The 71,834-nt window shown below is 44.4% G+C and overlaps 1 protein-coding gene, 1 long non-coding RNA gene and 1 pseudogene across 3 annotated transcripts; 2 read left to right on the top strand and 1 right to left on the bottom strand.

Annotated features, from left to right (window-relative positions):
• Positions 1-27,155: 27,155 nt before the first annotated feature.
• On the top strand, positions 27,156-29,306 carry LOC111181282 (RNA-binding protein 7 pseudogene; annotated as a pseudogene).
• A 3,219-nt stretch (positions 29,307-32,525) lies between these two features.
• CD83 (CD83 molecule) lies at positions 32,526-50,475 on the bottom strand. 2 transcript variants are annotated; one of them, XM_022586708.2, is made up of 5 exons: positions 50,316-50,475; positions 50,108-50,223; positions 37,728-37,926; positions 35,515-35,621; positions 32,526-34,127 (listed from the first exon to the last, which is right to left on the bottom strand). In XM_022586708.2, exons 1-5 carry the CDS (start codon positions 50,350-50,352, stop codon positions 34,002-34,004), a joined length of 585 nt encoding a protein of 194 aa, XP_022442416.1. In that variant the 5' UTR covers positions 50,353-50,475; the 3' UTR covers positions 32,526-34,001. The 2 variants fall into 2 exon arrangements, with proteins under 2 accessions (XP_022442416.1, XP_022442415.1); XM_022586707.2 differs by having other exon boundaries at positions 32,535-34,130; positions 50,316-50,464.
• A 102-nt stretch (positions 50,476-50,577) lies between these two features.
• On the top strand, positions 50,578-59,951 carry LOC149748134 (uncharacterized). Its single transcript, XR_016394538.1, has 3 exons — positions 50,578-51,004; positions 54,864-55,091; positions 56,817-59,951. It is a non-coding gene; the product is annotated as an uncharacterized LOC149748134 (long non-coding RNA).
• Positions 59,952-71,834: the final 11,883 nt, after the last annotated feature.

Below are 71,834 nucleotides of genomic sequence, written 5' to 3'. Positions count from 1 at the left end.
GGGCATCCTGAGTTCTCTGGGTTGGCCCTTCTTTCTCTGGGGTGTGTTCCTTAGGATATTGTGGCAATGCAGGGCACGGTGGGTGTGGAAGCTTCTGTGTTAGAACTGGAGCTGTAGGGATCCTCTATTGGGAAGATCTGTGAATGCCATTGCCATGGCACTTCCTGGGTAGCACCACTGAATGTCCCTTTGACAGCCATAGCTGACACACAGACTATTTAATCATTGAACGCATTGTCATGTGGGCCTCAAGGGCATCTTGGCCAGAGCTCTCCTTGGACCTCTGCCTGGGTGTCTCAGACCAACTCAGATGAATACAGACACACCCCACCCTTCCCTTCTGTGGCCCAGGAGTGTTATCAACCAACGGGCAATTAATAGAGACTTTGTCTGTCTGGCAGACTGAGTCTGTCTCTGTCTACAGTTTCTGAAATTCATCCCTTAAAGTAGATTTCCTGCTTCAGCCACAGCACCTTTGCAGTCGCATTTCTGTTGGTCTTGCTGTCTCTGCTCCGATTGATACTGTGCACATCCAAGCAAGCTTCAATTCGAAGATGGTGCTACCTGCACTGGGTCAGTGTCCAAACGCTAATCCCCCACTGAAGATTGGCTGCTTCTGTAGAGAAGGGATGTGTATAGACCTCCATGGCTTCAGGTGAACGAAAAGGTGTCCTCTTTGGCTAAGTGCTGCCTGTTAGCTTCACTCTCCTCCATTGCCCAGTATTCATCCTCTGTGATGGTTTCCTACCTCTCCTGTAAATAAAACATCTTCCTTTAGGGATGGATGGACTCTAGCCAGCTGCTACCGTGCTACTTAACCACGCCCCCAGAGGTCGGATCCAGACCCCGAGGTCTAGGGTGGCAGTTTCCCGTGGCTGCGACAAAAAATTACCACAAACTCAGTGGCTTAAAACAACATAAATTTATTATTTTATATTTCTATAAGTCTCAATTCTAAAAGGGGTTGGCAGAGCTCCCTTCTGGAGGCTCTAGGGGCAAATCTGTTTTGCCTTTTCTAGCTTTCAAAAGCCACCTGCATTCCTTGACTCCTGGCCGCTTTCCTCCACCTTCAAAGCAAGGAGGACAGCGTCTTCAAATATCTCTTTCTGTCTCTCTCTCACCCTGGCACTCATGCCTCCCTCTAATAAGGACCACTGTGATTACATTGGACCCACCAGGATAACCCAGGGTAATCTCCCCAAGGTATGATCCTTAATTACATCTGCGAAGTCCTTTTGACATGGAAGGAAACATATTCACAGGTTCCAGGGATTAGGATATGGACATTTTTTGGCGGGGGGAGGAGGGCATTATTCTGCCTGCTGCGCTAGGAAAGAAGGCAAGATGATGAAACAAAAAATAAACACCTAGTAGAAAGGGATAGATTAATTAACAGCAGAGTCTTAGGCCATCAAGACTTTTCATGGACTTGAAAAATCAACTTATGCCCTCATTTGCAGAAGAGGAAACAGAGTCCCAGAGAAGGGAAATGCTTACCACATACACACAGCTGTTTCACGGTCTGATGGGGCCTGGAATCCAGTATTTGACTCCCAGTTCAGTGCTCTCCACAAAAGAGTTGAGCCCTTCTAGCCAGTTTCTTCCATTCCACATTTTCTCCTCCCTCTTTTTAAAAGACATGTGTTGCCAGATGCAGCCTCTAAGTTTTCTGGCTGCTTCCAGGGCGGCAGGCTTCTCCTGAAGCCAAGAGCCCCTTCCTGCAGGCCTTTCTGCCACGTGCTCCATAACGTGCACTGTGCAGTCACATTCTTTGAAGATCCTTTTCTTTCATCTCGGCTCAAAATAGCACCTGCCGTAGGGTTAGCCTCAGACACTTCAGAGTGAGGACCCAAAGGAATGGGTAAATTTGTCACTTGGTAAAATGACCTACATTCTGTTTAATTGTTTTTGGCCTGACCATTACCCCAGGCGTCAGAGTCAAAAGGAAGAAAAGAGGTGGTTAGATCTCTGTGTGTATAGCTTTTATGGCTCTGGTTGATCTTGAAAATTAATAGCTGTCAGGAAGAAATTTAAAGATAAAAGATTCTTAGCATAGAGCTAATTTTACAAAAGACCCACTTCTGCTGATGTTTCAGGAAGAAGAGATTATCAAAATGATGACTTGCGCATTTCTCAGAGGTAGATCATCTGATCTGGTCCAACTTCTCTTTTATTACATTGTGTTGGATCAGGTTTTATTTTATTATGAAAAGACTAAATTGGATGCCATATATTTTTTTCGTCATGAGCATTTTTATATGAGCAGAAGGCATCAGTGTCTAATGTACAAAATGCTTCATATTATTGGATGTAATTGAAGAAACAAAGGTTTTTGTGAAAGCTAAAAGGAAGATGTTGTCAAAAGCTAAAATTGAAGATGTTTCTGAGGTCACCATCAAATACATATTATCTTCCTAATTTTTTAACACTTCAGTTGTAAATTCTCTTGGCGAGCTTCAAAAACACATTCACTTCCCTCTGATTTGATCATTTAGTACATTTGGTAGCTGCTGAGTTTCATTTCCTGATGTTTCCAATGGAGATGTACATGGCATGGCTGGTTTAATGTGTTGCTTATACTCCAACATTCATGGTATTATCTGCCTAAATGTGTAAAGAGGGGCTAGGTGGATAACTGTGTTTTGTTTTTTTTTTAATTTTTAAGTCAACGTGGGTTCTCTGCACCTCACAAAATGTAATCACTACTGATAGAATTTACACATTTCAGCAAAAGAATTATACTTCTTTGAATCTCTCCAAACAGTTCCCAGACCTCAAATTACTACAATAAAAGTAAGATAGGTAATATTCTAGTAAAATGAGTACATTTCAAAAGAAGCTATTTGGTAAAGCAATTTCCCTATCCCAGTTACAGGGACCAAAGAAATGAAAGTTTGCTAATCTGACCACACCACGATTTCCCCACAGACAGTCCGGGTCCCCCGAAATGAAGTGAAATTTCATTCGTTTCAGAGTAAACGTGTCCAAAACTGAACTCCTCATCATTCCCCTAAATTTGATTCTTCTCCCACCCCTTCCCATCTCAGAAGTTGACACCACCATCTTCCTCATTGTGTGATTCCCCATAGCCAATCACCAACCCGTCAGTTTTGTTTGTTCATGTGTTTTGCGGTACGCGGGCCTCTCACTGTTGTGGCCTCTCCCGTTGCGGAGCGCAGGCTCCGGACGCGCAGGCTCAGCAGTCATTGCTCACGGGCCCAGCCGCTCCGCGGCATGTGGGATCTTCCCGGACCGGGGCACGAACCCGTGTCCCCTGCATCGGCAGGCGGACTCTCAACCACTGCGCCACCAGGGAAGCCCAGCACCTGTTCTTTTAAAAGCAGTTTAAAATTTCTCTCTTCCTAGGTCTGAAGCTGTCTGCCCTAGGAAACAGAGGCGAGCACATCCTGCATCACATGCTAGTTTTTGCAAGATGAGTCTTAGAATGGTGTGGCCAACAGGCCAAGACTCAATGTCTATCCGCAGTGTGGTCCATAGGTCTGGGCTGGTCCATGAGCTAACTGTCACCCATCTGCAATAAGTATGGAAGGTGAGATCAAGCACTTAGAAACTTTTATCTGCAATTTGACATTGCCACAGCATCCAAGTACCTGATTTTGTATTTTATAAAAGTATCAGTCCATGATATATTGGAAATAAAAAGCATTGGCCCTTCACCACAAATAGTGAGAGAAACCCCAGTTGAGTTCTTAGCTGGATCAAATGTAGAGTGGCTCAGTCTGTCTACAGAACAGAATGTGAACTTGAGGATTGTCCACATCACATGTCTTTCTAGAAACTCTATAAGCCTAAGGTGATGATTCCTGATGGGTGGGAATCGTAAGCCCTCATATATGTTACAATAGAAAAAATATCTGTTTATGGAATAATGGACATTACCCTGAAGGGATGCAGAATGGTGCAGCTTCAAAACCAGTTTATCTCCCATCTTTGCAGCACACATATGTAGCTGCTTTGCAAGGAAAAACCTCATTCACTGGTATAAAAAGGCAGCTGTGCCAGAGAAGGGAGTAATAGGGGCAGCCTATACCGAGTCAGAATATACCTCATTGACACTAAAGCTGATTGACAAGCATGGAGACTTCTGAGTCCAGAGGAGAACGAAATGGAAACAAGATAGACAAATGGTACCAGGAGGTGTGAGAAACTGTAGGTGTGACACAGATGTGTGTTCTCTGTGCAAGAGAAGAGTGGGGTCTTTCGAGGCTGACAGTTGTCAACGCAGTTGACATAAATTTGCTCGTGTTAATGGAAATGTACTAGTGTGATTTACCAAAGCCATTTACAGCTGTTGAGTTAGAGTGAAATAGAAAGCAACTGTGGGAAGAAAAACACAAGAGGTTTTGCACTTGCATGTGTGAATGAATGCATATATATTTTTTAATATAAATGTATTTAGTTATTTATTTTTGGCTGCGTTGGGTCTTTGTCTTTGCACGCGGGCTTTCTCTAGTTGCAGCAAGCGGGAGCTACTCTTCGTTGCAGTGCATGGGCTTCTCATTGCCGTGGCTTCCCTTGTTGCGGAGCATGGGCTCTAGGCGCACGGGCTCAGTAGTTATGGTGCACAGGCTTAGTTGCTCCGCAGCATGTGGGATTTTCCTGGACCAGGTTCGCACCCGTGTCCCCTGCACTGGCAGGCAGATTCTTAACCACTGCGCCACCAGGGAAGTCCTGAATGCATATTTTAAAACTGCTATCTACATAGAGTTTTCCCCTTAGCATGGCAATTTTTCTCTTTAAAGTTATTCTTTCAGATCTTACAAAACTACAGTGAATTCTGTGGTTCTAGCAAGCCTTCTCAGGCTCTCTGCTTTCTCCATTTTGAGGCTGTAGGTCTTGTGCTAACAGGCTTTTATTTCTTACAAATCCACTGATTAGGAAATTATGTTCTTTGTCCTTCCTCTTAATGTTGGAATTAGACATTCTCATCTGTGTTGAGATATTCCGGAATATCAAAACATTGCTCTCAGCCATGAAACAGCAATGCCAAGGGTGTGGAAAGTTTCTACAGAAAGTGGGTCAAATGTAAAGATTGTCAAAAGCCAACCTCGAAGTGTATGAGGTGAAGCTCACGACGTCTCTGTGCAAAGTCAGCCAAAGTTCGTCGGTGGGAGGAAAACGCCTTGGGAGCTGGCATATCTCCTGGCGTGGGGAAGGCAACTGGTTGGCCTTCTACTCGGGAGCTTCTCCAAGGAGCTGGGCAGCAGAGGCCGGCTGTCTCTGAAGGCTGTGTGTGGCAGTCCAGATCTAAGGACAAGGGCTATCAGAAGGGTTCTGAAAAAGAGAAAAGAGGGAATTTGAACAAGAAGAGAAGGTAGAGGAGAAGGAATGCATTGTGGAGAACTCTTTAAAGATAAGTTGTGTTTTATATAAAGATGAAGTGTGTATCCTGGGCTGGCATCTTACAGGAAATTAAGGTAGGCCAGAGAAAGCGTGAGGAAAAGAGCGCTGGTAACTAAAGACTTCCCCTGCTTACGAGGCTAAGGGTTTTTTTCTGCCCTGGGATCCAGGAGTGGAATGGCTATGATGCCATAGAAAACAGTGTCTCATCGGGGCTTCCCTGGTGGCGCAGTGTTTGAGAATCTGCCCGCTAATGCGGGGGATGTGGGTTCGAGCCCTGGTCTGGGAAGATCCCACATGCCGTGGAGCAACTAGGCCCGTGAGCCACAACTACTGAGCCTGCGCGTCTGGAGCCTGTGCTCCGCAACAAGAGAGGTCTCGATAGTGAGAGGCCTGCGCACCGTGATGAAGAGTGGCCCCTGCTCGCCGCAACTGCAGAAAGCCCTCGCACAGAAACGAAAACCCAACACAGACAAAAATAAATAAATAATTTTAATTTAAAGAAAAAGAAAACAGTGTCTTCACCAGTGTTTTGCCCACCCGAGATTATCCAGGCTGCAGGTTTCCCTTGCAGCCTTTGGCTGACCCTCTCACTGTCTATAAACATCACTGCCAAAGATGAGTGTGGAAAATAGGAGGCCATGGGGAAGGGACACAGAGTGGCAATTTTTCGTAGAGTCTTGTACAGACAGAGTTGAAGCGTCTCTGTGACTGAGGTGGGTGTAACCCTTGCTTCCCCAGGTCACACCCAACTCCCCTCACATCAAGTCTGTAGTTTCACAGTGACAATGATTTTTAACCCTGGAGTCCTGTGTGGATCAGCCACTGGGATTCTTTGGCCTCAGGCTCCTTTCTTTCTTTCTTTTTTTTCTGGGCCCTAACCAGCTCGTCCACTCATGGCAAAGATTCTCTGAAGTTTTCTGCCAATTTTTGTCATTACCTCTGAGACAACTCTGCTCCTTCCTTAGGGTCCACTCCCTACTCCAAATCCTTCCTTGCTGTGGCCTCTTAGTCTTGCCCTGGATGGATGTTTATTCAGCTGGACCCCCTGAGTCTTGTCATTATTCTTTGGGTCAAGGCATGTGGTCACTCCTTTAGACACTTCAGAGTCACACTTTATGAAAAGCCATTCCTACTGGCGTATTCTCCATTTATTCTAGAAGCATTTATTAAGCACCTACTGTGTGTCAGGACTTTAGCCAGGGATCAAGCTCTGTTTTCTTCCCTGCGTCATTTTTTTCAGTTTATTAATATGCTAAAGCTCTAATGCCATAACCTAAATAGAGCTCAAGCCCTTGTGGCTCCAATGAAAGCAGAAAAACCATAAAGGTGAGGTTACCAGTTTATTAATTTGCTAGGGCTGCCATAACAAAATACCACAGACTAGGTGCCTTAAACAACAGAAATTTATTTTCTCACAGTTCTGGAGGCTCGAAGTCCAAGTCCAAAGTGCTGACAGGGTTGGTTTCTCCTGAGGTCTGTCTCCTTGGCTTATAGACAACAACTTTCTTGCTGTGTCCTCACATGGTCTTTTTTCTGTGCACAGCATCCCTGGGGTCTTTTCGTCTTTTTATATGGGCACCAGTCGTATTGGATCAGGGAGCCACTCTTATGACCTCATTTAATTACTTTTAATTACCCTCTTAAAGGCCCTATCTCCAAACATAGCCATACTGGGGGTTAGGGCTTCAATGCATGAATTTGAGGAGGGACCCAATTCAGTCCATAACACAAGTAAAAAACCCTGCAAGTTGTAGAAACTCAATTCAAACTCAACTCTCCTGTTAAGTTGTCCCGGAAGGGAGTGTCCACTGTTCATTCAGGAGCTCAACAGGGACCCAGGTCCAATAGCAACCATTGAAATTACGTTCATTTATCTGCATAGATCCAAAGACAATTATTTTCAAGTCCACAAACTGTTTTAAGATACTACAGTCTATTCTGCCCAAGTCAATTAATATCTGTGAGAAATACCAACAGAGAACATTAAACCAGGCTATATTATTGCAGGAAGCGCAAGGCTGTTTCCATTTTCATCATCACCAGAAATGACATCACTTTCTTAGTTAATTTATTTGGAATACAGTTAATGAAGAGGCACCCGGCATTTTCAAGGCCATGAGTTAGAAGCTTTGAAGTTTGTTAAAATGAATCAGAAACTAGAATGCCTCCACCTTGTTTTCTGCATCTCAGGGCACTTAGGCCCACACTGGAAGAGAATTTTGAAAATTCAGATGTTCAAGAAAATATAAGTAATCAGTCAATCAATCAATAGTGGCACCTCTTAGAATCAGCTCGTCCCTGCCAACGGTATAATTACTCATAGCAAAGGCTGACACTGCAAGGGACCCCAGAAAAGGCAGCTTCTGCTCCTTGTTACTGTGTAGTGTTTTTGTTCTGGTTTTGGTTTTTTGCTTCCCTGTTATTTCCTTGATTGATCACAGCTCCTAACAGTTCTCTCTCCTCTTCTCTCTAGAATTTTCCATCGTTCTTTTTCCAAGCTTCAGGCCTCTCTCCTTCCCTCCCTCACACAACGGTCTTTGCATCTAGTTCTTGCCTCCAGCACAGAATCCTCCTTCCTCTCCTTCATGAACTCACCCACCCTTCCCCATGGAGACCTTGAGAGACAGATTCCTTCCAGAGACCCTGGGTTGATGTTTTAAACTTGCCTTTGAGAAGTCACTTCTTTCCACGTGTAGACACTTCAGGCAAGAAGCAACAGCACCGTTTCTAGTCTAGATCTGGGGTCTCGAGCAGAAAGCTGCTCCAGCAGATAGAGCAGGAGCCCTGGGCATTCTCTTTGAAGAAAGCAGAATTCTTTTATCTCAGAGCAGCGTCCAATTTTATGAGCACACCGAAGGTTTGATTGAAGCAGTTCAAACCTTGGCCAGTGCCTTTCATAACTGTGTCTTCCTTCACAAGGGCTGCACTTTTGGGATAGATCAGATTAAAAAAAAAAAAAGTAGACAAGGTGCACGCTGGTACCCTACGCAACTCAGTTTTATGTTTCTGAACCATGAGATTGGTTTTTGTTGATGTAGGGTCTCTGTGGGCCTGGATGCTGAGACACTTCCTACCCACAGGGGCAGAATTCCTGGAGTCCCACTGTAGAATTAAATTAACTCTGCTGTCCATAAAAGCCAACAGCCCAACTCATCCCCGAACCCCAAAACTGCTGCAGGACCTAAGATGTGAACCTGTGCAACAAGAGTCAGGACTTGGTAGACAAGAGCTACGTGACCAGACAAATTAAAGCTTCTCCAACAATGCTTGTTAGGTTATTCTGACAAGGAGGCTTTTAATCAATTCTGACAGTTAAAGAAATTCAGCAATCCTAGAGTCATCCTCCTCAGAAAGAAGCACTGTGAACTGAGTGGTATACTTGGCCATATTGCCACCAACAGAGTGAGGGATTTTTTTTTTTTTAAGTAAATAAGAATGACTTTGTACTATTTGCATATCAAGCGAATACATAATAACCTAGCCGTGGAACTGTGTTTGGTGTGAGGCAAATGCATAGCGGCTTCTAAACAGAGGCTTCCAATAATTCCTCAAGACCAGACGTGACCGGATGAACAAATATTGCAAACAATCCCAATACTATAGCGGATCACAGAGCAAGGGGCCGGAAGCAATCCACTAGAAGTTATGGCTCAGCCCAGCCCCCCACCCAAGGAGTAGGATATCTTGAGGACTGAGCTCTTTTAGGGGTTTGCAAGGTTCACTCACAGCTGTCTTCCTGTGGATTGGGTATGATATAAACACAAACTTTTTTTTTGCTAGGGAGAAAAGGGTTTGGGGAACAGCCTCCTAAATTCTTGCCAACTAGAAAGGATGAAGAGTTCCTACATATACTGACCAGAGTGGCAGCAGAAAGCATCGGGAGGAAAAATAACTCTAAGAAGATAGAATCAAAAAGAATGTTAAGAAGCTCGTGAATGGAAAACACATGACACGAGGAAGAAATGCCCCCAGCTCCTAGCACGGTGTCCGGTACAAAATACTTACTCCAGGTGTATTACTGAAGAAGCAAAAATTGAAATGAATGAATGGAAAAAGTTTCATCCACTGAATATATCAGGAATAGCCTCTTTCCATAGAAGGCAAATCTGGAGTTTCAAAAGGAGGCACGATAAACGTTTCATATGTTTTGTACACTATCACGTTACCGTTATCTAAAATGGTGCCTGGCGCATAATGTGTTCTCCCCAAACACACGATGAATAAATGGGTACCGAAACCCACGCATATGGAGGGAAAAGATCAAGTGTGTGAGTGGAGACTCTAGGCATATGCTACAGGCTGCCTTGCCTGATGGAGGATGTTACTGATGATTTCCTAAGATGCCCCTACGAGTGACGGATTCAACCTCTCCAGACATGTGCTGAAGACTGAGCACACCAAATGCATGGCTTCTTTAACTTACCTTGCTAATAATTTCATTTTTCAGAAAGCAGTGGAAGTTGTGTCCCTTAGAATTGTGTCCCTGACCAAAAGAGAGCAAGTCAAGATTGAGTGTGAAAGAGATAAGAGCCTTAAGAAAAAGTGGCCATATCATCAAAGTTTTAAGGGTATTGGTAGCCATTCACTTTAGATATACACTCCTAAAAATGCAGACACGGTGATTCAAAATGTCATATGGACAAATAAACAAGATTTATCTGGAAACCTATAAATAAAAAGAGCCATGAATGAGGAATATGTATACTAGATATTAGAACATATTCGAAAACATCAGCAACTGAAAAATACAATACTGTGTCGAAATAGACAGACAAATCGATGGAACAAAATAGGGAGTCTAGAAATAAACAGAAACACGCCTATGGATGACATCTCAAACGAGTGAGGAGAAAGTGGATCCTTTGATCAGTGGTGTGGGATCAACACAGAAGCCATCCTGAAAAAAATAAAGTTGGATCCATACTTTACACCTGACACCTGGATAAATTCCAAATGTAAAAGATTAAGACCCTAAAGTAGTAGAAGAAAGCATAAGGAAATTATTTAGTAACTTTAGAATGGGAAAGACTTTTCCAACTGTGAAATAAGATTCAGAAGCCATAAAAAAAGACAATAAATTCTACCATGGAAAAATAAAATACAAGTTCTCCGTGCAATAAATAGTACAAACAAAGTCAATAAGACAAACAATAAACAAACATTGACTTCATCTATTATGGACAAAGGCTTAACTTCCCTAATATGTATGTTCAGATTAATGTGTTAAAAGATCATCAACTCATTCAAAAATGGGCAAATGAAAAACATGTTTTTAAATGGACAAAGGATAGAAAAGTAGATAAAGAATAGAAGAGTAAATATAAAAAGGCTCTTAAAATACAAAATATGTTCAACATCACCCATTTAAAAAATATAAATTAAAACTGCACTGAGATATTTTTTTTTTTTTGCCATTCAGATTGGCAAAGATCCAAAAGTCCAATAACATACTGGGTTGGTGAAGTTTGAAATAAAGGGAAAAAATTTATCACTGGAGCGGGAATAAATTGGAGGGCTATGAAGGTCAACATGGCAATATCTATTAAAATGACAACTGTGCCTACATTTTGACCCAGCAGTTCCATTTCCAGGGCTTTATCCTACAGTTATACCCACATATATGCAAAGTAATACGTGTACAAGATTATTTCTTGCAAAGTTGTTAAGAGCAAAAGATAGGAAACTACTGAAATGTCCATTAAAAAGGGACCCAGGCAAGGCAATATTATTCAACAGTAAAAAAGAATAAAAGATCTCCAAAATGGACTGATAGGTAAAAAAAATCAAAGTATGAGACAATGTATAAAAATGAGGGGAAAGAATATATATTTGTTTTTTGTTTTTGCCGTACGCAGGCCTCTCACTGCTGTGGCCTCTTCCGTTGCAGAGCACAGGCTCCGGATGCGCAGGCTCAGCGGCCATGGCTCACAGGCCCAGCCGCTCTGCAGCATGTGGGATCTTCCCGGACCGGGGCACGAACCTACGTCCCCTGCATCGGCAGGCGGACTCTCAACCACTGCACCACCAGGGAAGCCCCAAGAATATATATTTATATATTTTTTCAAGTACACAAAAATCTCTGGATGGATACCCAAGGAGTTGGGTCACTAAGCCCAGTTTATATTCAAGGGGAGAGGAATTTGACTCTATCTTTTGATGGGAGAAGTGGCAAAGAATTTGCAGACATATTTAAAAACCACACTAAGTCTTTATAATCCTAGAATTCTGAATCATGTGAATGAACTACTTATTCAAATATTAACTCAATCAATCTTTTTTTTTAAAGACAGTGAATACCTATGGGTTTCCAGGTTACAGCAGCTTGTTTCCATTAAAAGAAAAGAAAAAGTCAACTTTCTTCAGAATTGTTTTTTGCAACATAGGCTTGATTTCAGCCTTGCAAAAGGTCCTAGGAGAGATTCTTTCTGGTTTCCGGTGGGGGTCCTAGCCAAACCAGGGAGAAAGAGAGAGAAAAAAGTATGTTACATCTTTGCAGTTAGCTGTGTGATAGTTGTTATGGCTCTCTTTATATTCCTTTGTTATTTCTAATATTTCCTCAATGAGCAGAAATTACTTTTGTAACCAGAAAAAAATGTTATTCAAAAATCTATATGTCCTTTAAAATTCACATATTAGTTAAAATTCACATATTTCAGACACTCTGCTTTCCAATGAAGGCCGGTTCCTAGAACAATACTGCATCTGCTGACGGAGTGCTAAGCTGAAGGACGCTCCTTGGAAAGTCTAAATGAGAACCATACCGATATGGTCTCCATTTTGAAAAAGGGAGCTAGGGTGAATGAGTACAAATGTAAGAGGAGAGAAAGCTGAAGTGAGCATGGCTGGAGAGGCTGCAGGTGGCAGAAAGGAGCCACGAAGAGACCATCAAAGCAGGACCACTGGGCTTCCCTGGTGGCGCAGTGGTTGAGAGTCCGCCTGCCGATGCAGGGGACACGGGCTCGTGCCGTGGTCCAGGAGGATCCCACATGTCGCGGAGCGGCTGGGCCCGTGAGCCATGGCCCCTAAGCCTGCGCGTCCAGAGCCTGTGCTCCGCAACAGGAGAGGCCACAACAGTGAGAGGCCCGTGTACCGCAAAAAAAAAAAAAAAAAAAGGAGGAACACTGGGGGCCTTAGATAGTAAGCACTGGTTGTGTTCAGTGTGTTAGAGATCTTTAAGTGGAATTTAATGATGTTTGGCCATGGAGTGTATGATGTACAATTCTTCTCAATTTCCTTATGAAAGTGTTCATAATTTGGTGTAATTTGTATATATATTTTTTCAGACGTCCAGAAGGAATTTAGCCAAAGAGGAGCCTATGAAAAATCTTCAGCTAGAGAAGGGCATCCCCAGCGGAGTCTGGGGACAGGAAATGGGATGGTCTGGGCTGGAAGTGTAAGGAGGTCAGTTGGCTGGAGCACGAAGTGAGGTGCAGGGAGGCGTAAGAGATGAGGCTAGAAGGACAAGAAGCAGGAGACAACGTGGAGGCTCCTCGGTCCTGTAGGGCATGTGAAATTTATCTCGGAGATTATGCAGAACCATTGAAGAGCTTTAGGTGGGAGTGTCTTAGAAGTGTATCTTAGATCTTGTGGCTGCAGCTGGAGGACAGGTTGGAGTGGTCAAGATTAGAAACAGGGAGACAGATTAGAGTTTTATTTTACAACAAACCTCCTCCAGGTGATGGATAAGGATGGCAGAATAAGGATCATGGTGGTAGGGTGACAGAAACACACAGGTATGAGAACTCTTCAGAGGACAGAATCAGCAAGATACAGTGATTGACGCGATTAAGGCCAGGAGAGAGAAGGGTATCAGAGATGTTTCTTAGGCTTCTTCGAATGGATGTCGTTGACCAAAAATAGAAAAACGAGGAATTTTATATGCCTTGTTTTTATTTTTGTTTTCTGTTCCTTTTCAGTGGTAGGAAAACTATGAGTTGAGCTTGGAACCTATTGCATTTGCAATATCTATGGGACAACCAAGTAATGATGTCCAGTAGGTGCTTGGATACCTGAGTATACAGTTCGGGGAGCAATCTGGGCTGGAGGCATAGAAAACATTAGGAAACAAGTGAGAGAGGAGGGCTGGATTGGGCCTGGGATATCAGCACAGTAAGAAAGGTGAAGCATGAAGCCCTTGGAAAGGGATGTCTGGAGTTAGAGATGCGACTCTAGGGTTTATAGCTTGCATGACTGGGTGGATGATAACCTGATTGTTTAAGTAAAGCACTTTTAGTTGCAGAAACAGAGACTCACTCAATTAATCTCAAGAAAATTGGAGTTTATTGGAAAGGTCAGGTGGACTGGAAATCAGACCTGGAGACCTCAGGAAGTGAGGCAGGTCTGGGGGGGGGGTCTCTGTCTCTCTCCACCCCTATTTTTTATTACACATCCTCCTCAATGCCTCAATACCTACCAGATTTATTACCTTTCTTTTCTAGGATTAACTAGTCCAAGATTGAAAAGGTCTATAAACATCTTGAAACTGTAAGCAAAATGCTGCATATACGTTAATTTATATATTTCTCAGGGGAGAGAGTCCATAGCTTTCCTAAAGTTCTCAGAATGATCTAAGATACAGAAGAAGCTTCCAATCCTTGTCATCACCTCTCTCTCCAGAGAGAGGCAAGTTTTGGCTTTCCTCAGCCCCAACTCAACCTCAGGCTATTTTTCTTCACTGCTAGGTTTATTGAAAGTATAAAATTCCTTTCATTTTCCTTAGTTCAGATTTTACAATTAGAGAATATGATTGGTCCAGCTTTTTGCATGAGGCCAAAGGTGACAGGATTGCTGCTCTTGAGTCAGGATGAGCCAGCAAGGGGCAATGACCACAGGGTAGAAAACAAGGCTGCTTAGGTAGGAGGTTAAATAAAGGAGTTTTCCTTAGAAGTGATGTGGTCTAGACAGGAAGGATGCTAAGGGCATGGTCCAGGCAGCATGGCCACTATCCATTAAAGGGGAATAGACTCTGTATCTGGCATATTGACTTAGGTGATCAATAGCAAACTGATTAAAATTACCCAGAAAGATTGGATTAATGGATTGATACATTAAGCTGGAAAGGGATCACCGACAGAATTCTAGAGAAATTGTTCCTCACCTTATCTTTCAACACTTTTTGTCAATAAAAACATAGCAAACATGAATATCAAATTCCAGAAAGCTGAGGATAACATATAACATATTGGAAAACAGACCTCAGTCTCAAAAAGATCTTGGCAAGCTGGAAAAATAGGCCAAATCAAAGACAATTCGATATGGTAGGAATGAATATAAAATATTGTGTTTAGAATTATTAAAATCAAATACACAACTAAAACATCTGGAAGAAGGGGCCTTACTACATGTTCACATACAGCTTCAAATAACCTCAAACCAAACTGAGCCACCGTATACATTGATTCTTTTAAAAGAAAAAAGAAAGAAAGAAAGAAAGAACTACTTTGTATTCATAAAGGTTTAAATGCCCAGGTCCAAGGGTGGTGGTGGTCTGTTCTTTATTGGTCAGGTGGGATCAACATCTAGGGTCTGCTTGCTAAGACACATTTTTACTTTAAATTTGTATTAAGACTTTACCTCTTTAGAACACTTATAGGCTGTCAGCAAAATTGAGGGAAGGTACAGATATTTCCCATAAACCTGCATGTACACAGCCCCTGTTACCAACATCGCCCACCAGAATGGTCCATGTGTTACAACCCATGATCCTCCATCGACACATCATAAGTACCCGAAGTCCGCAGTTTAATTAAGGCTTCCTCTTGGCAGTGTACTGTCTATGGGTTTCCGAGGCCACAGTCTGAAAGGTACAGAAAATACAACATACTCTGCCCCTGAGGATGGCCTGCTTGGCTTTCACTTGGATTTCCTCCTAAAGTATTTTCTCTTATATTACTCACCCAGGCTCTATTCACACTGGTCCACAGGCAAATGACCCCCTTCCTCCTGCACCAGCCCAGTTCTAACATCTGACCTCCAGTTACCGTGGGGAGCTCAGTGACCCCTGGACAGTTCTGCTGTACTCCATACTTTGAAATAGACTCTTAAAAGTTCCAGTGCGGGGCTTCCCTGGTGGCGCAGTGGTTGAGAGTCCGTCTGCCGATGCAGGGGACATGGGTTCGTGCCCCGGTCCGGGAAGATCCCACATGCCGCGGAGCGGCTGGGCCCATGGGCCATGGCCGCTGAGCCTGCGCGTCCGGAGCCTGTGCTCCGCAACGGGAGAGGCCACAGCAGTGAGAGGCCCGCGTACCGCAAAAGAAAAAGAAAAAAAAGTTCCAGTGCGCATCCATGACGGTTGACCATTTAGTCTTCATGGTGTCAACAGCAGCAGGAACTGAGGCTCAGAGTCAAGTCTTAAAGGAAGTGACGAGTGCTGTCAGCGTTCACACTCCACAGAAGGACCCTAAGGGCACATCCCGCCCCTGTCCTTTTCCACTTCCCCTATGAGCTATGCCAACATCAAGTCCCAGAGATCAATTTTTGAATAGTCTATTTTGTTTCCTTAGAACTCCCCCTTTTCATCACTCAAGCTGTCAGCCCGCACCTCCTCTATCCACCAGGCCCCCATATCTCACCCTCTGGTCTTCCCTGTTCCCACCCCTCTTCCCCCCTCACATAGAGTCAACTCGTAACTCATTCTGGCATCAGCCCTCATTCGAGTCCATGATACTTTGAGATACAGATAAGTTTTGGTTACAGTTTGGAAAGGACTGGGGTTTGTGGCCTCGATGGTATGGCTGGCCAGACAAGCTTGTCACATAAATTTGTGTGATCCACACGTCATCAGTGATATCAACTTGCTTCCAAACCCAGCTGTGAATGTCCAAAGATTGCTACATTTCTTTCCACATGGGATGAAATCTAGTCACGTCAGAAGTTGGGTAAACTATGCGTGTGGGAGCCATGTAACCAAAAAACAAAACAAAATCAGACAAAATCCTCCAGGGTCACCAGCTTGTCAAGAAGGGACTCAGACATAAGAAGAAATGACAGCAGTGTCCACTCTGAACTTCCAGGTGTAGACCGTGCAGGGGAGGCAGAGGCAGAAGTGAGGCCAAGTCACTTGGGGGGCAGCACTTAGATGGAGCCAGCGCAGCCTCAGGGGGCACCAAGATGGAAAAGACCAAGTGTGACAGCCAAATGCCCATGCCAGGTAAGCGAGACCCTGCGGAGTGCCCACCCTCCCCCCAACGGTAAGGAGATGAGGCAGGAGCGTCTGGTCTGAAGCAGAACCAGTCCCAGGGCTCTGTGGGGCCCATGGGACAGGACGCTGGTCTCCACGGGCAGCATGTCTAAACCCTGCAAAGTTACTATGCCTCTCCTCCAGCCTACCAGCAAAGCCAAGTGTACATTTTCAGGCTAGCTAATGATCCATCAGAATGCCAGACCAAACTTCATTTTCTGTTTGAAAGATTTTTCCATTTCTGGCCCCAATGAAAGACTTGGCAATTGCACCCAGAATTCTTCTCACACATGGTCATAACAATTAACCAAAGACAACCGTACGCCTTGGGGTATCAGAGCCCCCATGCAACGTGCAAATGCGTCCCAAGGCAGGCCGAGGAGTCAGCGGAGGGGCACATCTGCTCCTTTTCCCTTCCAGAATCATGGCAGCCCTACACCCTGGTCCACGCTTGCCAGGAAAGCAGTGCCCGGGTGACGGGCTGTTGCCAGCAGTGACCGCATGTGACTCCCAGGGCAGCAATCCAGGGCCACCCCCTGCACACCCTGCAACAGTTACATACTTTGAGTCGTAATGCATCTCAGACTTCTGTGGCTTGTGGGTACCTAAATCAAAATCACGGCCCACTCTTGGAAAGCACAATGAAAACTGGGTCTTTTTTAAGGGCTCTATTTAATTGGTCCGATAACATCTATTCCTGAACCTTACACCGTCACCTGCCAAGTCACAGAGGGGACACAGGTTACTCCCTCTGCCTGGGGTGATGTCACTCACGCCTCTCTAGGCCCTTCGGTTCCTCCTGAGCATGAAACCCTGGTTGCTTCCTTTCACAAACTCTCTTATCCAACGTACTATCCACAATATCATTGTCAAGTAATCAAAAACTCTACTAAGATGGGGAATCATTAAAAAAAAAAAAAAAAAAGGTATTGCACAAGCTTTAACTTAAAAACAAATGTATGTTAATTTGCCAGATTCTCCTGGAGCCGATGTGTCTGATTTCCCTCCAACCACAGTCAGCTAGGAAAGAAAGAGAAATCCGACATGCCCACAAATCTAAGATAGTCCTGTCTCAGAAGTCACCTGAGAGATTAGCTCATTCAACTCCTTTAATGGAATTGAAAGTGAGATAACATATTTTTATCATTTTACAGATAAGTAAAATGAAGTCAGACCAAGGATGTTAGCCAGTCTGAGAAAGCCATAACTTAAGTGCCTCCGAAAAGGGATATCAACGATAAATAACGATCTGCTCTCTAGAACCCTAGAAAGATTCCCGCGGTTGAGGCTCTGAGTGTCCTTGAAGATGGGAGGAAGACAGGAAAGTGAAAACAAGAGGACTGATTGTTTCCAGTCGTGAAAGAGGCAAGATCTCCCAGGCTACTGCATTAGCTGGTCCAGCCAGGCAATTGGTCCCCATCCCCAACTACTAGGAGGTACAGGGGTCTTATGTGGGAGTGAAATGTACATGAGAGGCTCTAGAATCAAGACCATCAGGTATGTGGGAGGACAGGGGGCTGGTACCCTACTGACATCAGGGCTATAAGTGAAAGTCCACATGCAGGACCCTAAGACCCCACTGCCACCTGGCCTCTCATTCCGAGAATGTTGGCAGCCATACAGTTACCCTAAGACAGGAAGCTGGAGTGTGACAAGAGGGATGGTGTGTGCAAAGGCCCAGGGGTTGAGCCAGGGTTGCAAGTGTTCGGGTGGGAAGAACAGTGAGCCATGAGCCCAGTGAGGTGGGCAGAGCCAAAACAGGAACCTTGAACCTTACCTTCTAGGCTAGGAGGGGTTGTTGCAGAGGGTTCTAAACAATAAAATGACATGATCACATCAACATTCTAACAGGATCCTTCTGGCAGCAGGATGGGATCTGAAAGGTTAAGGAGGTAAAACTGGGCCTGTGTGTTTGGGTATAGGCACTGATGTCGACTCCTGAAAGAAAGCATACAGGAGGAGGAGGGGCAGGTTTGAGATGGGAAAGAATACACTGGAAAAAGTAACACTGAAAACCAGAGTCAGGCAGCCTCTCGCTGGCCTCTTATTCCAAATGGCAAGACTCCAAGCCCACAATGTTGCCCCTTAAACTTGCCAGTTAATAGACCCAGGAAAGACCTGAGATATTGAATGTAAAGGAATACTGCAAGTTGAACGGAGCTGTTGCTATGATATTTTCAACCACTGGTCCATCTCTTGCCAGGAAATGTCATTTAATTTGGGGTTAGATGGATTTGCCAGGAAATACACCAGTGTGTAGTAGAGCTGTGGAATAGAGGTCGATTTTACAATTATGAAATAGCTAGCTTTTCCAGAAGCACCGGGCCGTATCTTTAAAAGGCAGCTACTGAAGTGATACCCACACAGACTGTGGCTACTGGGGACACCAGGGATGATGATGTCGGGGGCCGGGGGGTGGGGAGAAGGGCTCTGAGAGCCCAGCTGAGCAATGAACTGGGCAGCTTGGGAGAGGAGGTTGAGGCTCCTCTACAAATATAATCAGCAAGGACTGGGCATAAAAATTAAACTTGAGCAGCCGCCAAGGCCTCGTTGTGTCCTCCCGTGGCCTGGACAGTTCTCAGAGCACCCAGGGTATATACAGAATTGATGCTACCCCGAAGAGAGCCAATCCTCCTTTACTCCTGCTTGGCACTCAGGATAACTTTAGCTATGACCAAGTCAATGACGAAATCCAAATGCCATTCTGGGCTCAGACAGTTACCATCTAGAGGAAGAGTTCAACAACTCATTTTCAATTTGGAGGCTGAATATAAATGCCAGCTAGCATCTTCAGCTATTCTCAAAAACAGCCCTGCCTCTGATTCGGGCCATGGCTGAAGGGGGCTGAGACCAGGGAGAGGCAATTCCCCTGGTTTGCAAAACTTAAAGGGACACCAGGAAAAACTCAGTAATCAAGATAAATAATATCTTCATGCAATAGTTAAAAAATTAAAATTAATGTTAAAAAATCCATGATGAACACCACATCAAAAGTTTTTAAAGTGCCACATCGAGTCATATTGGAATCTGAAACAAAGGGAAAAACCAGTAATGTCAACTATTTGTTTATTTAAAATTTTGATATGTTGCTCACAGTGGATTTTTTGCATTCATTTTGATTTTTTAAAATGTATGACATTAACACATTTTGAGTACTGACTTTTTGGTCACCTCCTTAAATCTTGCACCAGAGGCAAGCACCTTGCATGCCTTGATCTCAGGCTGGCCATGTGGACAAGAATTTGGAGTTTTACACCTTTTCTCTCACAGCTTCAGAAACCTCTCACCCCCAGCCCTGTACAGACACACACACACACACACACACACACACACAGCGGCATGCCGAAATTAAAAGCTACTCTTTGGAAATGTAAGCAGACATCCTGCTCACCTGCAGAGGTGACACAGGGCATTCTTAAAGAACTTTTCCCATTTATCTTTTTTTTTTACTTTTTTTTTTTTTTTACGGTACGCAGGCCTCTCACTGCTGCAGCCTCCCCCGTCGCGGAGCACAGGCTCCGGATGCACAGGCCCAGCGGCCACGGCTCACGGGCCCAGCCGCTCCGCGACACGCGGGATCCTCCCGGACCGGGGCACGAACCCGCGTCCCCCACATTGGCAGGCGGACTCTCAACCACTGCGCCAGCAGGGAAGCCCGCATTTATCTTTTTAAGAGTATCACTGTTCACCTGTAAATGCACACCTGAGATGGGTGTTGGTAACAGAGCTGTACCTTGGGTTGTGCTCACACACAGAATGGAGGAAAATCAATTTCAATCCCCAAAAGACAGGCTGGCTGGTGCAGGAGGTCATCCGATGCTAGCCCGGCCTGATGGGCTTGGAACAAGATTCTTGTCCTCACTGCTTCGCTGCACATCCAGCGGCGGGCAAGGAAGCCTGGAGACTCTCACTCTCACTGGGGAAGAGAAAGACGTGGCTTGTACAAGCCACAGGATAAATACTTTAAACGGCGGAGGGGGAGAGGCCGGCACAGGCGTGTGCAATGTGGAGAAGCAGACTTACGTTTGCGCCTAATGCTCTAGAGAAATTGGCCAAGACTAGCTCAACCGACTGAAAATATTACTGCTGTAATTCTGTCAAGGTCACTTGTCAGGCTGGGTTTTCTACTTCCCAGGGGCTTGCTGCACAGATCGGCCTTACCAAAGGGCCATAGCTCATGGCTCCATCTCAGGGGACCCTCCCAGGCCTGGTTGCCATTTTGCTCGTCCCTTGCCCAGCCTGGGGATCTGATTCCAGGCATCCGAGGTCCACAGCAGGTACCGGCTGAGCCTGGAGGCTGTGCCAGTGGTCATGGCAGCCCTGAGCCCTTCCAGGGCTGAGCCCTTCCCCAGTCTGAGGACTGGGACCATTTCTGTCACCTCAGAGATTATTACGAATGTGTTATTAGAAACGGCATGAATGGTAACAAGATCCAAGGCACAGAGGGGTGGTTGACCGAAGGCAGCCAGGCTTCTCCTATAGAAGATGTGGGAGGACTGCATCCCTGTCCCTAGGAGCGTACACATTTCCGCCCCATGGGAGGAATAGGGTTTGGTGGAAAGAGCTGGAGCATAGAAGTCAAATAAATCTGCAGACCCAAGTCCGAATCCTGGCTCCACTCCTGAGCTACGGTATCTGGGGACACTATTTAACCTCTCTGAGGTTCAGTTATCTAATCTATAACGTGGGAAAAGCTAATGGATGGAAAGTGCCTGGCGCAGATCTCAGGCTCCTCATGCATGTCCGGTCCCCGTTCCCAGCAGAGAGGCGCCACATACGATCTCTTTTCTCTCCGTCTCTTAACTGGGGCTTTCTTATGCCCAGAATCTCAGGGCTACCTTCACTTCCTGTCTTCATGTTCGAGGCTCAGCCTGGCCCTCTCTTTACCAAGGATTTGGTATCAGGGATAATGGGGTTGGATTTTCAGGAGGAAAAAATAGCCAGATCAGTGCATCACCTGCCCAGCAGCCAGATGCTATAGGCAGGGAGGCAGGGAGGAGAGAGAGAACGAAGGCACATCCCTTCCTCTCCTCTTCTCCTGGTCTCCTGTCTAGTCCCGAGGACCTGAGAAAGCAAGCCTAGCCGGCCACAGCCAGTCAGTTGGCTGTGATCCTGAGCTAAGTCGCGGGGAAGGTGGAGACAGAGACGCAGGCTCTGAGGCTGAAGGAGAAGGCTGGACATTTGAAAGGGACAATATGAGCCCGAGGCAGGTGACGCTGACACCAGCTGGGGTGATCAGGAGGGAGACCTAGAGCCAAAGCAGAAAACACAGAAAATTTTTATTTAAACCAGAAATTCAGGACTTATTTGTTGGCTGCGAGAAAGGTGATTTGAAATTATGAATGCCCTCCCAAATCTAAGATATATGACTGCCAACCTCAGTAGTCCTCCTGGGAGAGATTATTGGGAGACTTTAAATCTGATGGGTCAGGCAGGACCTTTCTGGGATGAAGAGTCTCAGAGAGGAAAAAAAGTCTGCTCCAGCCTGGGATGCCCAGGAGGACAGGGATGCCTCCTGCAGTGACAGCTGAAATGTGTCAACGAAAAAATGATTTCTGACACTTGCTAGCGACGGTAAGGCTACTACAGTGGGGGGTTGTGGTAGGGGACAGAGACCAGGCTTAACTCTGACTCTAACAAGGACAGTGGGGATTTGTAGTGAAGGAGCAGAGTGAGGGTCAGTAGATGGAAAACTCTAAGGAGAGACATCGTGGCTACGGGAATTCTTTTTTTTTTTTTTTTTTTTTTGCGGTACGCGGGCCTCTCACTGTTGTGGCCTCTCCCGTTGCGGAGCACAGGCTCCTGACGCACAGGCTCAGCGGCCATGGCTCATGGGCCTAGCTGCTCCGCGGCACGTGGGATCCTCCCGGACCGGGACACGAACCCGTGTCCCCTGCATCGGCAGGCAGACCCCCAACCACTGTGCCACCAGGGAAGCCTGGGTATGGGAATTCTTGTGAGAATGACTCGACAGAATTCTTGCTGATACCAGCGTGATATCAAGGGTAGTCAGACACCAAACGTGGGGAGTTTTCACTAAAATGGCTTTATAGGATTCTTGCTCAAACTGGTTTCTACAAGGACGGAGAAGGAAGCCCAAGGTCATGCCTAGTCCAGTCGAGGGCTTCCAGGAGGTTGATTAAAGTTTGGTCAAGGGAGAGAGTCATTGACAAGTGCCTGGGCCTGGCTAGGGGTTTTGGCTAATGGTAGGGGGGCAAGATATTTCTGAATGCAACATTGGGAGGTAGAAAGTGCCCCAATTCTAGGAACTGAAAGAAACTGCAATTAGCTAACTTCTTATTTAGGGAGATTTTATTGACGAGAGAGGCCTTTCCCCTGTTCATGGGCCCAACAGCCACAGGAACAGCAACAAAGCAACAGTCTCCTGAGACCTAAGCCACAGGCATGGGAAATGCAGTTGCAGAACCAGTCCACCAGGTGGCAGAGTGAGAGCGGCATGGCCATCCCAAGAGGAAAACATGATGGTGGCCAAGCGCAATGGTGGGCCACTCAGGACCCACAGGGTCTGGGTCTGTGTTTATTATCAGCCATATCTGGTGGGGGAACTCAACGTTAAAATATTTATATTTTGATCAAGGCTGTCACTCATGCCTTTGGTTGTGTGGAGCCTGGGGAAATAAGAAGTTACACTCAAAACTTGTTCACATTTGTTAAAAAAAACAAAAAACAAAAAAAAAGATGATGATGAACCGTTTGGCAAGGTTGTTTCTTTTTGGGTAAATAGGAGTTGACCCATTTAACTGGGGCTCAAAGATCACTATCAAAGAAGGTGAGGTTGTTGACTTCTCGGCCCAGTCTGATAGGAACAACTTCTGCTTCCTTTCTTGGCACTTCTTGGATCCCAGCCTGAGGAAAGGACTCCGCTGACAGCTGGAGCCACCTCCAGGGGTTCCCCAGCTCCAGTTCCCTGGATGTGGGCCCTGCTCAGAGAGCAAAGGCAGACAAGGAAGCAGCTCCATTGCCCACAGCAGTGTACTGTGGGCACTCTGTCACTCCCCCAGCTCTGAGGGACCCTAGCCAAGGAGGAAAGGAGAATCTTGGGGGCAGGGCCACCCTGAGGCTACAGGGAGAAGGAAGCAACTTCTCCTCAAACCACAGTCCAATGGCAGACTCGGTTATGCAGGATCTTTCAACTGGGTCATCTCCCCCAGCCTCTCCCTCTGCCCCGTCTCCAGCTTGCCTATCCCACCTTAACCACTCTCCACGGGAAGGAAAGCTATTTATTGAGCAGAAGCAAATGCTACTGATAATACTGTACATACTATAGAGCAGGCTTTGAAACAGATATTAACTCATTTAATTCTGACAACAAACGTTTGAGAATATCATTACACCCACTTAGCAGATGAGTAAATTAAGGCACTGAGAGGTCAAGTGACTTCCCTAATACCGTAGAGATAGTAAATGACAGAGCCTGGATTTCCATTCACATCTGTCTGACTCCAAAGCCTGACATGACTGTATTGTTTTATATGTGTTGCCCATCCCAGGACTGTTTGTATTTTTTAAAGGGAGCCTGCAAAGGGCAAGACAAAAGACGAATACAACAGATGATCTCTTGCCCCAAATGTCTGCAACTTCACCCATGACAGATTAATTTTCCCAGTGTTTGGATCTTATTTTTCCTTTTTCTTATTTGTAGGTTATTTTTGCCTTTTGCTATCCTTGATCGGGCTTCAAATTGCCTTCCTTGTTTTTCATTCTATGTCATTACAGGGATGAAGAAATGGGATGCGTTAAATGAATTTTCACAATTATAATTCAACATGTTCCAACAGGACTGACACGCCAAAACATCTAAGTGGCTAAGAACCATCAGCGGGTGCCAGGCCAGAGGACTAAGTGATGTCACTGTCACCATCATTACGATGTGCTCACCCTGTCCTCATCTCCTTTGTCACAGCCCAATCTCTCCAGAAAACTTTCCTTCGCTTATTACAATGGTGGGATGTGTCTTTAAATAAACGACCATTTTAATGATCCTGCATTTGCAACTTCCAATATTTAGACTATTGTATTAATTTCCTAAGGCTGTTGTAACAAAGCACCTCAAACGGGTGGCCTAAAACAACAAAATTTATTCTCTCATAATTCTAGAGGCCAAAAGTTCGAAGTCAAGGTGTCAGCAGGGCTGCGCTCCCTGCCAAGGCTCTAGGAAGGACTCCTTCCTTGCCTCTTCTAGCTTTGGTGGCCGCCAGCAATCCTGGTCATTTGGCTTGTACGCACATCACGCCCATCACCGCCTCTATCCTCACACGCCACGCTTTTCTGTGGCTGCATCCAGATTGCCCTTGTCTCAGAGACACAGCCTTCAGAGCCAGGGCCCACTCTAATCCAGTGTGACCTCATCTTAACTTGTTACATCTACAAAGATCCGATTTCCAAATGAAGTCACATGCATGGGTACCAGGGTTAGGACTTCCAGACATCTTTTCAGGGAGAATGAAAGGATGCCATTTGCAGCAACAGGGATGGACCTAGAGATGATCATACTAAGTGAAGTGAGTCAGAAAGAGAAAGACAAACAGCATATCATATCACTTATATGTGGAATCTAAAATATGACACAAATGAACTTATTTACAAAACAGAAACAGACTCACAGACATAGAGAACAGACTTGTGATTGCCAAGGGAGTGGGGGGGGGGAGGGATGGAGTGGGAGTTTGGGATGAGCAGATGCAAACTAGTATATGTAGGATGGATAAACAACAAGGTCCTACTGTGTAGACAGGGAACTATATTCAATATCCTGTGATAAACCATAAGGAAAAGAATCTGAAAAAGAATATATATATATATATATATATATAACTGAATCACTTTTGCTGTACAGTAGAAATTAACACAACATCGTAAATCAACTATACTTCAATAAAATTAGTTTTGTTAAAAAAAGGTATCTTTTCAGGGGACACAATTCAACCCACACCTACTTTTTCCCAAAGGCAAGGCAGATAATAATCAATCATAGGATTTTCTGCTGAGTACCCATCACGATCCTTCTCCAATCAGCTGTCCTGACTACACCTCCAAGCAAGCAGAGCCAGCATTTCAGGTGGGCCTGACTTGCCCTCATGAGTCCCACTGAAGGGATGCGTCTGTAATAATGGCAATGAGTTTGTCGGGGAGATCGTGCCGGAGCCCCTCAAGCCCAGTGCAGGTGGCTGCCTTATGCAGGAGGTGGGTCCTGCTGAGGGGTCGCCCTGGACAGCCCTGTTGCCAGACCATCTCCTTCTTGGTCAAGCAGGTACCATGAGACGTGACCATAGCCTTAAATTCACAGAGGAAAGGTCCCACTGCTTTTTCTGAGTCCGCAATCCACGTGCACTGTAGCATGGCCTGGTTCCAACTTCACTCCAGGCACACATTTCTCCTCCCTCCACCCCCTGCAAATTGGAAACAGTGTTACACAGCCATCTCGCAGGGCTGTGGGGCAATTTAATTAATGTTTATAAAGCACTCTGAGGTCTTCAGATGAAAACTGCTGTGTAAGTGCAAAATTATTATTAGTTCTCAGCCCCCTGTCCCTTGACTTCTGACATGGGCTTTTGTTGTTCCTGAATGGGAGCTGTTTATGGTCTGTCCAGCTGGCTCTTTCGGGCACATAGGCAAGTACATACACATTTGCAGAATTGTTTTCCCTTTGAGAAAAGCATTCCAACTCTGTGGGATGTCTTGAAGCTTTTCAAGGTCTGAATGTCTCCCTACTTGTCTCTACTGAGTACTGTAATCTACAAGAGTAGATTGTAAACAGGCTACTTTGGAAAAGAGTTAGAGGGAAAAACGGTCAGTTTGAAGAAATGGCCCCTCTTATAATGAAGACTAAAATAATATCTCCTTCTCATGCAGAATCTAAATGAATCACTAAGTGAGCTCTGTCTCCCTTGCCCAGAGGGATTCTGTACGGGTTTATGCATTGAAAGGAGGAAAGAATAGAAGATTTGCTTTCAGTGCCCAAGTTTCGCTTCCTTCCTTCACTTTAACTTCTCAGGAACCATGGAAACCAATACACCCCACCTAGATGACGTTTTCCCGCTAGTCTTTGTTGCCTAACTGTGCACTTGCCTGAGATCCCTTGGGGAGAATGAAATAAAGAAGTGGAAGCGAAAAAAAAGATATGTCTGCAAGTGAAATGCCTTGTCTCTGAAGGAGAGAATGGGGCTCGAGCGTAATTCATCAGGCTCTGGGGCAACAAACAATGTCATAAGGCACCATTTTCCTTTTCTCTAAAACGTATTCATACTCATCCCGTGAAACCCACACACAATCCATTAGGATCCCTTCAAGGTATCTTTTGGATTATCTTAACGCTTGGTTAGCAGGGTCTGTTAGTCAACTGCTGGAAGATTTTATTTTTAAACATCACTAAGGAGCAATTAGTTAACATGTAATCAATTGGACAAAAGTATAAAGGTACAGGACCAATGAAAGATGCAAACGTGCTTTCCCTTTCGTTTTCCGGCCCGGGTAGGGCCCGGCCCAATGGCCATCCCTGCTTTCCTGGGACAAGCGGGACGGTCCGTCCCGGCATCCAACAGGCTGGGCCAGTAATAAAAGTGAAAATTCCAAAAGATAAGGATGGTAAACCAAAGCAGTTTGCGTTTGCGAATTTCAAACGTGAACTATCTGTTCCTTATGCCATGAATCTGCTTAACGGAATCAAACTTTTTGGAAGGCCCATCAAACTTCAGTTTAGATCAGGAAGTAGCCATGCCTCACAGGAGGTCAGTTTGTCATATTCCCAGCATCATGTTGGAAGTTCAAGCCCTACTTCCACATCTCCTAGCAGGTACGAAAGGACAGTGGATAACATGACTCCATCAACACCTATAATTCAAAGATCTTTTTCTTCTTCAGAAAATTTTCAGAGACAAGCAGTGATGAACAGTGCTTTGAGACAGATGTCCTATGGAGGGAAATTTGGTTCTCCACATCTGGATCAGTCAGTTCAGTCACATAATCACACTTTTAACCAGTCTTCAACCTCCCAGTGGGGCCAAGATACACCATTATCACAGCAAAAAGTCAGACAGAATTCTCATCCTTACGTAGTGGATAGACATAGACGTGAACAGCATTACACTGATCATGGGTCCGACCATCATTACAGAGGAAGCAGAGATGATTTCTTCTATGAAGAGAGAAATCACTTCATGGCCAGAGCCATGACTATGATAACAGAAGAGACAGTGGTAGCGATGGAAATTGGCGCTCATCTCGACACTAAGAAGTGTTAGAAGGATGTTTTCATAGGGTCATTCTAGGCCCTTTTGTTAAGTTGTTTCTGGGAATGTTTTCTTAAAAAGACTCTATAGAGCAGCTTTACAAGTTGCCACATTTCTTTATAAAATTTTTAAAACCTAATTGCAGTCCAATACAGAAATGAGAAGAATTGTGGTTCTAGTTTTATTACATAAATAACCTTTCACCTCAGAGTTTTAAGAAGAGGAAAGGGTTTTATGCTAAAGAAAGTGCCACAATTCCTAATCATTTTAGACAATTGAGGAAGGGGTGTATTTTATGGATTACTTGTATTATGAAGCAAATATTTTAATTATCTGTTATCTTTTTGTATTGCAAGAAATTTCTTGTTAGGGAATCAGATTTTTGGTGTATATAATGGAAAACATTCAAGTTGATAGTCTGAAATGACTCAGTATTTTGTTAATAAATGAGAAAATGTAAATTCAGTAATTCAATTTACTAACATCTGAGAAAACCTTTTGGTCAAGTTTGGGGATTAATCATATTATTTAACTTCTTAGAGAACTTAAGTGTAAGTTCTATGACATGATCTTGGTTTTACTGTAAGTGAGCATACAAGTATACATCTGCACACGCTATTTCTTTATAAAATTTTAGAATTTGCTCATTAAATCATGTTCGATGTATGACTGAAGTCACTCAGGAAGTTAAATATCTCGAAATGTATTTTTTTTACAGTAAGAATACAGTGTTAATGTAAATCTTTTTCTGGAAGAACAAAAATGTAAATGCATAGTGAGATAAAATAGTAAAATGTTTTACTGAAAGTATTCTTTTTTTGGGAAAAAAAGGTTCACGAAAGCTTTAAGTGCTGCCTCCATCACTCAAATTTCTAAAATTTTAACATTTTCAAAGTGCAAGGACACATTTTATTATGGAGATTGTACAGGGTTTTTTTTTTGTTTTTGTTTGAACATTTGAAAGAATTTAGTCTAAAACACTTTGATTTAAACATTTTAAAGTCTTGGGGCTTCCCTGGTGGCGCAGTGGTTAAGAATCCACCTGCCAGTGCAGGGGACACAGGTTCAAGCCCTGGTCTGGGAAGATCCCACATGCCGCGGAGCAACTAGGCCCGTGAGCCACAACTACTGAGCCTGCGCGTCAGGAGCCTGTGCTCTGCAACAAGAGAGGCCGCGATAGCGAGAGGCCCGTGCACCGCGATGAACAGTGGCCCCCGCTTGCCACAACTAGAGAAAGCCCTCGCACAGAAATGAAGACCCAACACAGCAAAAATAAATAAATTAATTATGAAACTCCTACCCCCAACATCTTCTAAAAAAAAAAAATTTTAAACCTTGTTTAACAAAACTTTTATGTATCAATATGCTGTTTCCCTTTCATTGTAGAACTTGTTTATAAAAATTCATTCCTTGAAAAATTTGGATCCTTTTCAATATTAACTACAACATTTGTACTATGTTGCTTTTTAATATATTGAAAACAAAACAAAACAAAAACAAACAAAAAAGATGCAAACGTTTGCTATATCACTGTAAACACAGGAAAACTAAACCAAAAGAGCACAGATGTTTCCTCAGTCAGCCAATCGCTGATCAAATGTGATATCAAGTTATCTACAGGGAAAACAAGGAATATTCTGCTGGGACAGGGAAGTTGAGGCAGGACTGGGAGTAAGGATGTATAAAACCAGGTTTAATCATGTAACGTCTATGACTGTCCTCTTATAATTATTCAGAGCCCTCTTAGCTATTGTGACAGTTGTGACACATGGGAACCTTTTCTGTGGTCTAAGGTGATTATGTTCTGTAAGTTATGTAGAGGTCAAGATGGAAGGGGTTGTTTCTTTCTTTCCATTCCATTATCTAAAGAAAGGAAAGGAGAACTAAGTAAAAAAAAATCAGATACATAGATAGATGATACATAGATAGATAGATAGATACGGAGATAAGGGGAGAGAGATATCAGCTAGGATCATAAGAAAACCCAAGACTGAAAATTGAGAAGACAACATGTAGAAACCAGCTTGTTTCCATCCCTCCTTTTCTCTTCCATTGATGCTCTGCTTCTTTGGGCTTCCATCCATCCCTCCTTTTCTCTTCCATTGATGCTCTGCTTCTTTGGGCTTCCATCAGCCTCTTGGATGGCCTTCCTGCTTCCTGTCTCCTTCAGCTCTTTCATTTCATCCTTCACTTTATTTTCCTGGTTATTGTCCTAGAAATGGATCTAATTCTATGGCTCCGCAACTCAGAATCCTTCCATACTGCCCCGCTGTGCAAATTCTCTACAGTACCTTGTCCATCTTCCATCATCGCCTCCTTCCTGCTTGGTCGGGGCTGTGGGTGCCCTATGCCTACAGAAACTCTCATACAATCCTCTGTTCAAGTGTGCTCTCTACCTTTTTACCTTAGAGGTCGTGCCTCTGCCGTTCCCACCACCCCTGACCATTACTACCACTCAAAATCCTGCTTATCTCTCAAGTCCAAGTTCAAATGGAATTAGTTCTATAAATCCTTCTAAGGTGCTCCTAGATGAATGGGAACACTAGTCCTTTTTCTGTGTTCCCACTGCCTTTGAATAATTCCCTAATGTTAAGTAAAACAAGTAGCTGTGCATATGGCTCTGAGCTCATTTCTCCTTCCACTAGATTATAAGCTCCTTGAAAGGAAGGACCGTACCTTGCTTTTTTTGAGTATTACACAGAGTGCCAGAGTGAATGCTCAGCAAATAACCTTAGGCTTAATTTCATCCATTCAATCCACACACAGAGATTACAAAAAGGCAGGTGGTAGAATTTGAATTTCTTATGCAATTTAAAATTGAAAATTAGATAAGAAACCCATCTGGTCTTGAAAAGATAGTAAATAGCAATAATAGTTTGTGATCAAAGAACTGATCAATTGTATCTTCCCAACAGTTAGATCAAATCTGGGTCTCACACAATCAGTTGAAAAACGATGAGAGACAATCGTTGTTGAATTAAGCAAATAGCTCCTAAGATTTTTAGGCCTTTGGGTATTTTACATAGGAAAGATGGAGTATTAAACGATTTACCAGGTAACGCAGCCAAGTAAAGCTGCCAGTGAGGAAAGAGTCTGGGAACCAGACTAAATTTTTCTGAGGCTCCCAATCTTACTGTGCTGTGGGGTTGAATGTGAGTCTCAAGGACTCTCTGTGTCCACAGGCTGCTGTGCGATCTCTTCTCCTGCAACCCCAGCAAACTGTCGGGCTCTGTTGGGTTCTGTGAGTGAGGCTCAGTATTTTCTATGATGAAATCTGCTAAGAATTACTATGAAAACAAAACACACAGGCCTTCTTTTGGGAGAATGTGGAGCTAATATTCATGTCCGTGTTTGTGTCTTGGGACATCCCAAGGTGAAATTATTATAACCGTAGATCTAATTCCATAGACAAAGCAGAGCTCTGAAAACAAAGCTCTCCCTGGCAACAAAGAATAAATATGGTCCATGATCATCTACCTCCTCTGAAATACCTTGAGAGGCTTCAGTGACGGCAGTGGAAAAGCAGCTCACTGTCCTTGATGAATTCTGCCCTTCCCACCCTGACCCTTCTCTCTCTCTCTCACCTGTTTCTCTTACACACACACACACACACACACACACACGCACACACACACCTTTTCTTATACCAAAGACTAAGTATGAATGTTGAGTCTACCTGATCTCAAATTTCCATCATTTTTTAAAGTTTAAATCAATCCAAACTGATGAAGGGCACCCCCCTCCCCGGCCTCTCAGGCACTATAATTCTAATGACCATGAAGCACTTAGTTTCATCTTGTATTAATCCTCTGAAAGCAACATGCCTCTCCCACCAAGTCAATTCTGTTTTTAACAAAAGCACTTTGTCAAATATTCACTGTCCTTTTGCCACTTTCTCTGCTGCCTTTTTCTCCTTTTTTGTTCTCAGGTTAATCTTGTTCTAATGTTACTATTTGCCAGATACTGGGCTAGGCTCTTAGATATATTATCTCATTTAATCCTCACAAAAGCCTAAGAAGCAGATACTATTTTTATTCTTATTCTGAAGTACCGCTAGCTGTGGCTTAGAGAGGTGAATCCCCTGCCCAAGGTGGTAAAACTTCTAAGTGGTGAAGCTGGGCGTCAAACCAACTAAAAAGTCTTGAGTTCTTCGTTACCGTGCCAATGGTCTCGCCAGCATTTTTGGTAAAGCATTTGAGGATGGAGTTGATTCCACTGAAAGGGAATCTATAGCTTTTACAGACATATTACGGGCATTCATCTTCACAAAGAGTCATCTTCCAAAGTGGATTCACCTATAATGCTTTTATATCTATTACAACCACCAACCACTTGCACTAGATTGTTCTTACCATTGAGGGAGGGGAGGTAATGGAACTATTTGAGAATTTTGAGTGAAATCCCGTGAATCCCAGGTACAGAGCCCCTGACTCTACACATCCTTCTGAAGTAGAAACCGTCCTCCTTTCCATCCCTCCCACCTATGGTCACGCATGTGGTCAAGCTGATCAGGTACTGCCTGGTGGCAAGGCAACTCGAGGATGGATTCGGGAGCATCTTTGGGAAGAAGGGGATGCCGTTTCACAGACGTCTACCTGCCATAAATGCCCCCACACACACACTCAGAGGAAGGACTCAGCCATGCTTTCAATTCTCGAATTTCATCTTGGGTCTGGTTCTCAAACTAGTTTACAGACATACCAGCACTCATCTCAAAGTCTCACGAGTAGTTTTAAATATAAAGGAGGAAAACACTCCCTCTTCACATGCATACATTTAATACCATGAAAGCTATGACAAAGAGGCAAAAACACTAAACTTGGCATCCCTTTTACTCCCTAATATTAGCATGGGCAATATTCTCTTCGGAAAATAAGTAGGGAAAGGGCCAAGTCTGATAAGAGAAACCCAACAATTACCAGAACGTCAATGGGACATTTGAGAACTCCCTTCTCCCCGTGGCCTGGTGGCCCCTGAGTGTCCGCATCTTGGAGTACTTTTGGCCGGTGCTTCAAGAACAGACCACTGAACTGGCCTCACTTCCCCAAAGGAATTCATACAGAAGACTATGGGAAAGTGTCCTTTGTAGCCTTCTTTGTTTGGAACGATGGAAAACATAAAAAATGAAAAGCATTTTCTCATGCCCAGAGCACCACTGCAGTAATAAGGATAACGACCCAAAGGAGTTTGGAATTTTGATAGTGCTTTATACTCTTTCAAAGAATTTTCACATACGTTTTTTTCAATCAACTCATACATCAACCTTTTGGTTTACAACTGAGAAAGTAGAAACCATAAGGATCTTGTCCAAGATCAGACAGCTAAGTAGTGGGACAACTGGGGCCAGCATCCAGTTTGCACAATTGGTCCAGCATTTTCATCAGGTCCCTAAATAGCTCTCCCTCCTATTGTCACAGTTTCCGACTTCTTCTCGCCCTCCATATACAGGCTGCTTGTCAGTTAACAACGATATCTAACTGAAGATACAGATTTTAAAAGGAGAAGCAGCACAAATCCTTCTTTGACAAGTATACAGAGATATAAAAATAATTGTGACATTCTTCTCTATTGCTTCTTTATGGATGCCTTTCCCAGATAAAAAGGCCCTGTTGGGGACAGTTCATCGACCTGTTATTTCTGCGTACACATCATACTCCTTGGTAATAGCAGGGCCTTCATGCCGGGAAACTATTTGCTAAATATTTCCCTCTGTCTCTCAGCTTAGCCTGTCACTTTCTCCCAGACATAAAACATCTGGGCTTAGACAAGAAAACACAGCAAATTCAGAGATGTTTTCCAGATGTGGAAGAGGACAGCTGCCCTCAACGGTCTACACAGGGCCAACTCCAGGCATTCATATATCCCAAGGTCCTTTTCCAACTGCATCTCACCATAGCTTTTCTAAGACTGAAAAAAACCTGTCCAAGAGGTTGACCAGATAGCTGAATAAAACGCTAAGAAGGTCATAAAGAAGCAGCACTGAAAAGCACCCTGTAGGCGGCCCCGTGCTTTGTGGTCATGTCACAATTTTCAAGGCCCCGCTCACAAAAAGTGGGGTGGGATCCACTTTTGGATGTTTCAGTGAAGTGAAGGGCTTCACAGGAAGGATGATGTGTTCAGTGTGGGGCTCAGGCTTCTCCTGTTCGGTGTGACATGGACGCATACCACGGAGCCTTCAACCTTGGAAAAACAGTCTGCAGAAATCCTGCTCACACCAGTTCTGTCTTGTGAAGAGTCACTGGCTCCAAATGCTTATTTGGGGAGGTAACTGGGAGAAAAGCATGTTCCATGGCAGGTTTAAGAAAGTCTGGAAAAATACTCTGCTGTCGTGCAAACTTCTGAAAAATAAAATCAAAGAGATACGTTGAGAAGTGAATAATTGGAAAAATGCTTCAGCTGTCACCTGGATTTAAACTCCATTCATTAGGAGCTGACTGGACAGCTCATGTGGGAGCCCTCGTGATGCGGGCTACGTCGCTCACTCTACAGTGGGCTTGTGCTGTTTCGCCGGTATCTCCAAACCTCAACCAGGAGTTACAGACTGGGGCCATTTCCAGACCCTAACACTAGGATTTCCTGCATGGAAAATCAGTGCCCAAAGAAACAGGCATTTGCCAACAAAAAACTAGAGTCACTCATTTTAAAAATTTACCGCCAGGTAATGCTAATTATCTTCTTATATGCAAATAACTCTAAAGACCAAGCTGTAAGTTCCCTTGGGGGAAGGACATAGTTCTTATGCGTTTTTACATGCCCCCCAGTGCCTAGCATAATGCCTTACACACAGTAGGCGCTCAGTGGTCTTCTGATGGACTGACGTTTAACATAGCAACCAGAGAGATGAGTGTTCGGCCAGCGTCAAGCAAGTGAACAGATGGGGCCAGTGAGTGACTAGAACCAGCGCTGGAATAGCTCCTGGGTGACTGATGTCCCGGTCCCCAAATGGCCAGCACTTCCTGATGTGCTGAGACATATGGGACAGATCACTTCCTAGTGGGTCAGGCCCAGAGCTGGCCCTGCTCCCCTACGACCACTGTCAACCCAGGTGACCAGCCATGCACAAACAGGCTTGGGGGGCAGGGAGGAGTCTAAGCTGGAGTCTGCAACCAATAGGTCAAGGGCATGTCAAGGACGCCCAAGTACTGGCCAGCAGTCCTCTACCCCAGGCCACACCCTGTGTACCTCTGGCTTCTGAGGATTCATTCTTAAAAAGTGATATCTAAAATAGCAGCCAGAAGTACCAAAAAAAAAAAAAAAAAAAAAAAGTGGTGGAAGTACCAAATTATAAGAGGGAATCTCTAAGAGAAAAGAGTTCAAGGGCCAACCAAGGAGATGGATCCATCACCAGGGTGGCCGGGCTTGCTCACCTGCCTACAGAAAGAACAGCACGTCGCCCGGATGGTGGATGGGCAGGGTCCAACTTTCTCCCACCGTATCTACAAGGCCCGCTGGTCCTTTAGGAGGATCCTTTGGCATTTCACAAACTTCCACCACTATCTTACTTCATTTTCTCTTCACAAGGCTCTGTGTGGAGCCACCAGCTGGAAAACAAGCTGGGAGCTTCCCAGAGAGATCCTCACAGTCTGGGGACCTCTGTAAGGCCAGGGTTCTGCGAATAGGTCTCTTGCCATTATGAAATGAGTCACACTGTCTACAAAACGCATTCGATTGGTAACCCAGGTGATCTTTTAATAATGAGAGATGTTTAAGAAAGATACTTACGCAAGTGAAAATGATGAGTGTCACGTAGAAAATGACCAGAGCCAACAGCAGGACAACCTCAGCTCTGTATTTCTTAAAAGTCTCTTCTTTGCGTCCCTTAGAGCATCCTTTAAAAAGAAATACGTAAAATATGAAGTTGTTGAACAGGGCTCTTCTACCAGGATGCAAAAGCTAAGAATGTTTTGTTCTGGCTTATTAAAGTCCTACTGGTCTCCCCTTCTTACCCTCACGTCTGTACCGTGGGAAGGACATCGGTAATGACGGTGGTGGCCGCAGCCGGCGCTCACACTCACCCTGTGTCTGGCTCCATGCAAAGGGGCTGACATCCAGCATCTCACTGAACCTTCAGGGGCAGGTCTGAGTACCCCAGTTTACAGAAGAAGGAGCCAAGGCTCAGAGAGACTGAGGGATTAAGGCAGGTGGCAGAGCTGCCCTGCTATTACGGAACATGTCGATGTGTCTTTGTAGACCTGTTAAAGCCCCTCCACCAAGGCTGACAGCCAACGGGGGCTACAGACCAGCTCCCTGGGGGCTGCTAAAGGCTGTGGCCTCAGCCCCGGGAAGGGGGCAAGTGCAGGAGGAGGGAGGCCTTCAGCCCAGGAGGGGACAAGGCGGGGACAGCTTCTCCCCACTCAAGCACGACATCCAATGTGCAGCAAGGTTGCTCAGGGAGCTGGCTTGAGGACTGGGGCAGGAGAAGACGGAGTGAGGGTGACAGGAGGGGCTTCCGCCCTCAGGGCCACGGATGGGCCTCCAGACAGCTGTCGACCCCTGAAACTGGATTCAAGATTTTATGCAATGGTCTGGGGATGGATTCTCACAGAGGCCTGTGACCCCAGAAGAGAAGGGCTGAGAGCCACTGATGGTTCTAACATTTATCGAGCGTTCAGTATGCCCACCTCAGGCACCAGACTGAGCATTTCAGTGCAACATCTCATTCAACCTTCACCACAAGCCTGTTTTGTAGATAATATCAATATTATATTATCCCCATTTTAAAGATGAGAAAACCAAGGCTCAGAGGTTTCCCCAAGGTAAGATGCTAATGAGCAGCTGAGCTAATATTTGAACCAGATCCAAGTGGCTCTAGTCTGACCACTCAACTTATAGGCAGCACTGCCTTCGCAGAGGACGGAAAAGCAAGCCAGCTTTTCCCTATTCCTTTCCTCTCTGCTCCCCGCAGGACACGCCTGCCCTCTCTGCCCTTCCTGCCAGGCTGCTCCCATTTCTCATTCATGCGAACAATACTCACTGAGGGAGCGTACCACGGCAGGTACGGCAAATACCATGAAGACAAATGAAGCAGCGTAAAGGGCGAGAGATTGAGAAGGGTATAGGGGGTGTGTGTGTGTTTGTTTGTGTGTGTGTGTATAAGACAGTGAACCAAATCCAAACGCTGACCCCTAACCAGTGATTGCGTTCTTGTGAGTGTGGGAATATTATCTCGCGTCAGATTCCTTTCCGCTTCTCCGTGGAAGGAGAAAGTAGCCATTGTACAAAGTCAGGGCCTCTGTAACAACATGTTTGTCATTTCAAGCCTCAGCCACTAACAAGAGTTGGGCCAAAGTCAAATGCAAGGCGTATTTTAAGCTACATAAAGAAAAGTTATGGAAAAAAGTCCAAGGAGATAATCCTTGTCTTTATACTTGATTCCTGGTCTTACTGCATAGAGCAAAAATGTGCCTTCTGTCACGGGAACGCTATTTTCTTGCTGTACCCTTTTTCTTTGGCTTGAGTTGAGGTATTGGGACATTCAATTGCTGTAAAGTGGGAGAGGAATGCTGTTCTCATGTGAAAAAGGTGGAAACATGAAGCAGCTCCCTTAGGCCAGGTTAGAAAGCCCCCAATGAGTAGAATATTACACAGTTATCTGATATATTCGGGAGACTACCCAATTTCCCTGTCTTCCAAAAATTAGACTTGGAAACTTCCTATTGGCTCCGAAGGACTCTTACATGAGTAAGAGTTGTCTGATTTAGTCGCCTGACTACCTTTGGCATCCACCCCAGTCAGACTGGGGTAGATCTGTCCTTATTAAAAAGAAAGTAGAGAAAGTTATGACATCCTTGCAGTAGGATTTAGCTTTCAGCCACAGATATTATCCAAAGCTTCTGAATTACAGGGTAAACTTGGATTGAGGGGATCAAGTTTAGGACCTACAGAAAGTGCCCTGCATACTGTAAGAAGAAAACAGGTGCCGCAGATCACCTCACCTGTCACTTTCAAGATCATGGTGCCACTTAGGTTTCTCTGCCCTTCTGGAGCCACCAGAGTGCACCTGTAGGTCCCCGAGTTGCAGCTGGTAGTGTTTTGGATCCTCAGGGAATACAGCCTTTCCCTGGGGGCCTCTGAAGAGGCCCTCTGCTGGTTTTCCTGGGGCACCTCCATCCTCTCTGCACTGCCATTTGTGAGCTGTTAAGAAAGAATCGTATACAGACTCAGAGACATAGAGGACAGGCTTGTGGTTCCCAAGGGGGAGGTGGGTGGGGGAGGGATGGATTGGGAGTTCGTGATGAGCAGATGCAAACTAGTATATATAGGATGGATAAACAACAAGGTCCTACTATATAGAGCAGGGAACTATATTTAATATCCTGTGATAAACCATAATGGAAAAAATATGAAAAAGAATATATATATATGTATAACTGAATCACTTTTGCTGTACAGTAGAAATTAACACAACATCGTAAATCAACTATACTTCAATAAAATAAATTTAAAAAACAAGAATCAAACCACATCATGCTCTACTGCCAGAACCTACAAGCACTGGGCCTCCATGTCAAGGTTCTACCTCTTGTTTTCATAAAATCCATCCTCAGCTAATTGTTTTAAAACAAGATACTGTGTGTGTGTGTGATACCTGGGGGAGGAGGAGAGAATCTAGGAGAATCCTTTAAGGCTCCATCCTTTTTAGAATAAGATCAGGACTGCATTTTACGATTCTCTGTATCCCTACATGAAGGAGAGAGTGTCCCTATGGATGATAACCGTGTGTCACTGACGACTGTGTAATGAAGCGTATGAATCACACTGAATCACACTCTCTTGCTGGTCGTTCTCTATTCAATGTTCTCTTGTTTTCGTCAGATACCAACTCACCCACTGACTGATTCTTATTTTTGTAGCCCGGCCTTTTATTGGGAAACATTTCTAAATCTGTTAAGGTCATTGCCAAACAACTCAACAGAAAACACAGAGATACAGATGAGCAACGCCTCTCATGAAGTCACCCTGTTCTTCAGAGACTGCGTACCTGTGGGGTCATCTGTGACGCTGCAGGATGTACCACGCTTACGCCTCTGCTAAGGCAGGAAGACAGCTGACAGCAGCGCCACGTGGAGATCTTATGTGTCAGGTCACTTGGTAGTAATATCAAGATATACATGGAAGGGCAATTACGGCTTAAATCATTGTACCCAGGATGGACCAGCCCAGCTGGGGTAGATGCCAAATTTAGCCAAACTAACTGGCTGGTTTTCTTTCCCTGAACAGTCTTTGCAATTAAACTGGTGGGGTCTTTCCATCATCTCCTACTTCCACGATTAAGCACACATCACATTCACCATCAATTCCCTTCTTCCCCAGATATATTTTTAATTTGTCTAGTTAACTTGCTCGTTGATCCTCCACTGAAATGTTTTAAAGCTTCTAAAACTCATTTACATAAACAGTAAAGCCAATCACCGTTTTCAGTGTGCAAGGGCAGCCCCGAGCCCTTTGCTGGGTGGCTGGGGAACAGCAGGGAGCCTGGGATTCAGTGGCATTCCTTCCCTGTCCCCAGCGTAGTGGCCGCACCAAAGGGCCCCCTTAGGAAAAGACACCGCAGTCAGACACTGCTGCTGTCTTTGCCTGCACCTGCCGCTGTTTAATCTCCTGTACTGGGAGCACCCTACAACTCCTCTCCTACTTTTCAAAAGGCAATCAGCAAAGGGAAATAAATAACTAAGGAATGGGGGGAACACAAAGTGAGGCAGAGGCAGCCCAGGACAGAAGACATACATGCACATACACACACACACCCTCCTTGGTTTCTGCTTCATGTATTAAGTCGGGGAATGCACCTTGAGGTCCGCGGAAAGCTCAGATTCCAGCTTCCACGGCTCGGGCTCCTATTGGCATTCCTGTGGAGTGGCCTGCAGAGACATCTGGTGGCTGATTTATCGCTCCTGCAAGAAACCCTGCTTCATTCCCTCCTAGCACTGGGCTGAGACTAATAGTTTTTCTCAGGCGAGGTCTACGAACGTAAATCCCATTTCCTGACAGTCCTTGTGCTGAAAGGTTCCTTCCAAAATAATCAAGACTGGGGCATTTAGGTGTTCAAAAACAGAGCAAGAAAACAAGCAAACAAAAAAAGGAGGTGTGGTCAAGGAACCTCAGGCGTCCAACTGATTTTAGAACACGTCTGAGTTAGACCAGTTTTCCCCTTTTCCAGTCTGATTAAACCAAAAATTGCAGCCTTATCATGTGCCTGCACCTCTCCCCTCCTCTGCTGCCCGGCAGAAGTGCTCCCTCTGACCAGAGCGTTTGATGGGTCAGGTGCCCAGGACCACCCCGGGCCAACCGCTTCCAAGACTCCCTCCCCCACCTCACCCCCCAAGGCCAGTTTGAACTAATTAACTCAGCTTAATCTCTGCAGTCCCCATGATGCTGTCTCAATCTGCTTTTCTTTTCTAAATTAACCTCCAAATGTGTTCAACTCAGATGTCTTTCCAATAGATTTCACTGGAATTGAGTTTTGTAGAAATCCCTGCACCCGAAAAGATGGAAACTTGGCTGCAACAATCATTCCGGGATTTTCTCCCTCAGATTTTCTCCTTAGGGCGGTCTTCTCTCCTATCCAGTGACCCCTCCCTCAACTCAAAAAGACCTATCTGAAAGTCAAGATCAAAAACAAAACAAAACAAAACAAAACAAAAAAAACTGAGAACCCCTCTGGAGCTGGTGGAAATATAAACTATTGTGCTTTATTTACATAAAGATGGCCCCTTTATCACGCTGGCTGCTGGGAACTGCTGAAGCAAGTAAGTGGCGGTAATCAGACCTGACTGGCAGTGGCCTTCTGCCTATTTGCAGAAGAGAATTCATTTTAAAAATCGGCAGTAACAACAAAAAGTAGTTTATGTGATGGTCAGATTTCCACGGGTCTCTGAAAAAAACCTCCAGAGAGGTTATTTTACAATGGCAAAGCCAAGGCAGGGTGAAATCATAAGAATGAAAGTAAGAGGTAGGGGAAAGGCAAAACGAAGAACCCCAAAGCAGCCTGCAGAATTCTGATTTACTGAACCACCACAGCCATCAGTGGGATCCTGGCAAAATATCTCAACTCTCACGGGATCATCTTCCAATGGCCCCTTCCTGGGTCTTCCTGAAAGACCCAGAGAACTGAGAGAAGTACTGGCTTAACCTGGGACCTCTGGCCAAAGTGATGAACAGCTCTCTGTGCCCGATAACTACCTGTAACAAAAGGAACCTTCTGTAACTTCACACAGTGAGCATGGAAATAGTTCAGAACCTTCCTTCTAGCTTCAAGCTGCAGGTAGGTACATAGCCTATTCCCCCTTCCACCTGCCTACAGCCGCAAAAATAGTTGTAGTTTCCATGTTAACGTCACACGCTCAAGGTACGAGTGCCGCGCTAGCAGTACCAAGAGACTTTATGCAAAAGTTCAACTCAGCGTCTTCAGCACCGTGGCCAAGCAGCCATCACCCTGCAGTATCGGGGGGAGTGAGCCGTGGCCCAAGCTGCACTGTTCAAGAACCGAAGGAATTTCAGGGGGAGGAACATGGAATAACAGCAAATGGGCCATCCTCAACTTCGCTTGGTTTTATGAATTCTTATAAACATTTGAGCTGGCTCAAAATCAACCACTGGCAAGAATGACTCTCAACATTCCAAATCTAAAAGTGTTTCATTGCCTCTCTGCAAAAGCATTTTAGGAAATAGTCATTTATAACAAAAGGAACCCGCAGATTCATTCACAGCCGAGTGTAACTCACAGGAACTATTTAACGCACACCTTGTGACGCTCGTATTGCAGAGGGCTACGCCACAGCACGCTGGGGGCAAATTAATTCCGCAAAACACGCATCCAAATTATGCTTTTTAAATCCACATTCCATGCATTAACTCTTATGCTGACAAATTTTATCTTTCTGATTGAATTAGAAAAGGCAAAGTATAAGACATCTCATTTTCAGTAAAGCCTACGGACTTTTGTCTCAAGGCCTCCAATTTGACTAAATAATTTAAATACCATATTCCTTCTCTAAGATGGAGATCTGACCTTAAGGAAACCACAAGCCCTAAATTAAGATCAATTCTCTTTAATTTGCCGAATACTAAACCAAGCAAATACAAGTAGTAATTTTAAACGCATGTGAATTGTTTTTTTTAATGGTGGATAAATTTGAACTAGAAAGAAATCAAATAGATATCTAAATATGGCTGAAATTGAACCTATATTTCAGTCAAATCCCCATTGTGAAAAGGGATTTTTTTAGAAGTTTACATAATTTTATCCACATATATGCTAACTTCCTAGATTACCATCTTTGGATATAAGAAGACAACAGCTCCATTCCTATTGCAAAGAATTTTGATTCCACAGCCTTGAAATCCAAATTTATCATGCATGAGATCTGTTAGGAATGTGATAGGAAAGTAAAAGAAAAGGGAAGAGATTTTTTTGAGGAGAAAAATGTGTGCATATATATATGCATATAAATATTTAATCTAACAATTTAATTAAACATATTTAAAGGAATGGATGTTAGTATTTAAAGGTGGTATTAAATTAGTCTGATATATTCCAATCACATCGAACATCTTTTTTTTATTGCATTTCCCATGCACTAACATTCATGTACCTTGGTTTTCAACTCAATTAAAGTGCCAATATAATCCCCATTCATCATAAAAACAGCTCTTTATAACATGCAAAATAGTTTGGCTCAGAGGTTGATGTCATAATGGGGGTAGAATGTATAAGCATTAACATCGTATTTTTCTAAGTGTAGTTTTATTGGAAAAATGATTTTCCACTTTGAAATTTACTGGGTCTAACAGACAGAGTTGGATTTATGGCTGTTAACAGAGTTATGAGTATGGCAGAGGCAACGTAATTAAGAGCACAGGCTTTGGTGTTGGACAGACGTGGAAACAAACCCCAGCCCCACCAAGGCTAGCTCTGCTCTTGGCGAAGGGCCTGGAGCTCTCAGGCTTCGTTTGCTCCCCTGAGATGGGGGAGGGTAACTACACCTCCCAAAGTTGGTGTGAATATACCTATGATGAGGTAGGTGGGTACTGTAGCCTAGCGTCAATCACACAGAAAGCGCTAAAAATGTTACCACTCTTTTTTTTTCACAGCTAAGTTCTAAACAGTTCCCTGCACGTAGGAAATATCCAAAAAGTATTTATTTAATGAATGAGTGAATTTTAGAAACAATGAGGAAGACACAAGGGCACTAGCTCTGGAATCAGAAGACCTGGAGTCAAGCATCAGGTAGCTGGGTTGCTTTACCTCTGACTTGGATTTGCTCGTCTTTAAGTACCTTACTTCCCTCATGGGGTTATTTTAAGCATCAAATGAGAAAACACATAATAGTGCTTCATAATCGGTAATGTTGGTAACAGGAATTGTTGTTGTATCCAGTAGCTTTCTACTCCACCCACCCATTCAGTCATTTCTTCCAGCTGATACTTCCAGTCTCCTCTGGCAAAGCTGTTCTAGAAGTCCCAATCTCTGCTCTAGGGAGAAAGTTTTTCTGCCCACAAGGTCTCCAAAGTAACCACAACTTTCGGAATTTCTAAGCCACCATCATAACGTGGAAAATACCCTTTGGATCTGGGCTTTGAAGGCAACGTTGGGCCACTCACTGTTTATGCCAATCGTCCTTCTTCCATTAGTTTCTTGTGGGTCCTGCTGGACCGGGAGGGGCATCCTTACAGGCTCTGAGTTCACGTCCTTTGGAGGGCACTACATCTGGTTCTAGAAAAGGCACACTTGACTCTGGCCTGACCTCCGTGACCAGAGGGAATGGTTCTGATGGATCCGTGACCCAATCAAAGCCACTTAAGTATAATCTGACATTGTTGAGATGGAAGAGACACAGTCTTTTGCTTTGCACTTGATCTCGGGAGGACAGACAAGTCTACAGTTACCGGCTACTATCTCACTGCCACGTGGAGGCTGATAATAAAACCAACACGAAGGAAGGAAAAGTTGAGAGATAGAAAGTCACCGAACCCTGAGGATATTCACGAACCTCCAAATTTAGCCTTACCGCAAACTGAGTGGCTTAAGACAACAGAAACTTATTCTCTTACAGTTCTGGAGGCCAAAGGTCAGATATCAAGGTGCTGGCAGGGCCGTGCTCTCTCTAGGGGAGAATCTGTTTAATGCCTCGCTCCTGGCTTCTGGTGTTGCTGGAGACTGGCATTCCTTGGCCTGTAGACACATCACTTCAGTCTCTGCCTTCACCTTCATGTGGTGTTCTCCCTGTGCATCTGTCTCTGTGTTTCTGTTTTCTTATAAGGACACCCGTCATTGGATTCAGGGCCACCCTAATCAAGTATGGCCTCACTTTAACTTGGTTACATCTGCAAAGATCCTATTTCCAAATAAGGTCGCACTCACAAATACCAGGGATTAGGACTGAGATATAACTTCTTTGTGGGACACTATTTAACCCACGACATCAGGCATAACTGAAGTAGGAACTATATTTTGATTTTTAAAAAGTATTTATTTCAACCACATGAGCCAATATATTCCCTTTTCTTTAAGCTAGTTTTGATTGGATTACAAGCCTTCACAACAGAAAGATTCCTAATTGATAGGAGCACCTTGCCCCACTCCAGAAATAAATGTGGCACATGCGGGGCTATCTCCACGTGGCTCCGACCTCAAGGCCAGTCCTGCTTTGTCACTCAGGCTCACATGCCTCCCACTGCTCGGTGAAAGAGACACCAGGGTGTGACTGGACTCAGGTCCTTTGTTCTCCAGAACTGACCCAGTGAGTCAGGTCCTAGGTGAACATGAATTGTCTATGGCAATGAGCATCTATCTTTTCCCATAGGTTTTCCCCATCTGGACCAATAGTCCTAGACAACTACCAGCTCTTCTGGAATCTATCTTCTCTTGGACAATTGGGACAAGAACGTGCAGTAGACTAGCTGGTGCTTCACAAAAATAGCAAGTGACAGTCACAAGCCTTGGGCTCTTACTTCTATACCTACCTAACCACATGACACACACAGAAATTTTACCCAAGCATACCCCAGTGGAAAAACAAAAATTAAAAATATGCTTCAGGTGTAAAGAGTCTTAGGGAAGTACTTTAGTTCAGCGCTGGTTTGAGCTAGCACTGTTGGTAGAAAACCCCAAGAGTAGCCAGGTAGGACTTATGGAAACAGTTTCAGATGGGGGAACCCTCTTTTTAGGTAATGTATCTCTTTTTAGTCCTGCCCTTCATAAAACCTTCCCTGATGTCACTGAGACCTTCTTCTAACTTCCTCTTCTTTGTGTAGTGACATAACCAAGTACAGAACTAACATACTCGGTCCTCATGTGACTCGGGTTCCCCCTTTTATTTATGGAAAACAAGTGTTTGCAGTTTTTTCTCTTTAACTCTCAGTTGCCCTTTTCCTCCCTACCCTCTTCCAAGCTGCAAGATTTTTAGCAACTTTGCTGTGTCTCATCATTGTCCCCAAATCTCAGCGCTCCATCATTCTCCTCTGGTTGGGACTTCTTCTAGAGCCTGGCCCACTCCTCCCTAGAACCATGTGGACAACAGAACTGGTGACCAAGAGAGAAGGGGAGGTAACCCCCAGGAATGTGCTGCAGCCTCACGGAGTTAACCCAAGGGCAGTTTCACTGCAGTGAAAGACTAAAGCTTCCCTCTGAGATTCATCTTCTGGGATGAATTATAGTCTGTCTTTCACCACAAGAAATACGCTTTTCCTCTGACATAGTTTTCACGATGTTATCCTCTTTGCTTAAAAACTTTCAAAGGCTCCTTGCTGCCGAAAGGACCAAGTTCAAGCCCTTATAATTCAGCATTCGGGGGTGTTCACAGTCTGTTCCCAGCCTGCTTGCTGGCAGTACCTCTCAGTCCTCTGTGGTATGATTCTCCCTTCCAGGTCATTAGTTTCCCCTCAGTCCCCCCAAATGCATGTGGATTCATGTGTGCATGCCCTTGACAGTCCTCTGGCAAAAGGTCCATCCTGGTCTTAGGATGGCTATTGCCAGGCGCAGGGCTTGGCACACATTTGGGACATCGAAATATTTACGAACTGAGGAAAATGTAAATATGGGAGACATCTGAAAATTCACTTTTTGCCTTTCATAGTCTGACCTAAAGGTTATTCAATCAGGTCAAGTAGTATAGGTGCCAATGGGGATGGTATGATTTTTCTTTGATGCTCACACAGGCATTGTTTTCACATTTCAACGTTTCGGCGCTTCTGTATTTAATGTAGAAATGTTTCCTTTTTCTCCTAAAACATCTCAAATCTATCTTAAAACACACGTCACTCTAGAATCAGGTGAGTGCAGGGAGCGGTATGCATTGTCTCCTTTGTGGGTCCATCAGGGTTGGTGGCTGTACAGATGCCATCTGCCCGGGCCATTCATCAACCCTAGCCCCTCCGAAGGCTCCTCCTTAGCACTTCTTCGCTTTGGGGCTCATTGTCACACAAGATGCTAGAGACAAAAAAAAGGACTCCACTGAATAGGAGATTAGCAACATACATGGAGGACAGCTCATAACAAATCAAGGACAGGCAATATCCATGTAGCGACTGTCCTGAACTTTAGAAGTAGCTTCATGCGAGCCCATGAATCTGCTCTCCTTTAGTCCCCAGGAGAGCCCATGACCCGCCACAGCTGCATCTCTCCTAAATATTGTAAAGTTGAAGTCTGATCTATTCTCTGAAATCATGGTCTCACTTCCCCTTTCTCCCTTCCTTTGGAAATCATCTAGAAAGGGCACTTGTCTCGTGACGCACCTCTGTCCTCACCCCCGTGGTGTCACTCAGAGATGACACTATATATCCTCTTTCATTATGCCTCAACCTAGGGTGCTGGGGCTCCCAGCACAATACGAGACGGTGCTATGTCGCCCTCGTAAGTAACCACTCATTACGAGCAGTGGCGAACTTCAACCACGCCTGAACACTCCATTCATCCAGTGTCATCCTCCCCTTCCAGACCTAGTGCAGCCTCATTAAAGAGAGCGTGAACCCGCTCCGCATGCAGCACAGACGTAGCTCTTTAAGGGATGTCCTCACTCCTGGCAGACATGGGACTGGGCTATGACCCTCTTGTGCTAGAATCTAACCCAAGGTCACAGCCATGTTCTTCTACTTTGGTAGAAGAGTGATGGACCAATGTCTCTTTGCCTCAGAATAGCTCAAAATACCTCCCTCGACAACCACAGTCTATTCACAGTCCTAAGAGCTAAACTGAATGGATATATACCGCATTAACTTTTCTATTTCTTCCCAATCATTCACTCTGCCTTCAAAGGTACAATACGGGAAGGGATGAGAGGGGGCCCCGTTCTTGGATCCCAGTTGGGAAGACATCAATCCACAGGAAAGAAGAGTTGGGCTAACAGGAATTGGGCTATCTCTGCCCACTCCTGGCTCTACCTTTGACCCCTGGGCATGTCTATATTACACCCCCCACCCAGTCCCCTGCCACTGTGCCTTTGAAACAGAGAGAATAAAATGGACACTGTTCCCAACTCACCCTGATGTTGCAAACACTAAATGGATGCCGTCTGCTCCGAGCCTTTTGGTAAAAGGCTCATGATAAGAAACACGTGGTTTACATGCCTTTTGTTAATCGTAAGTAATCAGTGCCAACTGGACAGTGGCAGGACGCTCTGTGGTGCCGGAGAACTGAGTGGGAAATGGAGTTTTAAATTGTGAGTCGTTATAACTGTAATTGTGATATGCAGAAGGCCTGCAAGAATGCGATTCAATCTGGCGGACGGCGAAACCCCACACTCCAAGGGACTCTCTGCTTACTTGATCAGCAAGCAGCCTACAACTGTGCAAAGTGGTTTTACAAACCACCCTACTGATGATCCAGCTAGGCTGGCTGTGGTCACCAGGCTTAAATTCCTCACTTCATAGCTACCTCTCCGCATCACTGAAACATTTTACAAGAAAGTTGTGGGAGGAAATGACAAGATAATCTTCTGTAAAATGCAGAATTTCAGCATTTCACCACTGGCCTTATTTCCAGAACACTCTAACCATTTTTGTTGTGCAAGCACAATCGATGCAAAAGTATAATTCCTGGGCTGGAAAATAACAAACATCTACAGAATACGCTGAGACCTGTTCAAAAGTACTTGAAAAATAAAGCATATCACTTTCAAGGTATCTGATTAGTTTTCTGGCATAGCATAGCTCTCCTATCCACCATGAGTCAATCACAGTTTCCTCCTTAAAAAAAATAACTAGGGTATGAGTTTTCAATGACCCTATTCCATGGACCAACAGAAAAAAAGAGAATGCCAAGAGACTATTGTCTTTTCCTCTTAAGAGAGCTTTGAGAGACCTTCAGGGTCTTTAAAGCTTGCAAGAACTGTGTTCAACAAACAAGCACATACATTATAGAGTTACATCATTAGCTGACATCCAAGGAAAAGTCAAAGGTTAATCACTCTGGTTGACTGCATCATTCCAAATGACCTCGTGCAAGATTTAACTTGACAACTGTTTGAACTTTACAGTCTGAAATTTCATCTACTTGTTTCATGAGTACTTTGTAATTACTCCCCTGGGGATATTAATATTGTTTTCCCTTTTTAATTGCTCTCTGAAAGGGATCGTGGTTTCATGTTTTTCCCCTCCTTTTAGATAACCAAGTCCCTGCCTGGCTAGCCCAAAGACACTTTCATTTTCTTTAAGTAATTAACAGAGAAAACAGAAATAACAAGATAGACCTCTAAGAACCTAGGCTGTGGAGCCAGACTGCTTGGTTCAAATCCCACCTCCAGCGATTAGCCCGCTGTGTAACAGTGAGCAGATTATTTCACTCCCTAAGACTCAGTTTCCTCATCTGTAAAGCAGGAACAGTAACAGTATTGATCTCTTAAGTCCATTGGAAGGATTGGAACAGCTGATGTACATAGATATTTACCTCAGAGCTTGGCAGATGGTGAGTACTCAAATAATATTGGTTTTACAATATTTTTATTTACATACTATTGTTTTTACAAGGGAACAATTTTGGAATTGCTGTGTTCTCTGATCCCACAGTGAATAAGGTGGAAATGAAGTAGGAATAATAACAAACCGACTTTCATACACAATAACAGCGTCCCGAGGCCCCAGCACCGTTTCCACTGTGCATAATCATAAAGGGTCAGCCTGAATTCACTGAGCACCTTCAAAATTAGCAGGGCAAACACTGGGTGCCGTGCAGGATACACAAAAGCAGTGGCGCAGCACTGTCCCCAGGGAACTGACAATCTGGTTAGGAGACACACACACACACACACACACACACACACACACACAGAAAGAGGTTAACGGTCCTATGCTGCCTTGTTAAATGGCTAGATACTTGTGCAGGTTCTTACAGCATCTTTTATGGTGGGCAGAAGAAAACCCAGCATTTTGTGGAAAGCTACAAACGCACAGAGATTTCCTGTAAGGTAAGATGACAAATCAGTGAGCTCCGCAGAGTAAGGCTGGGACATCACAGTCATGGTGCTTCAGCCAGAGGTGCCACTGTGGCAGTAACCTCATTAAAGGCAGGGAGCATCGGCAGCAAAAACAAAAACAAAAACAAAAACAAAAACCAGTGACAGCAAACAGTGGCTGCTTGGGTTTCCAGTGCCACCAGAACCACAATCTTAGAATCTGCAAAGGTTCCAGTTCAGAGGAAACCTTAAAAAAGCCTCAGTCTGACTCAATTCTCTTACAGTAGGGACAGTGACATTGTTCTTACACGCGGGGAAGCCTCTGTGCACCATCACAGACGCCCTCCTTGCTGGACCTCTCAGGACGGCCAGAGGGAGGAGGCCAAGGGTACCCCAGAACGGGGATGACAGATAACTACCACCTAAGAAACAAGCCTATCACTTCTCTCTGGCACTCCTTCCTCTCAAGTTGCCCCCTCCCCGCCTCCCCAAATGTATGAGCACCACCGTCACAAAACACCAGAAATCAGAAATCCGGGAGACCTTCCTCCCGTCCAATGCCAAATCTACAGTAGCTGCTTTCTCCCTGGCCTGCTGTCCATAACCACAGGTGGCCTCTGGAATTAATCCAAATAAGAGGTTCTCTGCCCTCCACAACGTCTTATTTGGATCATTCATCTCAGGGCCACCTTTAGAGGCAAGAAGATTGAGGTCCCCGGGGGAACTAAATCTAAGTCGGCCTGTACCTGGATGCGCCTGGGCTTGGAGCGGTGATGGGAGAGGCGTGTGGGAAGACCGTGTACCGAGTTCAGCTATGGGAGATGCCCCCGAACCCGAGCCATAGAGGGTCGCCAGCCCAAGGAAGGTGGTTGCCCGGTCTGCAATTAAACCACCCAACCCTAACTCGCCGGCCGCGCCGCGCTTACCTTGGCCCAGAAAACCGCGTAGCGGACCTGCGGGTCCCAGGGGGCAGTGCAGGGCAAGTCCACATCCTCCGAACAGGCCACCTTCACCTCCCGCGCCGCGGGCACCAGGCTGCAGGCTGCAAGAGGGAGAGAGAGCGGCGTGAGCAAGCGAGAAAAGGGGGTGTCCCGGGGAGGCGGGTGGGGGGCGCCGGGCGTCCGCGGGCCCTACCGCAGCTCAGAAGCAGGAGCTGAAGGCCGCGCGACATCGCTGGGGACTGCCGGCGTGGGGCCCCGGAGCTGCCTCTTGTACCCGCACGCACCGGGACTGCCCCGGGCGGCAGTCCCGGGGGATCCCCGCGGGCGGCGGAAGCGGCGGCGCGCCTCCCCCGCCTCCGCCACCCGGGGCGCCCCGGGCCCGCCCCCGCTGCCCCGGCCCCGCCCCCGCGCTCGGCCCCGCCCCCGCGCCCCAAGCCCGCGTCGCTGCTGCTGCTGCTGCTGCTGCTGCTGCTGCCGCTGCTGCTGCCGCCGCCGCCGCCCAGCCGCGGCAACAGCAATCTCCGAGGAAAGCACCGCGCCCGCGGCTTGGCAAACCGCGCGCGCACGCCAGACACCTTCCCGCTGACCCTCCAAACAGAGCCGGGAGCCAGGCCAGCCGAGGCTGTTAGGTCTTTTGCACGGAAGCGAAACAAGGTTCCGAGAGGAGGAGCAGCTCTCCCGATCGCCCAGCTGCCAGTGGTGACATCACAGTGAACCCAAGGACTCGCCTTTCTCCAGGTTCTGTGATCATCGGACTAGGTTTCCCAAGGAACCCGGCTAATCCGTCATACTTGGCCCCCGGCCTTCTGGCATTGTCCGTCCATATCATGCAGCCTGTTTAAATTATTTCAACAAAGAAGAACATCTCCTATTAAAACGAAGGTAACACACACACACACACACACACACACACACACACACAGAAAATGTATGAAAAAGATTTTTTTTAATCCAGAAGAAAATAAAATTGCCTCTAACCATCCCGAAGTAACCTCTGGTAACATTCTGGTGTCTTTGCTTCAGTGCATAGATACTGCACGTGCTGTTTTGTAATCTACTTCATATTAGCTTAATATTTTGCAAGAGCTTCCACATCATTAAAAAGATTCAAGAGCATCATTTTGATGGCTACATAATATTCCGTCCTACAGTTGTACCATAAATTAGAACCAATTAGTGTTTGACATGTTTAGTCTAGGGTTAGTAGGCTAGATAATGTTAGTATTAGTTATTTCTTTTACTATTATTAAATTACAAACAACGCTGTCATTGTTATGATGAACTTCTGTGTAGATAAAGTTTTGCTCTAATATGGCGTATTTTCTTAGAATAAATACCTAGAGGACATTGTACCAGGTCAAAGGGAATTTACGATTTTATTAACTGTTGGCAAATTTACCTCCACAGAGGTGTCCTCAAACTACATTCCCACCTGCAGTGCATGAACATGTCTCTCTCCCAACACTCTTGGCAACGCAAGCTGTCATGGAACTTTTCCACCTTTGTCCATTCAAGGGGTTAAAAAGAATTGCATCACATGACAGTTTCATTTGCCCTGGGAGGTGGCTGTACCAACTGACAGTCACACTAGCTCTGTGCCAGGGCGCTTTCCCCATAACCCCCACTAAAACTGATGTTTTAATTAAGAAAGTTTTAAAGATACAAAAATAGGTACAGAAAATAAACATATGTGTATGCGATAGATTCTTAATTAAACATCTGTCCCTTGCTAGATCCCATACCTGCATTTAAGCTTTCTTTCAATTTTTCAGTGTTATAAACAATGTTGCACAGAGCTGGGGATGCTCAGGTCTTCTGACCCAGCAATCCCACCGCTTTATTAAATATTGACATCTTGTTCTCCAAAATGTGTGTGCCCATTTATACTCTCCTCGGCAGGGCTTGGCATCATCAGATTCTTTTTCATGTTTGCCAATGTAATGAATATGAAATGTTAGTTCCCTTTTGTTTAATTTACATGACATTGATCACTAGGAGGGAGGAAAATCATTTCTTATGTTTTGAGGCCATTGGGTGTCCTCATATCATTTGGCCTTTTCCACTGGAGCTGTTTATAAATTCTGGGCCAAATCCTTTCTTGGTAAAGTGCATGCCAAAGAGCTTCTCCAAGTCTCAGTTTTGTATTTTTCACTTTATGATCCCTTTAATGTACAAAAGGATTTTTAAAAATATTTTAATGTAGCTAAATTTATTGATTTTTTTCATTCATGGTTTGTGCTTCTGGTGTTGTGGTTAAGAAATCTTTTCCTACCCTGAGATCATAAAAACATTCTCTTTTATTTTCTTCCAAAACTTTTAAAGTCATGCTTTCTCATATGTAGGTCTTTAATCCATTTAAATATGGTTTGATATAGGGATCTAACTTATTTTTTCCATGTGGATAAGCAGTTGTTCCAATGCTGCTTGCTTAAAGTCCTTATTTCCCCACTGATTTGAAATAGCATCTCTGTTATATACAAATTTTCATGTGTGTGTGGGCCTGTTTCTGGACTGTATTCTGTCTTTTCCTGTGCTAATATCGCTTTCTTATTGCTTAGTCACACTAGAGTTAAGTCTTACTATGGTGATGAAGTGAGTGAGCCCTCATATGTTGATCTACCTCTTCTAAATTGGCCTGGCGTTCTTGGTTCTTTGCTCTGCCTTATACACATTAGAATCAACTTGTGAACCTCAAAAAAAACTAGCTTGAATTTTAATAGGAAGACATTCATAAATTGCAGAAAATTAACATCTTTAGAAATCAGTTCTACAGGTCCATCGATATTGAGTATCTTTCCATTTATTTAGGTCTTCGGGAATTTTTTAAATTTCATACATAAAAGTTTTCTACACCTTTTGGTAGATGTATTCCTATGTACCTTTCTATCTGGGGTTGCTATTTTCACATGTATAGTTTTCTAAACTAAGTTTTTCTAGTTGCTTGTTGCCAGTGAATAAAAATTTACTTTTGTATAGCCAGCAATCTTGCCGAACTTTCTTATAATGTTAACAGTTTGTTCTTAGACTCTCCATTAAGACACTTTTATAGTCGTGAATTATTTAAAGGGTTTTTTTCCTCCAAAATTCCAAATACGTGGTTTGGTTTGAATTGGCTTTTTCCTCCAAAATTCCAAATATGTGGCTTGGTTTGAATTGGTTTAGCAGTTGAGTATTACCAGAATGTGGTCTGTGTGATTCTTTGCTGCTTATCAAGAAATGCTTTGTGACCTAATATGTGGTTTTTTAGTAAATGTGTCATGTGTTCTTGGAAAGAATGTCCGTTTGCCACAGGGTGTCTGATCAACCTTGCTCATTGTGTTACTTAAGTCTATAGCCCTACTAACTTTTTGTCACCTTAAACTGTCAGTTAATGAAAGAGATGTGTCCCAAAATCCCCCTGTGACTATGAAATTGCCCATGTATCTGAAATTTTATTAATTTGTTGCCTCATATAACTTGATGCTATGTTTTAGGTGCCTGCAAGTTATAATTATCTCTTCCCAGTGAATTGTTCCTTTTAATCTTTATTTAGTGACCATTTTTCCCTGAATATTCCTTTTTTTCTTCAAAGACAGTCTTGTCTACTCTTATTATAACCACATCACTTTCTTTGGGTTAATATTTTGCTAGTAACTTTCTATACTCTTACATTCAACATTTCTTTGTCCTTAAGTTCTATGTCTTTTTAAAGCATGCAGTTAGATTTTTCTAATCCAATACAACTGACTTTTGAGAGTTTAATTTTACTTTTTTCCTGAGTTCTGCTATATTTGAATTTATTTCAGTCATCTTGTTTCATGCTTCATACTTAATTGGACTTTTCTCTGCTTCTTTATTTTCTCTCTTACTTCTATCTTATATTGACCACACTTTTATATTCAATAGTGTTCTCTACTGGTTGAAAAGTTATACATAGAATTTCTCATCTTAAGTGATTACCTCTACATAGCTTTTAATAAGCATAGTCGATCTAATAAAGTCTAAAAAATCAATGTTGCCAACCTTCTCCCCAAAATGCCTGAATGCCTGACCTCTGCACATCCCCTGCCCATCTTACATACTATTGCGACCTATACCTTCACCCCACCTTGCGTTTCTACTCCCCAATTAGTCTTTTTTTATGTATTAAGTATCTGTTCAAATCTATCTAATATCAGACATCTCACTGCTTCTTTATAGGGTCAGTTTCTTCTGAAGTATATTCTTGAGTAATTCTTTCAGCAAAGATCTGTTAGTAGTAAATGCTCTTCATTTTTATTTGCCTGAAAATGTTTATTTTGCCCATATTCTTAAAAAATAATTTAGTTATAAATAGATGGCTGTTTTATCTTAGCACCTTGACTATATTATTCTGTTCTGTTCTGTTTTTGCCTTTGCAAAGTTCTGGACAAACTGATACTCGTTATTTTGTAGGCAACTTGTCTTTTATCTATAAGTGCTTCTAAGATCTTGCATTTCTACTTGGTGTTGTTTCAGTTATACTGTGCTGTGTCTAGTAGAGAATTTCGTTGTTTTTTTTTTTTTTTCCATTCCCTTACTTTCAGTCTGTATGTGTCCTTAGGTCTGAAGTGGGTCTCTTATAGACAGCATATATTTGGGTCTTGTTTTTGTATTCATTCAGCAAGCCTGTGTCTTTTGGTTGGAGCATTTAATCCATTCACGTTTAAGCTAATTATCGATATGTATGTTCCTATTACCATTTTGTTGATTGTTATGTTTTTTTTTTTGTTTTTCTTTGCAGTATGTGGGCCTCTCATTGTTGTGGCCTCTCCCGTTGCGGAACACAGGCTCCGGGTGCGCAGGCCTAGCGGCCATGGCTCACGGGCCCAGCTGCTCCGCGGCATGTGGGATCTTCCCTGACCGGGTCACGAACTCGTGTCCCGAACCCGTGTCCCCTGCATCGGCAGGCGGACTCTCAACCATTGCGCCACCAGGGAAGCCCGAATTTCGTATTTTTTAACCTGCTGAGGTTCGTAGCTTTCATTAGTTCTGGAAAATCTCCTTTATTGTCTTGGAATATTGCCTGACCTTCATTCTCTCTGCTGTTTCCCTCTAGAACACCTAATAGATGTGTGTTGGACCCTCCCACCCACATTCCATGTCAGTAAGCCCTTCTTCCAAGTGTTGTCTCCCTTCATTTCGCTGTGCAGGCTTCCAAGTAGTCCTCAGACCTGTCTTTCCAGTCACTATTATTTATTCAGTGATATGTATCTTCAGTTTAACATATCAAGTTTTAAATTATAATTTTAAAAAGATTTCTGAAGTTATATTGGATTTCTTATTTAACTCAGTCTGGTTTTCTTTGAAGGTGTCTTATACTTTTTTTTTTTTTTTTTGGTAGGTTCTTGTCTTTTATCTATTTTATATATACTAGTGTGTATCTGTTAATCCCAAACTCCTAATTTATCCCTCCCCCCCCCTTTCCCCTTTGGTAACCATAAGTTTGTTTTCTATGTCTGTGAGTCTCTTTCTGTTTTGTAGATAAGTTCATTTGTATCATTTTTTTAGATTCCACATATAAGCGATATCATATGATATTTGTCTTTCTCTGACTTACTTCACTTAGTATGATCATCTCTAGGTCCCTCCATGATGCTGCAAATGGCATTTTTTCATTCTTTTTTACAGCTGAGTAATATTCCATTGTGTGTGTGTGTGTGTGTGTGTATATATATATATATATATATATATATATACACCACATCTTCTTTATCCATTCATCTGTTGATGGACACATAGGTTGCTTCCATGGCTTGACTATTGTAAATAGTGCTGCAGTGAACATTGGGGTGCATGTATCTTTTCAAATTTGAGTTTTCATCTTTTCTGGATATATGCCCAGAAGTGAGGATTGCTAGGTCATATGGTAGTTCTATTTTTAGTTTTTTAAGGAACCTCCATACTGTTCTCCATAGTGGCTGCACCAAAAGTGTCCTATTCTTTTGTTGTGTTCTTCATTATTCCTTTGATGACTTTTTATCATTTTAAATGTGTTTCTTTTATAATCTACCCAATGATTATATTATCTGAAGTTCTTGGAGTTTTACTATTGATTTTTACTTTGTTTGTTAACTCTTTTTTGTCGATTTTTTTTCATGTATTTTGTAATTTTTCATTGTAAGTTAATCTTTAATGGGGGCTTCACATAGGGGGATCCTAGAGGGTCTGGGAGGAGGGTGTAGCCTCCTAGAGAGATTTTATGTTTGTTTCAGCCAGGTGCCCCAAAGGTATTAGCAGCCTGGGATAGCATTTTATATTAATCTCTTAGTGGGATGTATCCTAGACCACTCTGGTAATTTAAATTTAAATACCATATCTTTGTGAGGGCACCTCTGTGATTATAAATTAATAAATTAAGGGTAGGCTTTTGTTTTTTTTTTAAAAAAGCTTCTTTGTCATCTCGCTGGGTGAGTAGGCAATTGTTTGTAGTTCATCCTTACATTGGGGTGGGGGTGGGCTTCAGTTCCCACTTTCTCCTCTCCTGGGGCCCAGGCTTCCTCTTCTATGCCTGCTGGTTATTAAAACCTAAGCCCCTTGATTCCCCAGCCAATTCTGAAGCCCAAACAACTGCTTTTCCCCACCTGCACCCCCTCTTTTCTCCCACCCCACCCCTGCCCCTACCAAGAAGTCCCAGCGTCAGCTCGTGCAGGCTCATAGCCCTTTCTTCATTTTTTTTTTTTTTTTTTTTTTGCAGTACGCGGGCCTCTCACTGTTGTGGCCTCTCCCGTTGCGGAGCACAGGCTCCGGACGCGCAGGCTCAGCGGCCATGGCTCACGGGCCCAGCTGCTCCGCGGCATGTGGGATCTTCCCGGACCGGGGCATGAACCCATGTCCCCTGCATCAGCAGGCAGACTCTCAACCGCTGCGCCACCAGGGAAGCCCTCTTTCTTCATTTTTTACCCTCCAGATTGCCCTTACTCTCTTGCAGGTACAGCTAGATATTGGTTAGAATTTATTCATTATTTCTAGAAATTTGCAAAAGGTGGGTTTTTTTTTTTTGTATTACACAGAAAACCATGTTGCTGAAAATAGAACTCCCCAATCTGTTATTTAACAGCCTAAAAATGTGACTTCACAGCAACTCCCGCTTAACCGCCAGAATTCCCACATTATTTTTCATCCTTAATGTATTCCTCCTCACTTCCTAAAAAGTCCCTCATACTGAGGTAGGAACATATTTCTGAGAAGTCCACTCCTTATGAAGCATTCTCGGGTTATACAGGCCACATTACAATAAAAAATTAGAGGATCTCAGAGTGTACTGGAAGTGGCAGTGATTATGGGAAGGAACAGCTCCAAGCCCTACCTTGGGGGTCTTCCTTGAACAGGAGGACGGAGTTTACAGATGGCTCGATCTTCAGTTTCACTTGAGAGAGAAAAGTAACATGAACACGAGGAAGTGCATATGATCTTTCTGAAACCAGTAGCTGTCACCTTCGCGTGTTTCTGCTCCATTACTTGAAGAAAAGAAGAACCCTACATCATTAGAAAACATTCTCACTGCCAATGGCAGGCATGCATTCACCTTGGGCAAAAAAACAAAAATAGCCAGTGCCCTCGCCACTTCTGCTGACCCTCAAACCCTCCCTTCGCACGACTACTTACACCAGGACTGTGGCTTGTTATTCTATTTCTCTCAGAGGTCTTGCCAGTAGAGCAGGTCATCACGTTTGGAATTCGGACATTGGAGAACCTGGGCAGAGTTCGGAAGCCAGGAGAGGAGAAAGCTGAAGAACGACGTTATCTTAGTTCTCTTTACCTCCCCCCTCCCAGGGCAGGGCTCTGGGGGATGGGCATGGAAAGGAGGACGTTTTAGTTCACTATTAAACATTTACTAAGCAGCAGGTACGTTGTGCAAAGATTGTTCTGAAGAAGTTTATGTGGGCGGACACTCTTTTTTCAAGTGGACCTTGCTTTGTCTCTCAATTCTACACAATTTCTCTGGGAAGGTCTGAGGCTGGGGGTGAGGGGTGTGGAGTACAGAGCTTGAGGGTGGTTCTACAAAGAGGGAATGCACAGTGAGGATAGGAACCAGGGAAGGTGGAGAGTGGATCAGGAGAGAAAGGAAATGAGAGCAAAGCATGCCCTTTGAGGGAAAGTCCTACAGGAGGGGCCAGTGAACACATTTTTGGTGTTGGAAGTCGTCAGACACTTATCAAATGCTGAGCACATCACAAATATGCAAAAGATGTTTGTGATTGACTAGGAATAGCTCATCTGGTGACTGCTAGTTGACAGGGGGCAAAATCCATGGTTACTGCTCCGGGCACCCTTCTCTCTACCCAGACTCTCGCTTCTTGGGTTGACTGACCTGATGGATGAGGAAGTCCTATAAAAAGAAAAGGGTGGGTTTCCCCTTTGCCCCAAGGGTGCCTTCTGAAGCCCTCCTTTCAAGAGAAGGGTTTTTGAATGAAAAAAATGCTCTTGAACTAATCCTTCCAACGAATCTACCACAGTTGAGCCCTGTCAAGGGTCAAGGTTTGTGGTCAAGCACCTCTTGGTCTACAAACAGCCCTGTGTGGAGAGCTCTTATCAGCTGGCCACGGGGCCATGGGGCCTCACTCCCACAGCCCTGCCCTCAAGCTGATGGGACCTTCAGATACCCACTCCACCACTCCAGCTTCTCCCAGGGGCTTTGAGAACCAAAGAGAGGCTGAGAGGGAAACCCAAAGTGTGGATATGTAAATTATGTTTTTAAATAAAATTCCCCCATTAGGTTTTTCCCTTTGAACTACTTCTTAGTCACCCTGTACTTTCCAGTGATGTGCTCATCTGTTCACTTAATGAACAAAATAAATAGAAAGACCTCTTGCTCCCGTACTTTTCTGGCTGGCTTGCTTTTCTCCTCTAAGAAACTAGAAGCATTTAGAGATGCCGTTCACAACAGGTACAAGTTGCAGAAAAACAAAACACAGAGGAATTGGCCTCAGACTTGTTTTGAGGTGCTTTGGAGGAAAGCCTTCTCCCACACCAGGTTCCTCCAGGCACCAGACTCCTGCAAGGCCACATGAAGAAGACCTGCCATCCGATGAATTCCTTGTGTTACAGTAACATCTACGCTGAAGTGACCTGTTCACATGCACCTTCCTGTGTCTTTGGACTTGCTCTCTGTCTTTCTAGAACCTTCTTGCTGAATCACGGCCCGGCTTCCTCCCTCATTTCATTCAAGTCTGTTCAGACATCACCTTTCCAGAACAGTCTCTTTTAACTACTTTGTATAAAAGAGTAGACCTCTGCCACCTCCTTTACCCCATTTTATTTTTCTCCATAGTACTTCTCAGGATCTGAAATTATCTCACATATTAGTTTGCTTTTTATATTTTGTTTCCTCCACTAGAATTTAGAGTTGTATCTTTTTTAAAAATTGCAGTATAAATGTTATATAATGTATATGTTGCAAAATGATCACCATAATAAGTCTAGTTAACATCTATCACCATATATAGTTACAAAAATTTTTCTTCTTGTGATGAGTCCTTATGAGATCTAATCTCTTAGTAACTTTCAAATATGCAATATGGTGTAATTAACTATAGTCCCCATGCTGTACATTACAGCCCCATGACTTATTTACGTTATAATTGGAAATAGGTACCTTTTGACCACCTCCACCCATTTTGTTTACCCCTCACTCCCTGCCTCTGGCAACCACTAACCTGTTCTCCGTACCCACAAGTTTTTTGTTTGTTTTTTAGATGCCACATATGAGTGAGCTCATATGGTGTTTGTCTTTCCCTGTCTGACTTATTTCACTTAGCATAATACCAACAAGGTCCATCCATGTTGTCATAATTAATAAGATTTCCTTCTTTTTTATGGTTGAATAATATTCCAGTATATGTATATATATATATATATATATATATATATATATATCTCACTTTTTAAAATCCATTCATACATTGATGGTCATTTAGGTTGATGCCATGTCTTGGCTATTGTAAATAATGTCACAATAAACATGGGGGTGCACATATCTTTTCAAGTTAGTGTTTCCCTTTCTCTGGATAAACATCCACAAGTGAAATTGTTGAATCATATGGTAGTTCTAGGTTTCGTTTTGTTTTGTTTTGAGGAAACTCCATACTGTTTTCCATAGTGGCTGCACCAATTTACATTCCCCCCAGCAGTGCACAAAGGCTCCCTTTTCTCCACATCCTCGCCAACTTTTGTTATTTCTTGCCTTTTTGATAATAGCCATTTTAACAGGTGTGAGGCGATATCTCATTGTGGTTTTGATTCACATTTTCCTGATGATTAGTGACACTGAGCACCTTTTCATGTACCAGTTGGCCATCTGTATGTCTTCTCTGGAAAAATATTTATTCAGATCCTCTGCCCAATTTTTTTTTTTTTTCTTTTTGCGGTACACGGGCCTCTCACTGCTGTGGCCTGTCCCGCTGCGGAGCACAGGCTCCGGACGCACAGGCTCAGCGGCCATGGCTCACGGGCCCAGCCGCTCCGCAGCATGTGGGATCTTCCCGGACCGGGGCACGAACCCGTGTCCCCTGCATCGGCAGGTGGACTCTCAACCACTGCGCCACCAGGGAAGCCCCGCCCATTTTTTAATTGAACTTTTTATTCTGCTATTGAGTCGTAAGAGTTCTTTATGTATTTTGGGTATTTACCCCTTACCAGATATATGATTTGCAAATATTTTCTCCCATTTAGTAGGTTGCCTTTTCATTTTTTTGACAGTTTCCTTCTCTGTGCAGATGCTTTTTAGTTTTATGTAGTCCCACTTGTTTATTTTTGCTTTTGTCACCTCTGCTTTTGGTGTCAAATACAAAAAAAATCATCAGAGAGACCAATGCCAAAGGGCTGAGCATGTATGCTTTCTTCTAGGATTTTTATGGTCTCAGTTCTTACATTCAAGTCTTTAATCCATTTTGAATTGATTTTTGTGTATGGTGTAAGATAGGGGTGCATTTTCATTCTTTTGCATGTGGCTATCCAGTTTTCCCAACACCATTTATTAAGGAGACTGTCCTTTCTTCACTATATTTTTGACTCCTTTGTCATAATTGATGGTGTATTTCTGAGCTCTTAGTTCTGCTAATTATGTATCTGTTTTTATGCCAATCCCTTACTGTTTTGATTACCATAGCTTTTAATACAGTTTGAAACCATGGAGGGTGATGCCTCTAGCTTTGTTCTTCTTTCTCAGAATCGCTTTGGCTATTCAGGGTTCCATTTGTTTTTTTATGGAGGCTTCATCACATAAGCATGATTAATTAAATCATTGGCCATTGGTGATTGAATTCGATTTCCAGCCCCTCTCCCCTTCCTGGAGATTAGGGGAGTGGGGAAGGTAGATGGGACTGAAAGTTCCAATCTTCTGATTACATGGCTGCCATCACTGGAGGCTTGGAAGGTCTAAAGCAGAGACTGCAAACGGGTACCTACAGGGCCATGAAGGTAACATGAATGCATAAAAAGAGCCAGTTGCCTGACACTAAATTTGACCTATGTGAGAATGGAGGCAATAGGGAGTAGTGAGGTCCATGGCAAACTGAACAGCAACAGCCCACCTAAAAGGAGCAGCCACTACTCAGCTCCAGCCAACAGTTGCTAATGTGAAAATGTTAACCCAGCATTGTCAAATCTTTCTGGGATTTTTTTTTCCAGAGAAGCTGAGAATTTAGCTATTTATATGAAATCTCTTGAATGTTGCAAACCATTGATTTTTGTTCAAAACACTATGCAGGACAAAACAAACACATCCATGGCTGTCATTTATGTCATAGGATACAACATTTGGTGGTAGCAGTCTTGTCTGGGACCTTACAGAGAGGATCCTTGATGGCCTGGGTCAGTGCCAGGTGACTGGTTGCCTCACATGAAGCTAGATGATGGATTTCAGTTGAGAGAGAAAAAAAATCATGCTAAGAGGAGAGAAGATTGAACAAGTGGTTGCCAAGGACAAAGTTCTCCATCACCACTTGGCTGCAGGCCATTCCCATCACAGCTTATTAAGGAGTCATTTAAGTGTCACAAAATGATTCATTAACATTTTTCTTCTTTGGGGTATAACACCCATAATAACCAAGCAAAGTGGAAAACATCTGTCTTAGCCATTTACACGTATAACTCTCTGGATGATGCTTGAGAACGTCTCAGGGACTCCCAAATGCACCAGCAGCAGCACAAACAGACATGGTCTTGGCCTTGGGCGAGGGAGAAAGACAGAAGGTGCTCACAAGCTCACCCTCCTCCGGGCACCACCCCAAACACTGACCTACTATCATGCTGTATGTTTGCAGGATTCTGCTCTTCAGAACAGAGAACAGGAGGTGAGCTTTCTGTCTGGTGTGACTAAAAGCTACGAACATAAGCACCTTCTCTTTTTTCCAAAATGGAATTCAGCTGGAGACACAGTAGAGCTGTCAGGAAGTCCTAGGACTGCCTTTCAGGTGTTTATTCTCTAGTATCGGGTCCTGGGGTTGACATCCCTCTGCTATACGTACGCAAGAATCATTATCCCAGAGATGAGTCATTTGTAAGATGATGGTATTTGTTTAACACCAGATGTTGCTTGCTTTCCCTCATTTCCTTGCTGTTCGTAGCCCTGGGGATGCTGCACAAATGATGGTTTTGAGGAAGGCCAGGAAAAGTCTCCCCCACCCGAACAGATCTGTGAGCAGCTGCCGGAGGAAGAGCCGAGATGGCAGAGCGTCCGTCTCTAATGGTAAATGCAGCAATGGTGCTTCATGCACAAAAGCATCTGAGCTTCTTTAAGGGTTTCATTTTCTAGAACCGATATCAACAGTGCCATGGAAAGCACATTCCACTAGGACCAGAAAGAGAAAAGAAAGTAACATTTACTGAGCGGTACTCACCACACACGCACATCACACTGCTTAACCCTTATGATAATTCCGATGGGTGATATTCAGATTTCTATTTCTCTACCTCAGGGAATTGAGGCCCAGATAGGCCTGACCCAAGAGACCAGTGTTAATTAATCATGTGTCTTGGACTTTGCAGATTTTGAATGCTCTGTTCCACAGACCCTGGCTGGGGCTTCAGAATCTGTGCCCACTCTGTTGTTCCGCCAGGAAGAGCCCAGTGACCCCGCACTTTGGTACCCTACCAAACTTATTCCACAAATACCCTCTAGGCCACACAAGTGAGCATCAAGCCGAAAGGGAAGAGAGGATTCAAATTTGCTTGTGGTCACTCACATAACAGAGAGGCAAACAAGCTGAAGAAAGTTCCTGAAAAACACATACACAGTAGCTTACACGAGAGCAAAATACCATGACGTCACTGAGTTAAAGGCTAACTTTCACATGTCTCCCAGCTAACAGAATAGACCTTACCAAAAGGGTTAAACATGAGAGCACAGTCAACTGTCTACTATTCAAAAGGCAGGCTTGAGTGGGGACTTGAGTCCAAAAAGTATACCTGTAAAAGGGAGTTTGCCAACCAGGAAAAAGAGGAGTGAGATGTTTGGGGAGCAGAAGCCAACATCTCAATGGCATCTGAAGTATTGTAAGTTGGTCCAAATTGGAAGAGGCAGACAGTGTGTGTGTGTGTGTGTGTGTGTGTGTGTGTGTGTGTGTGTGTGTTCAGGGTTGGTGGGTCAGGAAGGTAGATGATCGGCATCAGGGGATGTGACAATGTTTGCCCGGGTTTTGGACAGGAAAGTCGAGCTGGGAAACAAGGCCAGACTCTTGACCTGAGGACTCTGGGCAGCTGGGTGGGAGTCAGGCAAGACCAAGACCCCCAAGCTGAGCACAGATTCCCATCCGGGGCCTTCAGACTTGTTCCCTGAGCTTCCTTAGTCGTGAGCCTGGAGCTGGGTGTTGTAGACAGAAACATAACCCTCTAAAAGCTGTGCGAGCTGTGGGATTTGGAGAGCCTTTATTTGTCAAAGAGCATCTCCACTGATCTGCGTGTCTTAACAAATTTTCGCATTTGGGGTTCATGTTCTCTGGGTGATGAGGCTCCACAGCTACTGCTGGCGACTGAGTGAGAAAAATTACAACTTGGGGTTTGTGGATTTGAGGATATGCCTAAGTGGGAGTGGGTATATGTGCGCATGTCTGTGTGTTTCTCCAGGATTGAGGTGCCTCTTTTGGATGGAAGTTCAGGTCTGGGAACCCCCAAGCACCACTTCTTTCTGAGCAAAGGAAGCCGCAGGAATGGGTGAGGGTGGAGGTGTCTGGAACTTCCCCACCCTACCCCCTCCCCCTCTCCTACCCCAATTCAGGCCCCATCTGTCAATCTTGGAACCCAATCCCATTGGCAAATTACAGCCTGAGAGTAAGAGCTGATAGGACCTGGCCCCTCCTCCACACAGGACCTCCTGAGACACAGCTAGGAAACAGAGATGGGGTTTTTCTCACCTGTTCTCTCCAGTCCTCATGAGCACAAGCCAGTGGGCTCCAAGTCCAGCATGCACTTTTCTTCTACATTTACGCCAACTTACCAATTACTATACATGACTGAAAATAACCTACATCTGAATCTTATTTCTAACATCTTAACTGGTCCTGGACCACCATCTTTCATTCTCAACAAAGACCCAGGTCTGACATTCCACATGTCCCATTTGTCACCTCACCCATGGACCCATCCTAAGTCCATTCACTATTCCTGCTCCCCTAAAGGTTAACTTCTCACATTATCTATTTTTCCCTCATGAAGACCTAGAGCCCTTCCTGTCAACAGGCCTCAGGCACAGTCAGCCTCAAGTGCATGGCCAAAGCCACACTGGGGTCACCCAGTCAACCAGGGCTCATTACAGCTTTGGTCTTCTGAAGGTGACCCAGGTCCAGTTCACCTGGCTGGGACACATCATTTTCCAGGAACTAACTTCAGATGTTTGGGGATTCTCAGAAAAGTCTGGATGGAACAGGATGCTTGAAGTAGGAGGATAGTTTTCAACACTTAGGAGCTCTTTTAGAAAGAGCTATGGCTTTGGTTTTGTAGCCAGGGTGGGCTGTCCAGAGTAATTGACCCTTTGAGGGTTTAAGCTCACCCCCTTGTGTTCCTGCATGACAACAAGTAGCCTCTCCATTCACCTGGCCTGCACTGCAGAGGAATCCCAGGATCTTTCCTATGGTGCCACTCGAGCCAGCCCTGCAAAAAGTGTCCCTACGATCTCCCGTGGCTCTCTACGATCTCTCTCAAGGCTCTCAAATTGTCTTTGAGTTTTAAGGAATGCCAGGCTCTACAGACTTAAAGAGAAATCTCTTAGTAAAGCCTCTTAGATTTAGCCTTCACAGCTTAATCCAACCCTGGAAAGTTGCCAGGGGAACAGACTGAAAAGGAGCATTAGGGGACTCCTAGGGGTGGTGGGGACCTGAACTTCCTGTGCTGAAATTCTGTGAGTCCTTGAGGAATGATTAACTGAGAACCCACCCGCTCCCCACTCTCATTTGCAGGCACCTCCTACCTCCCAGCCACTGCCCTTTACTCATGAAGATTTTAGGATGAGGCTCACCGTTTCTCTGTCGCTACCATCTCAACCACAAAGACAACCTGCCCACATTCTGGCCCTTCAGTCTTTTTATATCTTTGTTGACATCTTTCTTCTATCCCATTTTATCCATCCACCCCCAGGAGCATCATCTCCCCTTCCAAAGACTCCAACATTTCTTAAACCCCTTCAGGATCTTTAACCCATCGTCGCTATCTTCTCCACACCCACCCCCCTCGCCCACTGTCCTTATTTCCCCTCCTTACTCAGCTTGGGTCCCTAGCCCATCATTCTGCTCACGTGCATCCATGCTGCCTTCACTACTTAACCCCTGTTTCCATTTGTCACGCTTGTTTGGCTAAATCCCAACTCTGTTTAAACTCAACTCCTTGCCTACTCAGCTCCCAAGCTCAAACCACTGTGTGAGGCTAGAGGAAAACACGTAACTATGCAGATGGGTCTTGCTTTCTATTTATTACCACAAACCTCAAGTGGGCCCTCAGCACTGTCTGAGTGATTACCCTTCTTCTCCCCTTTCCCCACTCTCAGCTGATGACCTTGGTTCTTATTTCACTGGAAAACAAAGTCAGAAGAGAATTCTTCTCACCAACAAGTCTACCGATGTCTGAATCTGTATTCACTGGCTCCTTCCAGAATTCTCCACTTGTGCTTATTCAAGGACATCACAATTTTCCCCTCTCTCTCCTGACTCATCTCTCTACTTGGTCATTTCCCTCAGCCTACAAATATTCTATAATAACTCCTGTCTTTTGAAAACCATCTTCTGTGAAAGAGGAATGGTCCTATAAGGTATTAATACACACTACAAAGCCTCTATAATCCAAACAGTGTGGTATCAACACCTAAGAAGACAGACAGATCAATGGAATAAAATGAGGGGTCAAGAAAGAGGCCCAAATACTTGAAGAAATCTAGGTTATGATAAGGAGATATCCCAAAATCACTGGGGCTGACTCATTTGGGGCTAACTGGTTAGTCATTAAAAAAATAAATTTAGCTCTATTTCTTGCATGATATATAAGAATAATTGCCAAATGAATCAAAGATCTAGATACAAAATGAAATTGCACAAGTGCTAAAAGAAAACATGGATGCACTTTTAGATAACAGGGGTAGGAAAATATATTTTTTAATATGACTAAAACTCTACATGCTACAAAGGAGAAACTGATAAATTTGACTACAAAAAAAAGCTTTAGCATAGTCAAAACACAAATGAAAACTGACAGAAAAATATTTGTAGCATAGATCATGAAGAACCAATATCTGATATTTTAAAAATTAAGAAAGACCAAAAATCCAATAGAAAAGTGAGCAAAAGACATGAACGGACAATCCATTAAAAGAAATATAAAATTCAAACATATGAAAATATGATCAACTTCACTCATAATAAAATATGCAAATTAAACCCACATTGAATAACATTTTTACCCATGATGTTGGCAAAAAAAAAAAAAATCAAAAGTTTAACAATACCCTCTGTTGGTGAGACTAAAGAAACAGGCACTCAGGAACACTGCTGGTGGGAATGTGATATGGGACCACCTCTATGGAGGGGAACTTGGCAATACCTAACAAACCTATGCATGCATTTACCCTTCCACCCAGCGATTCCTCTTCTGGAAATTTACTCCAAATATATACCTCTAGCAATATAAAAATACAGATACCCAGAACCTACTGTATAAAACATGGAACTATATTCAATGTCTTATAATAACCTATAATGGAAAAGAATCTGAAAAAGAATATATATATATATATACATATATTTATATGTATATATTGTAAATCAACTATACTTCAAGAAAAAGAAAATACAGATACCCAAGATTATTTATTGTAGCATTACTTATAATTTCAAAATATTGGAAACTCCCTAAAAGCCCAGGCACGGGAGATTGGTTGAATAAAATATGGTACACACAAACAACGAGGTAATGAGATATTAAAAAATAAGAGGAAGAGCTCTGTGAGTGGAAATAGAATGATTTCCAGGAGATACCGCGAAGTGAAAAGACTAAGTACAAAAGAGAATATATCATCTATCTTTTATGTAAGACATAAGGGAAATAATAAGATTTGCATATATCTGCTTCTCTTTACAAAACGAAACACAGGAGGAACGATCCAAAAAGTAATGTAGTTGGTTTCCTACAAGGTGCATGGGGGGATGGGGTGAACTATAGCATGGGGGGATGCTTTTCTGAGCCTTCCTTTCTGTATAGTTTTGACTTTCGGTAGCATTTCGGTGTTCTACACATCAAAAAATAAAATGAAATCAATAATGAAGTTGAATACCCAGGACCCCTTTGCCCCTCTGGCCATACCCTGACTTCCTCCCAGACTGTCCAGCCCATGGGTGTTTCAGGGGGGTGGGTATGCGCCACAGTTCTGCATATTGTATTTCTCTGGCCATAGGGACTGGCCCAGGGTCGGGCACCCAACGCAAACTGAGACGGTGACCCGCCACAAGCTTTCAGTTGCTGCTGTTTAGAGAGAGGTCACCTTCCTCTTTTTCACTGCACTTGAGTCCAGGAAGTTGAAGACCTGGAGTGACCAGCAGCCACCTTGAAAGGAAGCCAAAACGGAGGAGAGCAGAGCTGAGAGACCTAAGAGACCAATTTACAGAAATGGTGTTCAAAACCCTACTATTTTTACTTAAGGACATCAACAATCATTTCAAGTCTTTGCCTTTGCCGGCTTGAGGTGGGTTTTCTGTAACATGCGTTCAGGGTCTCTACAGATACCCTAGTAGAAGCCTATCATTTTGCAGATGTGGACTCTAAGGCCTGATGAGGTGAAGAGGGAGTCCAAGATCACGCTGGGAGATGAGAGCAGAGGCGGCGCTAACACTCAGACCGTCTGGGTCCAAGTTCAGGCTAGAATCAGTGTGGTAGGTGGCCTTCCCCCCAGGCTCACCTGAGGGAGAAAGAGGACAGAAGAGTACGTCCAAGGTAGTGGGGACGCTGGAGGAGGAGAGTTGGGTATCCCGCTCCCATGGCCTAAGTTGCCCCAAGCTGCCTCTGACCGCCCAGGCAGGCCCACCCCACCCCTGCGGGGACACAGGAGATGCTCCAGGGCCACCGTGGAGGCCCCAAGGCTCCCGCTGTGCTGGGAGGAGCTTCGCGGCACAGCGCTAAGACCCGTCAGCCCAGACATACCTCTGGGACCTGGCGGACGCAGTGTTGATGAGGGCTGGATGCAGGCTCTGTGTCCCAGGCACAGCACGTCGGGATGCGTGTGGAAGACACTCAGCAGCTGGGAAACCGCTCACCGTGGACTTGCCGTTGAAAGATGTGGGTTCAGACCCTGGCTCTTCCACTCACCCATGGGCCTTCTGCACGGGAAGGGCGGATAAGAATGACGCCCCAAGGAATCAAGGAGCTGCCTCTCGTGAGGGGCCTGGGTGAGCCAGTCCTCCCACCAGCAGCCCACAGGCGGTGTTAGTCATCCAGAGTTTTAAACATAAGCCAGCCGGTGTTGAAAATTGGGATATTTCATATAAAAATCCAGATTTGTGCTTTCTCTTGAAAATAAAGGAGCCAGTGTTCCCTTGGGCACGCTGTGACATACGTGCCCCTTTGTCCAGTCATGAGAGGCTAATCTGCCCTACGGTTCCCCATCACCCGCTCCACCTCCCGTAGAAGCTGAACTGGGGGTGGGTGCCAGTGGCCACTCAGCATCTCACGCTGCTATTTGTCTCGTGGACGAGATCCACTGCTCTGCACCGTGTGTCCTCCAAAGCCAGGAAGAAAAAGATTAGCAGAGAGGCCCACGTCGCTCTCACCCACTTCCCATGCCGCCCACCAGCTCCACTCCTCATGTGATCTGCTTGGCGCTGGCAGGGGTCTGAGTCCACAAGCACAATTGTAAATGCAAGTGGCTACCATAAGGTTCATAGATGAAAGAGAGGGAAGGGGAATTAGGACTCGAGTTCAAGTTCTGTTGGCTGAGATACAAAATCTAGGATATCCTCCCAGATAAGGGGATTGGCATGTGGACTAGTGGTGAGCTTGGGGGGTGTCGGTGTAGGAACAGGGTCAAGGACAGAGGGAAGCAAGTTCAGAGGCAAGAAGTCCAGCCTCGGGCTTCCCTGGTGGTGCAGTGATTGAGAGTCTGCCTGCCGATGCAGGGGACACAGGTTCGTGCCCCGGTCCAGGAGGATCCCACATGCCACGGAGTGGCTGGGCCCGTGAGCCATGGCCACTGAGCCTGCGCGTCCCGAGCCTGTGCTCCGCAACGGGAGAGGCCACAACAGTGAGAGGCCCATGTACCGCAAAAAAAAAAAGAAGTCCAGCCTCTGGGTACCTGCAGAGGAAGCAGTGACGCTGATGGCCTAAGTCCAGAGCAGGGCCTGGTCTCCTGGTGGTGTGAACAGGTACAGCTGGCTGGGGAACAGGAAACCAGGCGGAACTTTACAAAGGCTGGTGACATTTTCGTGGGTTCTCATGTGGAACCCATGAGAGGCAGGTTTGGCCTCTTCTGGGGAAGTTCCCCTGAATCTAGTTTTATGCTTTGGCAGAGGAAATAAAATTCTCAGTAAATGTGGGGAGGGGTCTGTCAAAGCTTACTCAAATGTCAACCAGAGGCCCCTGGCGCAGGGGCAGCCAGTGTGGTTCATTATGGAGCTAATTCAACACAGGGTCCAGGTTCTCAAACTCAGCTGATGTGAAGGTCTTAGAAGATAGAATGCCTCCTGTACCCTAAGGTATAATCATAAACTTTGTTCATTTTTAGCCCGTGATTTGAAAATCAGTGAAGCCCTGAGCTGATGTGGATGTACTGAGGATATAGGGTGATTCTGGATATATTCAATCATTCAGTAGACATTCATTTACTGAGTACCTAGAGTTTACAGTCCATTATGCTTAACACGAGGGAGCCCACAACGGTGGGTAAGACACTGCCTTCACCCTGGAGCAAATTACAGGCCAGTCGGTCAAGTGCGTGTCTGGCAGGTGGAAACCAATGCGGGTCAGGGAGGCCTGTGCAAATTACCTCTACACCTCTGCAGTGGGGCCTAAGGCCAGATAATGTTGCCTTTCAATAAACATCTCTTTGTAACAGTTTCTTAACCAGACTTCCCTTGCTGGGAGCCTCTCAGAAATTTTTTACCAGTGCCTCAGACCTGCCACTGGTCCGAGATTCTGCCTGAGATTAGCAGTGCCTAAGTAGCACCAAACTGAATTTTACTAAGAAAAAAATCTCATCTGATTGTTTCCAAATAATGGGATGCTTTTGGTGTGGTATTTTTAAAAAGCTACCGATTATTTAATACTTAGTATGTGCTGGACACGGTGCTGGGATCTTTACATGTAGTTTTCATTTAATCTGCACTGCAGCCCTGGGAGGTCGCTGGTACCATTCCCCCTGTGCACTGAGGTTCAAATAACATTTAGTTCCACCTAGATTACTTCTGAGGAGCCTAAGATCTCTATGAAAACTTTGAAAGTAGACCCTGGTTTTTGTTTGAAGCCCTGTCCACACAAATCAGGCATCTGTTGTTGCCCACACAGCACCCTTCAGCACAGGGATGCTGCCAGGGGTTGGCCACAAGGCTCCCTGGGGTGGTATCTTGGCATCAATTAGCCATCCCAGGACCATGACCCCAAAGCAGACCTCCAGGCTTTCGCTCCTCACCCATCACTTCCTGCCAGAGAAACCAAAAGAAGAACTCGCAAAGACCGTCATGGGTCTTGTCATGCGGCATTTGACACTCAGCCACCGCTGGGGGTTTTGGGAGGGGAAGTAACACTGACATCACAGGAACGTAGAACCGAAAAAGGCTTGAAGGGTTCACCTTGTTCGGGCACCTCTGTGAGACGACACACATCTCTCTCCCTGAAGAGCCAGAAATGAATACTCCACCTGTTCCAATAATTTCAGCTAGCATTTTAGCTATCAAACAGAGAAAATTTTCTTCCAACTCAAGTTCTTATTTACCTTTGGTCTATTATTTTTTTTATCCAGGAAGACGAACTAATCAGCATTAGTCTTTTTACAAACCTCCAAAATCTTAAAGATAATGTGTCTATCAGTCATTTCATTTCAAGTCAACTAAGCACAATGATCTATACCTGTGTTCTTCACTGGGGGGGTCTTATCTGTGCTGTTTGCAATTTTTCCACTGTTTTTTTCAAGTATGTGACTGTGGCAGATTGAATTGTGGTTTCCCATTCTTCACTCTTTCCTGTTATATAGGATTATATATCCATGACCTTTGCCATGTGCCTTGCAGTCTCTCTCATAAGAATCAAT

This window comes from Delphinapterus leucas, chromosome 10 (assembly GCF_059928025.1).
Source record: "Delphinapterus leucas isolate spDelLeu-1000000601 "Yukka" chromosome 10, BTC_Dleu_Yukka2, whole genome shotgun sequence".
NCBI lineage: Eukaryota > Metazoa > Chordata > Mammalia > Artiodactyla > Monodontidae > Delphinapterus > Delphinapterus leucas.
This window is presented reverse-complemented; position numbering and strand designations above follow the sequence as displayed.

What these genes read in the sequence shown, in the direction of transcription:
- CD83 (XM_022586707.2), bottom strand. Translation starts at nt 50,352, where the DNA reads ATGTCGCGCGGCCTTCAGCTCCTGCTTCTGAGCTGCG. An exon ending in GCTCCTGCTTCTGAGCTGCG is followed by an intron (nt 50,224 to 50,315) that starts GTAGGGCCCGCG and finishes TCCCTCTTGCAG; the next exon opens with CCTGCAGCCTGGTGCCCGCG. An exon ending in ACGCGGTTTTCTGGGCCAAG is followed by an intron (nt 37,927 to 50,107) that starts GTAAGCGCGGCG and finishes CTTTCTTAACAG; the next exon opens with CTCACAAATGGCAGTGCAGA.